This window comes from Primulina tabacum, chromosome 13 (genome assembly GCF_025594145.1).
Source record: "Primulina tabacum isolate GXHZ01 chromosome 13, ASM2559414v2, whole genome shotgun sequence".
NCBI lineage: Eukaryota > Viridiplantae > Streptophyta > Magnoliopsida > Lamiales > Gesneriaceae > Primulina > Primulina tabacum.
Genome location: NC_134562.1, coordinates 36,799,053 through 36,869,864, shown reverse-complemented (window position 1 = coordinate 36,869,864; position 70,812 = coordinate 36,799,053). Strand labels below are relative to the sequence as shown.

The 70,812-nt window shown below is 35.5% G+C and overlaps 8 protein-coding genes and 2 pseudogenes across 10 annotated transcripts; 3 read left to right on the top strand and 7 right to left on the bottom strand.

The window, feature by feature from the left end:
• Positions 1-515: 515 nt before the first annotated feature.
• On the bottom strand, positions 516-2,050 carry LOC142522728 (phosphoserine aminotransferase 2, chloroplastic-like). The gene is given in 2 exon segments (XM_075626263.1): positions 516-1,337; positions 1,339-2,050. Coding segments are annotated over 2 exon segments (1,290 nt in total). The 5' UTR covers positions 1,978-2,050; the 3' UTR covers positions 516-686.
• Positions 2,051-2,674: 624 nt separating this feature from the next.
• On the bottom strand, positions 2,675-5,193 carry LOC142523287 (G2/mitotic-specific cyclin-2-like). 2 transcript variants are annotated; one of them, XM_075627024.1, is made up of 11 exons: positions 5,026-5,193; positions 4,789-4,924; positions 4,625-4,681; positions 4,475-4,520; positions 4,235-4,390; positions 4,028-4,153; positions 3,853-3,942; positions 3,543-3,764; positions 3,370-3,468; positions 3,099-3,277; positions 2,675-3,023 (listed from the first exon to the last, which is right to left on the bottom strand). In XM_075627024.1, the coding sequence occupies exons 1-11, from the start codon at positions 5,078-5,080 to the stop codon at positions 2,873-2,875; spliced, it is 1,317 nt and encodes a 438-aa protein (XP_075483139.1). In that variant the 5' UTR covers positions 5,081-5,193; the 3' UTR covers positions 2,675-2,872. The 2 variants fall into 2 exon arrangements, with proteins under 2 accessions (XP_075483139.1, XP_075483140.1); XM_075627025.1 differs by having other exon boundaries at positions 4,028-4,150.
• A 10,348-nt stretch (positions 5,194-15,541) lies between these two features.
• LOC142523158 (monosaccharide-sensing protein 2-like) lies at positions 15,542-19,299 on the top strand (annotated as a pseudogene).
• Positions 19,300-23,383: 4,084 nt separating this feature from the next.
• On the bottom strand, positions 23,384-26,767 carry LOC142522597 (uncharacterized). Its single transcript, XM_075626088.1, has 4 exons — positions 26,389-26,767; positions 24,472-25,260; positions 23,944-23,991; positions 23,384-23,857 (listed from the first exon to the last, which is right to left on the bottom strand). Exons 1-4 carry the CDS (start codon positions 26,575-26,577, stop codon positions 23,570-23,572), a joined length of 1,314 nt encoding a protein of 437 aa, XP_075482203.1. The 5' UTR covers positions 26,578-26,767; the 3' UTR covers positions 23,384-23,569.
• Positions 26,768-28,011: 1,244 nt separating this feature from the next.
• Positions 28,012-37,860, top strand: LOC142523259 (uncharacterized). 2 transcript variants are annotated; one of them, XM_075626990.1, is made up of 13 exons: positions 28,012-28,508; positions 29,993-31,064; positions 32,098-32,313; positions 32,396-32,613; positions 34,630-34,704; positions 34,997-35,068; positions 35,147-35,245; positions 35,328-35,393; positions 35,470-35,584; positions 35,876-35,944; positions 36,049-36,388; positions 36,553-36,676; positions 36,787-37,860. In XM_075626990.1, the coding sequence occupies exons 1-13, from the start codon at positions 28,389-28,391 to the stop codon at positions 37,558-37,560; spliced, it is 3,360 nt and encodes a 1,119-aa protein (XP_075483105.1). In that variant the 5' UTR covers positions 28,012-28,388; the 3' UTR covers positions 37,561-37,860. The 2 variants fall into 2 exon arrangements, with proteins under 2 accessions (XP_075483105.1, XP_075483103.1); XM_075626988.1 differs by having other exon boundaries at positions 35,464-35,584.
• A 1,360-nt stretch (positions 37,861-39,220) lies between these two features.
• On the bottom strand, positions 39,221-39,964 carry LOC142523332 (uncharacterized). Its single transcript, XM_075627087.1, has one exon. The coding sequence runs from the start codon at positions 39,862-39,864 to the stop codon at positions 39,397-39,399; it is 468 nt and encodes a 155-aa protein (XP_075483202.1). The 5' UTR covers positions 39,865-39,964; the 3' UTR covers positions 39,221-39,396.
• A 469-nt stretch (positions 39,965-40,433) lies between these two features.
• LOC142522100 (putative protein phosphatase 2C 47) lies at positions 40,434-42,442 on the bottom strand (annotated as a pseudogene).
• A 2,284-nt stretch (positions 42,443-44,726) lies between these two features.
• LOC142522098 (NDR1/HIN1-like protein 13) lies at positions 44,727-45,464 on the bottom strand. The gene has a single exon (XM_075625256.1). The coding sequence runs from the start codon at positions 45,462-45,464 to the stop codon at positions 44,727-44,729; it is 738 nt and encodes a 245-aa protein (XP_075481371.1).
• A 2,690-nt stretch (positions 45,465-48,154) lies between these two features.
• On the top strand, positions 48,155-59,870 carry LOC142522290 (exosome complex exonuclease RRP44 homolog A-like). The gene is made up of 24 exons (XM_075625571.1): positions 48,155-48,388; positions 48,505-48,642; positions 48,753-48,910; positions 49,419-49,474; positions 50,651-50,773; positions 50,931-51,061; positions 51,172-51,412; positions 51,918-52,074; positions 52,599-52,839; positions 53,489-53,645; positions 53,754-53,822; positions 54,381-54,506; positions 54,609-54,661; positions 55,129-55,235; positions 55,960-56,014; positions 56,090-56,189; positions 56,787-56,898; positions 57,160-57,280; positions 57,955-58,014; positions 58,113-58,218; positions 58,302-58,397; positions 58,872-58,953; positions 59,037-59,102; positions 59,469-59,870. The coding sequence occupies exons 1-24, from the start codon at positions 48,335-48,337 to the stop codon at positions 59,665-59,667; spliced, it is 2,808 nt and encodes a 935-aa protein (XP_075481686.1). The 5' UTR covers positions 48,155-48,334; the 3' UTR covers positions 59,668-59,870.
• A 1,334-nt stretch (positions 59,871-61,204) lies between these two features.
• LOC142523179 (protein PIN-LIKES 7-like) lies at positions 61,205-64,231 on the bottom strand. The gene is made up of 10 exons (XM_075626832.1): positions 63,865-64,231; positions 63,665-63,744; positions 62,841-62,965; positions 62,648-62,769; positions 62,265-62,429; positions 62,069-62,164; positions 61,890-61,990; positions 61,755-61,807; positions 61,501-61,686; positions 61,205-61,421 (listed from the first exon to the last, which is right to left on the bottom strand). Exons 1-10 carry the CDS (start codon positions 63,997-63,999, stop codon positions 61,297-61,299), a joined length of 1,188 nt encoding a protein of 395 aa, XP_075482947.1. The 5' UTR covers positions 64,000-64,231; the 3' UTR covers positions 61,205-61,296.
• Between the last annotated feature and the right edge of the window lie 6,581 nt (positions 64,232-70,812).

Below are 70,812 nucleotides of genomic sequence, written 5' to 3'. Positions count from 1 at the left end.
ATTCTGGGTTTGACCTTACCCCCAATCTGCAGCTCCATCAGTCTCTGGTGATGGTTCATGCTCTCTGCCGTTTTCGTACCACAAAAAACCTTCTACTCACAACAGTAACTGGGATCTATAGGCTAATTAAGCTGGCAAAAGAGTAGGAATTCAAATCTTTAATCCAATCCAAGCTACTCTTAGAACCCAACAATTACTTAGCCACCGTGTATAACAAACAATCATTTCTCTCTGTTGTTCATTTTAAAGGGTGACCAGATGCGACACATCAAAATCTCTATAAGAACTTGCCACCAGCCATGTGGTGAAGTGGCCAAATACTCTCCCCCACGTTAATAAAAAATTCTTTTCAAGAACTTTTATACCCAAAAGGCAATCTACTTGGGCACAATTTCCCCAGTGACACTGATCATTGCTGTTATAATTATCCATAACAAATACATTCAAAAACAATATTTAAAGCAAAAAACTTTCTCAATCTTCAATCTAAACAGATCACCAAGAAAAACTGCAACTTCTATAATTCTCAATTAATCATATAATATTGTTTATTATCACCGTTGAATTTCACATGTTCAACAAAATTTCAAACAAAACGACAGATGATAAGCGCAGATGGGACTGCAAAATCAAATCAATGCTACAATATATCAAGACTCGAGAAAAAGAAACAACAATACCCAATTTTAACCATCGTGCCTGGCCTGAAAATCCTTCATGAAAGCGACCAACTTCTCAACTCCAGCCAAAGGCATGGCATTGTATATGGAAGCTCTTATTCCACCAACCGATCTGTGCCCCTTGAGCTGCACCATTTTCTCTTTGGCAGCTTCCTTCACAAACTCCGCCTCCAACTCCGGCTTGGCCAATGTAAATGGAACATTCATAAGCGATCTCACGCTCTCTACCACAGGACACTTATAAAATCCGTTGCTGCTATTAATGGCGTCGTACAAAATCTTTCCCTTCTTCACATTTTTCTTCTCCACTTCAATCAATCCACCTTGTGCGACAAGTTCCTCAAACACGAGCCCGCACATATAGATCCCGTAGCATGGTGGGGTATTGTATAATGAGGCATTATCCGCGTGGATCTTGTAGTCAAGCATCACAGGCGTAGTTGATTGAGCATTTCCGATCAAATCTGACCTTATGATCACGATGGTGACCCCGGATGGACCAACATTTTTCTGGGCTCCAGCGTAGATCAACCCAAATTTACTGACATCCACCGGCTTCGAGCAAAAATTTGACGACATATCGGCAACAAGAACCTCATTTTCATTAGCAGGACTCGGGTAATCCTTGAATTCGACACCGTGAATGGTTTCGTTGGCCGCATATGTGCAAAAACTTGGCTCCTGGTGTCTGTTCAAGTGTTTCGAAGCTGGGGATCTTGGTGTATTTATCGGATTTTCCACTCCAAATGGATTTGGGCTTGCAGTATTTGGCGGCTTCTTTAAAAGCCTTGTCGCCCCAGGATCCCGTGACGACGTAGTCCACGACGTCATCGGGTTGGCAGATATTGAGCGGGATGGCGGCGAACTGGGTGGTCGCGCCACCCTGGAGGAAGAGGACATGGTAATTCGACGGAATATTGAGAAGGTTTCGGAGATCTGACTCTGCCTTCTGGATGATGGAGAGAAATTCTTTGCCGCGGTGGCTCATCTCCATGACCGACATGCCGGAACCACGCCAGTTATAGAGCTCCGACTGAGCCTTGAGGAGGACTTTTTCAGGGAGAATTGCGGGTCCAGCTGCGAAGTTGAAGACGCGATCGGTGGCTGATGCGGTAGGTGCCGCGGTTTGGAGGTTGGTAGATGAGCAGTGGATGGAAATAATTTTTTGAGCGCGGGCTGACGGACGGGAGACGGTGGCAGGGAAGGCGGATATTTGGGTTGATGTGGGCTTGAGCTTGAGCTTGAGCTGTGAAAGAGGGGTGGTTGAAGAGGCGGCGGTGGCGGCGGTGGCGGCCATTTTCAAAGTTGGCTCTTTCGTACTGGTAAAATTAATAGAAGTGGGAGATCTCTGCCTTTAGCGTCTAGTGTGTTATATATATATATATATATATATATTATATATATTTTTTGTTGAGGAATGAATATTTATTTATTTATCAAATATATAGTTTCGGAATTAATGCACAACAAATTTATTTTTATTGAACTTTATTTTTAGATATTAAATCATGTATTATGTAAACGGGGTTGGTGGGGAACTTAACGTTTTGTGAAATATCTGGTGGCATGAATTAGGTTGGGTCAACAATCCCACTTGATCTTTTAAGATATCTGTAAGTAGAGTATGTCTCACCGATCTTTAACATCTGACGAGTGAATCCTACTCATATTCACAATAAAAAATAATACTCTTAGCATAAAAAATAATACTCTTAGCATAAAAAATAATACGACCCGTGAGACCGTCTCACATAAGTTTTTGCCCTCTAAGTATTATTAATAAAAATAAAATCTTTTTATTTGAAAATAACACATATGATGGTTGTTCCGCGTAAATGTGAAAATATTTTTCAATATTGTAATTTTACTTCACACCTTAATGTAAAATTAAAAACAGTACCGACATGTGTTATTTAGAAAACTAAATAGTTTTACAAATATGATCATTTGACATATGTATAAGAAAATTCTTGAAAATGCAAGTGACTTTCAATTATAAGAAGGAAATAAAGTGGACAAGAAAGAACTGTCTTATTAAGATTAGACAATGATCAAAGATTGAAAAGTCTACAATTTAATCAGCAATTAATTGTTTCGTAATTGTCGAATCTACACAACTTATTTTGTAACGATCACAATTACAGAAGTCATATAAAGTTAGCAGCCAACTGTACATGACATGCCTTCTCTGCCTATCGTGGGCTTGGAGTTTGCACAAGAAAATGTGCAGGCTCCCATCTTGATGCATAACCAAACTTTGATGTGTTGTACTTCCGGTGCACACCTGTGAGTTTTCCGGCTGCCGCGAGCTGATGAAACCGAACCATCATCCTCGAGCATTCCCTGCAGCAGACCACCGAGTTTATAAATCGAGCTAGGATAATAATAATGACCATGCTTGTTATATAAATGACTTACAATAGTTGATCTTCTGAGTAGCCGGTGTGATGTTGGCAGGTCTTGTTCCACTGTCCGATGCCGTAAAGTGAAGCTTGAGCAGTATATGTTGCAGCAGCAGCCATGAAAGATGGTGGATACTTGAGCATTTCATATTCCACCAGACACAGCTCAATCAAGAAGAAGGAGAGTGTCTCGAGCTGTGTTGATAAGGAGACGAGAAGCAAAAAATTAATTTCTTTTTGGTAAATTCGTTTCACGTGGAACACGTTTCATTATCTTGAATTCTGACCTTTCTGTCCGATTGGGCTGCCTTTAGGACTCTTTTCATGAAAACATACGCGGTTGGGACAGACATGTTGAACTGCAAGGTGTTTAGCATCGATCTTTCCTGCAGAATTTGGAAACGAAACGTTCGAACGATGGATAAAATCAATGGGAGTGTTTTTAGTATGTAACAGCTACCATTTCAAGAATTTCATTCCTCGTATAAGCTTTGTCCGAAATAAAGATCAAATCATCCACAACTGGCACAGAAATTTCCTCGTATTTGCATGCTAAAAGCAGTGCTACCAGGCCAACAAGCTGAAGCTTTTTCCTTACCACCGATTGCTTTTCTAAGAATCTATCAATCAAATTTATTGTGAGAAACAATGTCTCGTCTCTAAGTTCGAATTTGTGGTGTACCTGTTGTGTCACAAACAAGAACAACAAACAAGGCTGAGATAAGTCGAAGATTATACACCCATTAATACAATGATCATGCCGTGCTCACCTCTATAAGCCAGTCTACGAGAATGGACCTCATTTTTTCGTTAATGTCGAATTGTTGCGTCATGTATCCGGGCAAAACACAGCAAGAACTCTGAATCAACAAACCATTTTAAACCATTCAAGGCCTTTCCATTACAATTTGGTTATTTTTTACTAGCGTTGTTGGTGGTTCTTACCTCCATTTTCTTGTAGTAGACATACAAATCTTCAATATACTCGACTACTGCAAGTGGATCCTTTGAATCACAGCCGTCGATGTCCAAGATAGTGTCTTCAAATATGTCCTCCATTTCAACCTCCTTCTGAGAGGTGTTAGATCCAAAATCTTAAACTTGACCAATATTTTTCAAGAAATAAGGAAAAAGAGGTAAATTTACACATACTGTTTGATTGGTTTCAGTCGTTTCGAATCCGGAATGTTCCAAAGACATGGGCACAGGCTGGTCTTTAGCAACTCCTGATTGATCCTCTGAATCTGTTAGGGAGATATCCTCCCATACAATTAACTCATTTGCTGATGTCTTTGGCTTCTTTGATTCCTGTTTAATGTAAGAATTTATCAAACCCTCGAATTCTACAATTTTGGGACTAAAAAATTTTCTACAAGCTTAATTTGTTTATACCTCTGGGCAATGCTGCTGCGAGAAGGTCATTTGTGAAGCATATTTCCTATACAAACCACGGAGTTTACTTCAGCAAAATGTTGAGCACTGAGAGAAGAAACTTCATTCCAAAAAGGGGAAATACTTTGGAATGAAGGGCAAGAATCTGACCTTGTTATTGGCCTATGGGTTGGAACTTGAGCACTCTTATCACGAATCCCATTTTTTCTAAAATCCAGAATATGATCAAATAATCACTTCATCATCCAAAACACTTCAAGAATGCAACAAAAAGTATAAAAATAAGGGACAAAATCTTGAGCTAGAATCTTTACCCAGGCAAATCTCGCTTGTTAATCACACCACAAGGGTTTGGATTAACTCCCCCTAAATTCTGGTTAAGCACACCTAGAGCTCTTCTGTTGGGTCGGATTTCAAGTCCAAACTTCCTCCTGCCCATTTCTTCCCCACCTTTTGTTTTTCCATTAAGAAAAATGAAAACATATCCAACATTAAAGAAAATCTGGACTTTTTTAAGCTGATTTTAATGCAAGAAACCACATCCTACTTACCTTGTAGGCTAGTGTGCTCAATCTGGACAGGCTTGTTCTCATGAGACATAACCATTTTTTTGATTTATCTAGAAAACAAACACAAACCCGTCTCGCAAACAGCTCCTCCTGCTGCTGAAGAAAAGATAAGAGAGGAGAGGTCAACGATGGCGGACGTGGTGTGAAGGGGTATTTGTCCATTGGAAAGAAGCGATGTATTGTTTTATGTAATTTTTCAAATCCAACGGCTAGTGCAACGGTTACCTTGGTTGGCAAATGTCGCACAGCATGTGAGATATTGCTTTCAATTCAATTAAGACACTTTACCCTTTTTTTAGTTGCTTGACTTCGATTGTTTAATTATTGTTTCAGATTCAGAGCCCCTCACTTGAAATAATTTCATATTTCCATATTTTTTATGTATATTTTTTAAATATATGTAACATAAGTTTATTCCCGTCACAAGAACTAGCTATGAGAGAATCAGTGACAAATAATACAATATTCGACCAATTTAATGGTTTCTGAAAACAAACTATCAACAACAAAAAACCAAGTTATTAGATAAAAATAAAAAAATTGACAAGTTATATGGTTAAAATTAAAAAAAAGACCAATTTACATGTCTAAATTGCAATATTTTCTTACTCGTGTATCGTTCGATTTTTTATTTTAGATATATTTTATCAGGAGTGTTGATATGCATTACACACGTTAGTGTCATGTCTGAAAATTAACAAAATCATTAAAAAAATAAAGATAACATATAAAGACTGGATTTGATAATATAGATAACCAAAATCACCAAAAGACAAACACAAAAGCCAAAAATATAATTTTCCAAAATTTAAGCAAAAAATTAATATTGAACACATAATTTACATGAGTAAACTAATTTACTATTGCTATTCTATCGCTGTCATTATTATAGTAGAAAGTTACTAAATTAAATTGTTAAAAATATGTATAAGCTAATATCATGGCAATTTTATTTTCTTTTATTACTAATGTCATGGTAATTTTAAAATTACTTATTTGAGATTTTCAAATTCGTTACGCCAAATATAAGTGTCAACTTCTCATTTGTCGGAATTAACAGCATATTAAATTACGCACCAGTCAAAAATATATATTTAATGTACTATTTAGTTTAAAATATTATATAATTATTATTTTTAATAGTTTTGATTTACCAAATATGTTTTCATTTTCTTGATTTGGAAATTGTTTAATAAAAGGTGAATGCATGCTACAAAATGTGGAAATATCTTTTTTTTTTTTTTGATTGATATGTACGTAGATTTCTTTTATATACAATTGATATTATTAAAGTTAAGTAGCTCGATATTGTCTATTTGCATTTTATGATCTAAATTTTAAATATTTTTTACAACATATATTACAATTTTAATGGTTGACAAATTATAAATATTTTTGTCGGGTCCCTTGGTGTCAAGTTTTATTAATGTAAATTAAATAATAATAATAATAATAATAATAATAATGCTGATAATCTAGGGAAAAAAACTAGTCGATCAAAATTGAATGTCGAAAAAGAAATTATGATTTATAGTTGTTATTTAATAGAGTATGAGTACTTCTCTTCTGAGACGGTCTCACGAATCTTTATCTGTGAGACGTGTCAACCCTACCGATATTCACAATAAAAAGTAATGCTCTTAGCATAAAAAGTAATATTTTTCATAGATTACCCAAATAAAAGATCTGTATTACAAAATACTATCTGTGATACCGTCTCACACAAGTTTTTGTCATAGAGTAGAGTATACTCGATTCCGTAAATGTTATTATTTTATCAAATTTTTTTATTATTCTGTTATCTTATTTTTCTTTCAATTTTAGTTTTTTTACTTAGATTTAGTCCTATATTTTTGTTATGTTATTTTATCAAATTTTATTATTATTCTATTATCTTATTTTTCTTTCAATTTTTTTAAATTTATTTTTTTACTTAACATTGATATGACATATACAATATTGCTAATGTGACATCAGCATGATATTAACATGAATATTATCACATCAAAACTTTCAATAAATAAAAAAAATTAAAATTGTTAAAATTTGAAAATATAAGAATAAAATTAAAATTTTATAATATTTTAATTAAATAAAAATTGTAATGGTCTTGATTAATATCACCATTAATAAAGTAGTGTTTGTGACCTTTAAAAAAATGTTATCAAGGAGGTTTTTCTTAATTTAATAGATTCCAAACACTCCTCCGGTCAAGAATAACTTCTCGCACTAATGCACAAAAAAAAAAAAATAAAACATAATAGGATGCTCAAAACTTTCGCGTCTAAATAACATATAGTATGACTCTTCAAAGAGATCAAATTAGACTCTTGTCGTCAAGAACAATGATAACAGATACAATTCTTCGTCAGAATCAATTACATCTTCAAAATCATAGTAAAGGTTTGCCTACAGAATGTTAAAACCAACTTATTGTTTCTGATAATTTAAAAGAAAATTTATTTATATGGATAAACAGAGGTGAACAAAGGGATATTCATTCTCACGGAGTCCTTTTGCACAGCCAAATAAAATCATATTTGGTTTTCGCTGCCTCTAGGCTGTACTTCTCTGTGATCTTAAATTCAGTTTCTCTATATTGGTACCAAAACTTACCTTCGGTCTTGGGAGCAACAGCTTCAAAACTATGCAAAATGGGGGTGTCGAATTGAGGGGGTTCTAAGACAATATATGCTCCTTTATTTCTGTACCTCTCTTCTGTTGCCTGAGAAACAGACAGAAATGAAGAAAAATTAGTTTATAATTCAGTTAGGGAGTATATAAATTAAGCAAGAATTTGACAAATTTATAAAGATGAAAAGATCCCATCTTTCTAGCATTCTTTTTGCATGCCTCGTAATATTCAGGTTAAAATTATTTTCTATTTCCTTCATATGTGGGCTGCAGCCAACTCTACCATAGGACGATATCATCAATCCTCTATTCAGGAAGGAGCAGGAAGTTACATGAAAGGAAAAGAGAGTTTATTTTGGGCATTGTTAGACACTTTTTTGCTTCTCAACACGTGTGCCTAGAAAAAGCTAATGAAATGAAACTGTGCTTTTATTTCAAAGATTACAAACGTTTCAACAGATTGATATCACGTACAACGTAAAAGAGACCTTGAAGCACAAACCCTTCAAACCACACTGACAATTAACGTTTTCGGATCAAACATAAAAACGATGAGTACCTGATAGCAAAAAGAAAATGTTATTTGAAAAGTTTTTATAAGGGGAGAAAACTTGTGAGCAAATGAAGCTACCTGAAATTGTGAATAGTCTGGGGCTCTGAATAGAGCAATAAGCTTCCCTGAATCTACAATGTTATCTATATTATATCCTACATGGCTACATCCATCCCTCCAAGATCACGTCGCTTATCCCTTGGACATCAGGACCTTCATGTGACCTGATTATCAACTGCTTTAACAAGAAAATGAATCTCAAATCAACCAATCTACTTAAGCATCGGAGTGAGCTTCCCTTTCTAGAACGACGGATAAGAAATTAAGAACAGAAGCATGGAGATCCAAATCCAAGCTGAAGCAGTTTCAAAAAAATATTAAAAAATAAATGAAGAATTTAGTACTTAATTTGGGGACAAAGCTCAAGGACAATAACTGAAAAAGAACCATGGACTATAACTTCCTACACAAGTCAATCTAGTTACCACAACTTAACTCTAACATTCTCAAACTAAATCTTCCGCTAGGTTTGATTAGGTAAATGACAATGTCTATTTCTTACTTAAAGGCCGATGGAATAAAAAACGAAAAAACGAAGAGGCATAAACGCCTTCAATAAAATATTTATTCAAAGCTTCAAAAGCTGAATTAATCGGTAAAAATTGATTACAATCTCAAAGTTTCTGCAGAATATATAAAATAGCTCACACCTAATGATAAGATACCAATCTAATTTAAATAACAAGATAAAAACAAACTTTTTATTTATCCTAACAACCTTATCAACCTAATATTCTTATCAACACTTATCAACACTCCCCCTCAAGCTGGAATGTACAAGTTGTACATTCCTAGCTTGTCAACCATTTTTTTGAACAATGGCCTAAAAAGGCCTTTTGTTAGGATATCGGCAGTTTGTTCCGAAGTTGGGGTATATGCTATGCTGATAGTTCCTTCATCTATCTTCTCTTTAATAAAGTGTCGATCAACTTCAACGTGTTTAGTTCGATCATGGAGCACTGGGTTGTGACATATGCTTATCGCAGCCTTGTTGTCGCAAAATAGTTTTAAAGGCATACTTGCATTCATTTTCAGTTCTTCAAGTAACATTTTCAACCATAAAGCTTCACATATACCATGAGCCACTGATCTTAACTCGGCTTCTGCGCTGCTCCTTGCTACTACTGATTGTTTTTTACTCTTCCAAGTTACCAAATTTCCCCAGACAAAGGAACAATACCCTGATGTGGATCTTCTATCACCCACTGATCCGGCCCAATCTGCATCAGTGAATATTTCAACATTTCTTGCTTCTGTTTTCTTGAAGAGAAGTCCCTTTCCCAGAGTCCCCTTAAGGTACCTTAAGATTCGATAGACGGCTGTCATGTGTTCTTCAGACAGGGCATGCATAAACTGGCTTACACAACTCACTGAAAAAGCTATGTCTGGTCTAGTATGAGCAAGATAAATTAGTTTCCCTACTAGGCGTTGATATCTTCCTATCTCCACAGGGGAACCATTTTCTCTCAATTTCTGATTTGGATCCATAGGTGTGTCAGCTGGTTTACATCCTAGCATTCCTGTCTCATTCAAAAGATCAATCACATATTTCCGTTGAGATACCGAGATTCCAGATTTGTTTCTTGCCACTTCCATGCCAAGGAAGTACCTCAATTTTCCCAAATCTTTCATTTCAAACTCAGCTGCAAGTTTCAGTTTCAGCCTTTCCATTTCATGTAGATCATCTCCGGTAAGAACAATGTCATCCACATAAACAATAAGAATCGTTATTTTTCCATCTTTGTGTCTGTAAAATAGGGTATGATCAGTATGAGCCTGTAGAAATTCAAGTTTTATAATCACTTTGGTGAACTTATCAAACCAGGCTCGTGGAGATTGCTTCAGACCATAGAGTGACTTTTTTAACCTGCAAACTTTACCACTCTTCCTTTCTTCATCAAACCCAGGAGGTAGATCCATGTATACCTCTTCTTCTAGATCCCCATTCAAAAAAGCATTCTTTACCTCCAGTTGATATAGAGGCCAATCTAGATTTGTTGCCAAGGATAATAGAACTCGTATTGTATTGATTTTTGCAACTGGTGCAAAGGTTTCTTGATAATCTACACCATAGGTTTGTGTGTATCCCTTCGCAACCAATCTTGCTTTGTAACGTTCAACTGAGCCATTAGCCTTGTATTTAATCGTGAAGACCCACCTACAACCAACAGGGATTTTGTCCTTGGGTTGTTGAACAATGTCCCAAGTTTCATTCATTTCCAGTGCCCGCATTTCTTCGAGGACAGCTTGTTTCCATCTGAAATCGTTCCAAGCCTCTTGGATTGTGGATGGAACCTTTGCACTTGACAGATTAGAGATTAATGCCTGAACCGAAGCTGATAGATGTTCATATGCCACATACTTAGCCACTGGATATTGTGTGCAAGATCTGGTTCCCTTTCGTAATGCAATAGGGACATCTAAATCTGGACATGAGACATCATGCTGTGGATCATCTAAAGTATCAGGGACATCTAAATCTGGACATGAGACATCATGCTGTAGATCATCTAAAGTATCAACCGACCGAACCTCCGAGTTGGAGACTTGGCTGCCAAGAATCTTTGGTTCTACCACGGTATCTGGATGTTTCTTTCGTGAGAAGTGTAAAGGAAACGGCTGTAGTAAGTCTCCCCCTGCCGTTGACAGATTTGGAGTAGGAAGATTCCAATGATACTCCAAAGTATTGGGAAGGACTGGTTCTGAATTTGTGTTCTCTGTATTATGGAAAGTGGTAGATTGTGTTTTTGGAAAGAATGCTTGTGTCTCGAAGAAGGTAACATCCCGAGAAATAAAATATCGTTTTGTATCAACTGAATAACACCGATAACCTTTTTGGGTCGAAGAGTATCCTAGAAATATGCATTTATGAGATCGAGGATCTAATTTACTCCTATTTTGATCGTGGATATGTACAAAAGGCAGTGCATCCAAATACTCTAAGTTCTAAGGAAGATGACAGCCTATGTTCTGGATAGGATTGATGAAGACGATCAAGAGAAGATTGAAACTCTAAGACACGGGAAGGCATTCTATTTATCAAATAACATGCTGTTAGAATGGCATCCCCCCAAAAATATTTAGGGACATGTGATGTGAATAAGAGAGCACACGCTACTTCCAATAAGTGACGATTTTTCCTTTCTGAAATTCCGTTCTGTTGAGGTGTATTAACACAAGAACTTTGGTGAATGAGACCATTCTCACTTAAAAATTTGTTAAGCACGGAGTTGAAAAATTCAGTTCCATTATCTGTACGCAATATATGAATAGTAGCATCAAATTGCGTTTTGATCATGGAATAAAAGTTTCGAAAGGTTTGTTCAACCTCCGATTTTTCCCTTAAAAGATACACCCAACAGACACGAGTATGATCATCAGTAAAAGTAATAAACCATCGCCGATTGGAAGTAGTAGATACTCGAGAAGGTCCCCAAATATCACTATGAATTAGAGCAAACGGTTTAGATGATTTATATGAATTAAGAGGAAAAAGAACACGTGTATGTTTTGCCAATTGACAAATTTCACATTGAAATGAGTCATTATTTCGAAATAAATAAGGAAATAACCGTCTTAAATACAAGAAATTTGGATGTCCTAATCTGGAATGCAACAATAATATGTATTGTTTGCGAGAAAGAGGAGAATTCCCAACTGCTGTTTGAACATGGTGACTCACGATAAATTCATCCCAAAAATAGTAGAGACCTGAGTTTGCATTAGCACTGCCAATCCTCTTCCCCGAGGTCAGGTCCTGAAAAATACAAGTAGATGATGTGAAATTAACAGTACAATTCAAATCCTTTGTAAGTTTGCTGATGGACAACAAATTGCAGGACAAATTAGGAACATGCAAAACATCCTTAAGAACAATCGAATGGTTGAGTAAAATAGTTCCTACACCATGCACATGAGTATATGATCCATCGGCAATTTTAACCTTTTGGTGACTTGTACTGGGAATATATGATAAAAACAAACTCTTACTGGAAGACATATGATCCGACGCCCCAGAATCTATGATCCAAGTCTCACCTTTTGTAGTTAGGTCACTGAGGGCTGTGAATTTGGTGCCTTTCTTAGCCAAGTTGGAACATCCAGTAACATCAGAGAAGAATTTACAGAGTTGCTCCATTTGCGTCTTCGAGAAGCCTGCTGCAGATTGGTTTTCATCTACATCCGAGTTGGCTGAAGCTTGAAGTCCCCTTTTTTCTCGGTTTTTGAATTTGTTTGGGACCCAATTCGCCGGTTTACCGTGTATTTTCCAGCAAGTTTCAACAGTATGATACGGTTTTTCACAATGTTCACACCAAGGTTTGCCATTCTTCATATTAGGATCAATACGATTTTCTGAAGTGCGTGTGGCGAGGGCCGAATTTTCAGTGAAAGGTAATGTGTGAAGCATCACCCTTTTCCGGTTCTCCTCTCTACGAACCTCTGCAAAAACCTCATCGATTGATGGTAACGGCTTCATCCCTAAAATACGCCCACGAACCTCGTCTAAACTTCGATCCAGCCCAGCGAGAAGGTCATAAACTCGTTCCTTTGCCACCATCTCGCAATACAAGATCCCATCGGCTGGATCTTTCCATTCACAGACAGTGAATAGATCCATTTCATGCCACAATTTTTTGAGTGTGTTGAAGTATTGAGTGACAACACCATCTCCTTGCTTCAAGTTTCGAATCTGATTACGTATTTCAAACACTTGAGAGGAGTCTTCAAGGTCAGAGTACGCCAAAGTCACAGCATCCCAAATATCCTTAGCAGTGAGATGGAAGAGGTATATTTCACTGATACTTTCTTCCATCAAATTGATAAGTCACGTCATCACCATTGAATTTTGAGTATCCCAATTTTGATAGGTGGGATCCGTGGCAGAAGGTGGTGAAATGGACCCATCAAGATACCCAATTCTCCCTTTGCCTCGAATCACCAATTGAACGAAACGAGACCATTGAAGAAAGTTTTTTCCGTTTAGTTTGTGATTCGTAATTTGAAGAGGTGCAGATTCAAAGGTATGAGGGGAAGGAATTGCGTTTGGTCCAGAGATCGTGGAAGAATTTTCCGATCTGGAGGCGTTATGGCTCCCGAAATATGCCGTTTTAACCATCGGTAGAAGCCTTCAGTTGCGCTCTGATACCATAAAGGCCGATGGAATAAAAAACGGAAAAACGAAGAGGCATAAACGCCTTCAATAAAATATTTATTCAAAGCTTCAAAAGCTGAATTAATCGGTAAAAATTGATTACAATCTCAAAGTTTCTGCAGAATATATAGAATAGCTCACACCTAATGATAAGATACCAATCTAATTTAAATAACAAGATAAAAACAAACTTTTTATTTATCCTAACAACCTTATCAACCTAATATTCTTATTAACACTTATCAACATTACTTAAGAAGAGAAGTTTTTAATCAAAACACAAAACTGTTTCCACTTTCAGATATTCTCCATGCAAAGTTTGCAGAGAAAACCCTGTTAAACAGCAGACCATTTCCAGAAAACAGAACTGAAATCAATTATTAATTTCTAAGGGGCTAATTTATCCAGTCAGGAAATGGCGAGTAAGAGAAACATATTATGATGACATTCCACATGGTAGAAAATCAGGATTCTCGTTAATAAATATGTGAACTCGAGGATTCTGAATTTTATTGAGTCCACTATTCTTTTGCGTAATAGTTTCTACCTTCAAACAAGAGAGAAAATCAGAATAACTGAAAGGGAGATCAATAAATAAGACAAGTAGACAGATTTTGGGAGACACAGTCAGCATTTCTCCTTTTTCTGTCATAAGCAAGTATAATATGAAAGTCAGTCGAAATTTCGGAATCCAACAAATGTGCTAGCATTTTCCCTTTTTCTGTCAAAGCCAAGCTTAAATTTGAATGGCGTCGAATCAAGGAGTTGAGTCGGGAAAAGGAGGGCCACCTTGCTATGTTCCTGATTAAAACGTTAAATCAGCTAACCAATCTAACCTTCAATTCATCCGATCACAATATCAATATCAATATCAACGGAAAATTGTTTGTAACTAACAAATTACCCCACACGACATAATATTCTGCGGGCCATTGGCGGCAAAATTATAGGAATGTAACATGATCGAATCGAGTCGAATATTAGTAAAAAGTTAATGTTCGAATTTGGCTCGGATTAAGTATATTCGAGTTAGAAACTTCGATTTTTTTTAATTTTTTGGCTCTAGTTCAGCTCAAAATATTCGAACCTATTAGGAGTTATTCGAACTATATTCGAACAGTAAGGTTCGAAAATAAATGTTCGAAACCTGGAAACATCCGAAAAACTCGAAATATATATATTTAATTATATTGTATTGATAAAATAATAAAAGCTTGTGAATTATCAAACAAAATAATTTTTGTTGGAGTCTGATTAAAAAAAAAATTGAACATCTTCGAATTCGACTATCTAATGTTTATCAAGCCTATTTTAAAATGACAAAAACTTGTGTGAGACGGTCTCACATGTCGTATTTTGTGAGACATACAGAGCTCTTATTTGGGTCATCCATGAAAAAATATTATTTTTTATGCTAATAATATTATTTTTTATTATGAATATCGGTAAGGTTGGTCCATCTCACAGATAAAAATTCGTGAGACCATATCACAAGTGATCTATTCTTTTAAAAGTTTATGAACTAAGTCGGATTCGTGCATGCAAAACTAAAGACGACCACGTATCTTTTTCTCTCACTGGACAGTCAAAAATAAATGAATTTAATTTTACGAAAACAAAAAAACAAGAACAGATCAGCGAGGCACGTTCTTGAAATGACGACTCATCTTTTGAACAGGTTTTTCGATCCCAGGAACCATTCACGCATCTCTCTCACGTTCTGTTAGCTTTCATCCACCCTGTGCCCGCATCAGTAATTGTGTCGTCGTCACCATTATATTAAAAAAATTAGAGGATTCTGTCGAATCTGATGACATCGTTGCATGTGGTATGTGGGCTCCTGTAGATCATCGATCGGTTGTTTCGAGTTTTCCGAGAAAAAATTTGGAGCCTTTTTCATTTCGAGGTATCTTGATGATAATATCTTGTAATCTTCTCTTATTTATTGGTTTATAGTATTCATGCAAGTGAAAAGTACCTTCTTCTCTCTGGGCATTTTGGTATGATGTTTGATAGAAAGAGGATCTTTATTGAATTTCTGATACTTGCATCCTTAGGCCCACCTCAAAAATTGTGAACAAATATTGGAAGAAAAGATTAAAGTTTCGTGAAACTTTTTATCAAGGATGAGAGGAGCGGTGCTAGTCGCCATTGCCGCCGCCATCGGCAACTTTTTGCAAGGATGGGAAATGCAACTATAGCAGGTACGTGTTTAATTTTGTTTCTTATTATTCTTGCCAAAAAAATGAATTCTTTGTTATGTGAATCAAATCTGTTGTTAGATTCAATGTTCGTCACGTGTTAATTGTTGCCCTTTGTCGTTAATTCTATGGGAGAATTAGAAAATGTAGATTTTATGTTTTTTCTAGTCATATTATTAAATATCTTGAATCATCTCAGAAGTGTATGTCAAAATTCTTGATCAGGATCCGTGCTTTACATCAAAAAGGAATTTAATTTGCAGAGCCAACCAACCATAGAAGGGCTTATCGTTGCAATGTCCCTTATTGGAGCAACAGTTATCACAACATTTTCCGGACCCGTATCCGATTCTCTCGGGCGTCGCCCATTGTTATTAATCTCGTCTACTTTGTATTTCCTTAGTGGATTAGTGATGTTATGGTCCCCAAATGAGTATGTACTTCTTTTGGCAAGGCTTTTAGATGGTTTCGGTATCGGTCTTGCTGTTACTCTTGTTCCTGTCTATATATCTGAGACCGCCCCACCAGAAATAAGAGGATTACTAAATACACTTCCACAGTTCACGGGTTCTGCGGGCATGTTCCTGTCATGTTGTATGGTTTTCGGTATGTCATTGATGGATTCCCCTAGTTGGAGATTGATGCTAGGGGTTCTATCGATTCCTTCTATTATTTATTTTGCTCTGGCTGTGTTTTTCTTGCCTGAATCTCCAAGATGGCTCGTGAGTAAAGGAAAGATGAAAGAGGCGAAGCACGTTTTACAGATGTTACGTGGAAGGGAAGATGTCTCAGGTATTCTCCCTGGTTTGTTCTGGCTAAAGAATCAAACACGGTATCTTTGTGATTAATTTCTTAATTTGTTTTAAGTTGATATAAGAAGCATCGTTACGACAAAATTCTGCTCAAGTTTTCAGCATTCATGGAGAGCTGCAAAACTAGGCAGAAAGACTACTCGTACTGGCATATTATTTTGAAGATATCATTGTACTGGTGTCAGCTCGGAATAGTCACCTTCAGTTTCTTTTACGGATAATTTCATCCATATTTATGATTAATTTCACAATCTGGATAAGATTTGAGATCATTTTACGTTCGGAGACCTACAAGATTTACAATTATGCAACAATTTGTCTGTTTTGGTTATTTTTCCCTGGTTAATGACATAAATATATTTCCAGGTGATCATGCCGCATATCTGATTTTCTTTTGCTTTGGCTTTTTCTCCCACAGGTGAAATGGCTTTATTAGTGGAGGGTCTTGATGTTGGAGGTGAAACATCCATAGAAGAGTATATAATTGGTCCAGACAATGATCTTGCTGATAACCAAGAGCATGCCTTAGAGAAGGACCGTCTCAAATTATACGGTGCCGAAGAGGGACAATCTTGGATAGCCAAACCTGTCAAAGGGCAGAGTACTTTGTGTATGGTCTCCCGTCATGGGAGCATATCTAACCAAAGTATGTCACTTATGGATCCAATGGTTACTCTCTTTGGAAGTGTTCATGAGAAGCATCCAGAATCGGGAGGCATGAGAAGCATGCTGTTTCCAAATTTTGGAAGCATGTTCAATGTTGCTGAGAATAATTGTAAGAACGAGCAATGGGACGAGGAAACCCCAAAAAGGGACTGTGAACATGATTCAAATGCTTCTGGAGATGAATCGGACGATAATTTGAGGAGTCCGTTGCTTTCCCGTCATGATTCAAATCCTGAAAAGGAGAACGCCGATGATCAAGTTAGTGGCATGGGGATTGGTGGTGGTTGGCAGCTGGCTTATCGAAAAGATGAGAAAATTCCTGGAGGCGTCAAGAGGATATACTTGCATCAAGAGGGTGGTCCTAGATCGAGGCGTGGCTCTGTTCTTTCTCTTTCAGGGGGAGAGACTCCTGCTGATGATGAGTTTATTCATGCAGCTGCTTTGGTTAGCCAGTCTGTTCTTCGTCCAGGTGACCTCACTAGCCAGCATCAAATTAGTGTCGCGGTGGATAAACGTTCTGAGTCTGCAGCAAAAAGATCGAGCTGGATGGAACTTTTTGAGCCAGGAGTTAAACATGCACTGGTAGTAGGCGTCGGAATTCAAATTCTTCAACAGGTAAATATGCTCTGCCAACTGAAGAACGTACTTTTACCGTTTAAACTATTTTAAGCCGAATATGCTCTTAGATATGATAACATAATGTTTTCTGATTAACATATTGGAATATAGTTTTCGGGTATCAATGGAGTTCTCTACTACACTTCCTCAAATTCTGGAACAAGCCGGAGTGGGGGTTCTCCTGTCGAATTTGGGCATTCGTTCGGACTCTGCATCTCTTCTTATAAGTGCTCTCACAACATTGTTGATGCTTCCCAGCATTGGTGTTGCTATGAGACTTATGGATATTGCTGGCAGAAGGTAAAAATACTCTTCCAAGTATATTCCATGAGCAACCCCCCCCCTCCCCCCACCCCAACACACACACACACATCCACAAATTTTTTTGCATAATCTCCTGATCCCCACCTATAAATACAAGTAGTGCGCACCCAAAGCTTCGATTAACCTTGCAATGATAACGCTTCCAAAAGGAGCAAATCCAAGATTTTGTACGAAGGGGTGATGGATGGATTCCTCCCCAATCATTGTGATGGTTCCCACACATGTAATTTCTTAATTTCTTCAGGAGTACTTTGCAAGCTCGTGAATCTTTCTTTCCTAGTCCTAACAGATAAAGGTAAAACTGTCCTAACAGATGCACCCCTCCCTTCCAAACGCCTCTCATGTTATAAGAGGTGCAAGTACTATATGGTTAACTGAATCTCAATATATGTCATTTTAAGGACAAAAATTATCCAAATTTTGGGAGGCGATCCTGTAACTGGTCAATCTAAGAGGGCCGTAACTCTGTAATTTAGCCCATAGTAATCTGCACTATTTATGTTCCATGATTTTGAATACTTTCCTATTGATTCAAGAGATATATTATCATACTCTCTTGCAATTAATTAAGCAACACCATCTTGGGTACGTTTTCTATAACACAAAGACAATTTTTCTTGAATCCAGGTGGCTGCTACTCTCAACTTTACCCGTTCTATTGGTGTCACTTATCTTCTTGGTCCTTGGAAATGTCATCGATCTGGGGAGTGTCGTGCACGCAATCATCTCAACCGTTAGCGTGATAGTTTACTTCTGCTGCTTCGTAATGGGCTTTGGACCAATCCCTAACATCCTCTGTGCAGAAATTTTTCCCACTCGTGTTCGTGGACTCTGTATCGCAATATGTGCTCTCACATTTTGGATCGGGGACATCATAGTCACTTATACTCTCCCACTCATGCTCAATTCCATTGGACTTGCTGGTGTCTTTGGCATTTACGCTGTTGTTTGCACCATTGCTTGGTTTTTCGTGTTCATTAAAGTCCCCGAAACAAAAGGGATGCCTCTTGAAGTTATAACCGAATTCTTTGCGGTTGGTGCAAAACAAACTGCTGGAAACAACTGAGTATCTCAAATAGGCCGAGGTTTTGGACGTGATTTTGTTTTTGTTATGTTACAAGTGCAGTAAAAGTGATGGTACTGTCTGTCCGAACCCCGAATCGGATATATATTAATTGAAGTAACTTAACTCAACATGGATTTTACTTGTTGAAGGAAGCACAATGTTTCTTTTGATGATCGTCGACAACTCTGGAGTAAATTTACATGATGATGATGATCATTTTTACCTTTTTTGTGTCAGAAAGGATGTTTTTGAATGTGATTTAGACTAGATGTCAGAAGACAGTTGTTTCGAGCTATTGATGTCTGAGCTGTTATCACTTCTGTTAGAGAATGGCTTCACAAATGGCATTATTAGAGCACACCTTTTGAATTTTGATCATACTGCCAACATTTCAATTTCACCGAACTGATCAATCCAACAAAGTTGTAATTCAGCATGGTTGGCTTAATTTGATTCTACTTTCATCAAAATCGAAAAGACCAAATAAATATGACTTCTTTTACCTTTTAATCTGTTCAACCAGGACCTGGATCTTGAATTCAACACCACGAAGTTACATGAGATATACAAGTTCTGTATGAGGATGCTTGATCATACCGCGGTCATAGCGGGATATCGATCCACATTGAGGTGTAGAACATATGGAGATGATATAGATCCACGATACAAATGATCCACGATTTTGATAGCACTAGACACTGATGAGACACCACAATCTTGATACAGTGCAGTTGGCTTTCCATCGAATCGGCCGCTCTAACCCTTCCGTTTTGGTCCATTTTCAGGTTACCTACGTACCTCTCCATCCAACAACTTTTCGAATGAAAGGATGTATTTCAAGCAGATCCACAGAATATGAAATCCCCTGCCAGGCAAGTTATAAATAAATCCTCGTCTCTGCCATCAGAATATGCTTAGCCAGCTACTATTTTTTTTATATCGTCATAAACTATTAACTGCTTAGAATAGTATATTTGCCAGTACAATTGATCAATTTGAAAACAGAAACGAGACGAAATCCACGGGGCAATGTTGGTTAAAAACGCATAAAGAGCCAAACACTACATGCATTGAGAGGCGCTTAATTTATACTCACGTGTTAATAGAAGTTTGAGTCTCGTAAACAAAAACACTTAATATTTATTCTACATTAATAGTTGATGTATTCACCAAAAAACTTTTATAGGAGCTTGATGTACCGGACCTTTTTTTTTTTTTTTTTTTGCAATGAATCATCTTTAGTTGAGTTACTCTTCACTACCTCAACTAAGCTATAATTTATTTATATATCTACTTTAGTATAGTTCTATCATGACTAGATCCATCGGATGAAGGCTCAAAACAAACAAGAATCGATTTTTCATTAACTATTTCATATTCGTTCACTTATTGCCAGAAATGATTAAACCCAAGTCTTTTTAGAAGAATCACTATACACCTAAATAAACATGTTCATATTCCTTAATAGGGCATTAAGTTAGTTGAGAGGTGTTTTGTGTTCCTAGTCTTCGTACTTCAGTTAGTAGCCATGATTGGCCATTGCTGATCACAGTGTTATTATCCTATATTTTGAAACTCAAAAACCTTTAGTTTTTTAACTGTTGAATGGGCAAGATGATTGTCTTTAACATACCAATTCACTACCCATGTCCCCATATAAAATTGAAAAATCTCACCTTCACAGCATCTGCAACCGTGGAGTCCATGAAAGATCCCCACCGGCCTCCCCGCCGTGTTGACCCATCTCTCCACATCGACCCATTCAAACTCCATTCATCCTCACAACCAGTGTACAGAACCCCTTTCTTGGGATCAAAAGCTACGTCCTCCGGCGCCAGGAATCGACTTCCCCAAGTCTTTTCGAACCCCTCAGCATGTGGGTGACGGGAAATTTTGAGTCATGGTTCTTTTGTCTCGGTAGATGACTGGAATTTCCTCATCAATCCAGTCACCATGGATGAAGTTCATGCAGCTCTCTTTGACATTGATAACGATAAAACTCCAGGTTCAGATGGGTTTGGCTCTTTATTCTTTAAATCAATGTGGAATACAGTGGGTCATGACGTTTCCAAATTGTACAAGAATTCTTTGATAGTGGTTGTCTGTTGAAGCAATGTAATCATACGATTATTGCAGTAGTACCGAAGACTGTGGATGCTTCCACAGTTAATGATTTTCGACCAATCTTATATTGTACGATCTTCTATAAAATCATTTCTAAAATCCTAGCAGAGAGGATGAGACAAGTTATTGGAGGGTTAATGGATGAGGCACATGCACTTTTTATTAAGGGACGTTCTATTGTTGATAATATCCATCTATCTCAAGAACTGCTTAGAAAGTACTCCAGAAAAAGAGGGTCTCCGAGATGCACACTCAAGGTGGATATTTAGAAAGCATATGACACAGTGGACTGGGACTTTATGCTTGAGGCACTCACATTGCTGAATTTTCCTGCCAAATTCATTGTTTGGATCATGGAATGTATGTCCACGACCTCGTACTCTATTTCCATTAATGGCCAATACCATGGCCACTTTGATGGTAAGAGAGGCCTCCGACAAGGGGGTCCACTGTCCCCATTCTTATTCACTCTTTGTCTTTAAGCGTATGGCGAGATCCACTTCTTTCGAGTTCCACCCAAAGTGTAGAAATTTACATATCACACACCTTGCTTATGCGGATGAATTGTTATTATTATCCTGAGGTGATACACACAGTGTTTCTATGATTATGAAATGTTTGAATGATTTTGGGAATATGGATGGCTTGAGAATTAATCTGTTGAAATCATGTGTTTATATGGCAAGTGTGAATTTGGTTGTGCAAAACGAGATTTTACAGATTATAGGTTGCAGTCAAGGGGAAGTCCAATTCCGCTACTTGGGGATTCCACTGGGATCGAGAAAACTTAAAACAACGGATTATGGACTTCTGGTGGATGCAGTTGCGGCTAAACTTAATTCATGGCCTCGACACTCACTTTCGTATGCAGGGAAACTTGAGCTAATCAGATCGGTGGTGCAGGGTGTGGAATGTTTTTGGTTATCTATTCTCCCTATCCCCTCTTAACATTTTGGATGCTATCTATGTCTTTTGTAGGAAGTTTGCGTGGCCTTCCAAACGTCCTCCTATAGCGTGGAAAACACTATGTAGACCGATTGAAGATGGGGGATGGGGATTGAAAAACCTTCGTGCTTGGAATGAGGCTTTATTTTGTAAACTCTTTGGAAAATACACTTGAAGAAGGACAGCCTATGCTCTGCTACGATAGAATATTGTGCTCATATTTATTTCAGGTGAAGCATGTCGAAGAGTATTTGGGATGATGTCCGTGAATGGCTGGGCATGAGGAAGTGTATGGGATCGGCGAACATTGCACTAATAGCCTTCCGAGGAGTCTACCGTGGTAACTCGATCCTCAATAGGATGAGAGTTTTGGCACTAGCAGGTACGATTTATCATATTTGGAATGCAAGGAATAGGGCAACATTCGTGAGTGAAAAGCCGGATGTGGGAGCTATCATCAAGAAGATCAATATTTTAATCTTTCGTTGTATTTCTAGTGTGATTATTGTGGTAGCTGATTGTAGAACATATTGACCAGCTGTAGAGTCTGCTCGTGTGAATTTTCCTGAGAATATTCATTGGATTTGTACTTGTACTATCTTTTTATCTTATTTAATTAAAGTAATTTTATTAAAAAAAGAAAGGAAGTGAATCGATCAATTAACAACTGCACATACATATATGAAAAGATAAAACTGTACAATTAAATTTTTTTGAATTTTTTATTTATTAAAATATAAATTATTTTATTTTATTTTGTAAATGTAACTATGGTTAACGTTGGAAAATCAGGTAGGAAATGAATATAAATTAGACTATCGAGTTTCATTGAATTTATTCTCTATGCTAGCATTTTATTTTATTTTTTTATCAAAGTGATTTATTTAAATTCACTGGTTGCTTGTGTCAATTGAATTATTAAATCATTTAGAGTGTATAAACGCATTTAAAACTTTGAAGTGAGACCAAATTTGCGATTGGGCTTCGCGACACTAACTTTGGATACAGAAAATCGAGGGTGGGGGTGGGTCCTTGCAAAAGTTGGGTCAAATTTAGACTTTAGAAAAAGGACAACTGTCTTCTTTGTCCTTGATATATGCTTTAATCTATCATATTCTCCCGTTTTAAAAGCGCAAAACCAAATCTTGTATCACATTCGGACAACTGAAAATCAGTTTCTCGGTCTGTTCTTTAACGTGGAATCCTTTTCCTCGTGCAAATCATATGCTATATTACACCGTAGCTAGTAAATAAATCAAATACAATCAAGATTTGTTGGCAACAACCAAAAATAAACAATAAGAAACACATACACGTGGCAAACCGTCTTTCTACGACATCGCTAGCGAATTTAATTAGGAGGTTGGTCGTTCAAATATTAAGCTTTTCAACTCTAGATCCACTCTTCGCCTCATCGTTCTTCTGCCTGTTGATATTGAGCCACGGGTGCTGCAGACATTGCTTTGCGGTTGGTCGCTTCTCAGGCTCAAAATCGAGAATGGGGCAGAGAAAATCAGCAAATTCACGAGCATCGTCGCCAGAAAATTTAAATTTTTCAACAAGTAGTCGATCAAGCGTCAAGTATTTTAGCCTTCTGATCCTCTTCAGATCGCCATATCTGTCAAAGTAATCTTTGGACCGTGCTCCACATGTGGCAATCTAAAGTTTAAGAAGTAGGAATCCAGACTGAGCAACATTTGTAGCAAACATAGTTTATACCTGTATAGAGAAAAATATGCATGTACCTTTCGCGGCATCTTCCCAAGGAGCTCCATCATTAATGCGAGGTGATCCTGCAACATCACACATCAGTGTAATACAAGAAATCGAGTGCAATCACTCGTAGTCATTCCAGTTTATAAAAGTTGATGTAATATTAGCTCATCAACAAATTTTTCGGAGGCTTGAGGATGAAAGATCGCGAAATGCGTAAGACAGTGAGGATTTGAAGGCTGTGTTCAGTTTTATTCCCCAAAGTAAGGTACTGGGACACTAAAACCTAGCCAAGTAAACGGCAACAAAATGACATATTTATACCTGCAAGTTCAAGAGTTAAATTTGAAGCATTTACAGCAAAAATTACAAATAAATCAAGAGTTCTAGATGCAGTTGAACAATTTGTCCACCAAAACTTAAAAGTCTTTAATTATCTCAGAAAGAGAAATATAACATCTACTAACTTCGTGAGCAACACAAACTATATGGGTTTCTTGCTATTGACATCTCATTCACGCGATAGCAATTTAGAATCAAATCATATCTAAATGCGGTACCTCATCCTCACTGAAGCCTTGTCCAGTCTTGGGAGTAAACATCATCTCACCCGTGGCAAGTTCAAAAGCAATGCAAGCAAAAGACCACATATCAGCAGAAAAAGAATAACCAGATTGAAGTACGACTTCTGGAGCTCTGTATTGCCTAGTTTGGATTTCTTCAGCAATTGGCTTATCAGCCCAACAAGCATTTCCAAAATCCACAACCTTACATCTTAAGTCAATCCCATCTAAGCTTCTAGCAGGTTTTGGCATCACTCCTACTCCTCCCATGGAAGCTCGCCTCTCTGATATCCTTGCAACTGCTCTTCTCGCCCTTCGTTTTAGTTTTTTCTCAATAGTATTTATGGTTACTCCCCCATTGGGATTACCCTCTGGCCTTTCAAGAATTGGAGTCATTCCTGACCTAATTGGATCTTTAGAAGGATTAATGGTTGAATATAAAAGAATGTTTTCAGGCTTTAAGTCTGTGTGTATAATTCCAAGTTCTCTATGCAAATAATCAAGAGAAGTCAAAATGCACTTGCATATCTCCCTCACTTTATTGAATTCAAGACCTTTATAGCGGTTATACTTGATGAGACGCAATAAACTATCGCCAAGAAATTCCAGGACCATACATAAATGCTGGCCATTTGGGCCTGCATGCTTGAAGTGGTCCACCAAGTTGACGACACACTTAGTATCTACGCCATCACCAGCAGCAATAGCAGAAAGGACTTCAATTTCGTGAAGAGCAGCTTGACCAAATTGTGGTGCACTTTTCTGTATCTTCAATGCAACATATTTCTATAAGAAATTAAACAAACAAAATTTTAGAAAGTTCACAAAGCCGTTACATCAACCATTCAAACACGCCACTGGAACTGTAAAGCATACAAAAGAATGACAAATTATGTTAAGCCGATCCACAAGTGACAAATATCCTTATAGTTAAGAAGCTGTTCACCATATCCATGTCTAAGCCACAACAAATCTCGACAGATCTCAAACTTCTTTAGTAAGACACATGTCCTTGGTTATAAATCAGACTATAAGTCTAAGAGGAGAACCAGATTCAAAAGGTTAGCCATCCTAAATAGGAGAGACTTCAAGCTTATTTGCAATTGCTTTCATTACCCTATCCTTGAAGATTCGACGTAGCCCACTTTTAAGGTCTTAATTAACCTTTCAACATTCAGTGCATATACCTAGATCCAGCTTGTAGTATAAACATTACCATATTACCAACATTGATCCGATGATAGATTTTTTCTAGGTCATTCCTTAAGGCCTCGAACTTCTTAGCTACTCCATGATTGTTTGCAGAACCAATGTGGGATACATTTTTGTACTATAAATTAAAATCAATGCTTCAATTAGTACTATTTAATTTTATGAAGAAAAATTTTACAAAAAAAAATAAAAAATTGAGGCTTTATATTACTTCCTTAAGTTGCTTGCAGGCATGGCTCAAAACATGACAAATAAATGACAAGTTGCAATTAAGTTAGTAAGTGCCCAATTGATCAAGTAGGGGGCACCAAATAACACGGTTTCAACTGCATTCATGGTAAAAACTTAAATAACCAGATGCTTCGAAGGTGGCTACATCTCCTCCTCAGAAGTAACTAAAATCACCACCTCATCAAATATGTTACAGAGTCAACTTTTTACCGCGTACACGTTCTATAATAAAATATTCTTCACAAGATACGTATCACTGGCACCAATACCACCCAGAACAAGATTCGATCTGACATCGAACGCCAAGTTAATAGGCCAAGCTAATCTAACAAAAATCAAACCATAAACAAAAGAGGAATTTGAGCTGCATCACTCGGGAAGGGAAAAAAAACTCAAAAGCAAGATGACATACAATCAACAAGCTTAATAAAACAGGAACCAAAACGCGGCAACTTAAAAAGAAGCACTCACGGACGACTGAGTATCGTAGGCGAGCCAAACGGTTGAAAACTGACCCCATCCAAGTTTCTTCTGGGCGAGATATCGGCCACCAGCGAATGAATCGCCGATTCTCACCGCATGATACCCACCTTTTCTGTACGAATCGATCTCTTCATCCTCTTCTTCCGATCCTGAAGACGACGAGGAGCAACCTGACATGATCGCAGCTAATGCAAATCACAAATCCCCTATCTACAGATTCGATGATTGATCGCCAATCCAAAAATCAAATATAATATGCCTAAATTTGGTCGGGCTTGTAGACGAAGATCGGGAGGAAAAGTGGGAATGGAGGAGCGAGCTAAAAAGAATAACAATTATCGCGTTAAATGCGTTTTCTGTTCGATTAATTGTCATCAGATATATTTAGTAATAATATAATATAATAATTTAGGTGAAAGGTGGCCTTCCAAACGATACTCTCTCCACCTTTTGCTCTTGCTTTTAATTTATTCACACAATGCTTAAATTCTTTTAAACTAATTATCATATGCACACAACTTAACTACTTCTATAGCTTGTTTTTTTCACTAACGTAACGTTCACAAAATTATCGTGATATTGTCTCACGGTTCGATTTTATGATCCATGATATTTTTATAAATAAATTTTTATCAATAATTAAAAAAACCATATAGCTACGGTTAACGTGCAATCTAAATATTTTAAAATAGTACAATATTTTAGACATCATATTCTGATCATTATATTTGTAGATACGATTTCACAAATAAAATATTTTGATCATTATATTTGCCAATATGAAAGTCAATTGACAAAAACTTGTGTGAGACGGTCTCACGGGTCGTATTTTGTGATACAGATATCTTATTTGGGTCATCCATGAAAAAATATTACTTTTTATGCTAAGACTATTATTTTTTATTGTGAATATCGATAGGTTTGACCCGTATCATAGATAATGATTCGTGAGACCGTCTCACAAGAGACCTACTCAAGTCAATTATATACTGATATAAACTCCAAAGATTTTCAATTCAATCCAATTTTACAATCAAATTAATTGGGAATTTTTTTTACTCATGAATGAGAAAAGTGTTGAAATAAATTATTATGTTTATCAATAAATATTAATATAGTTAAAAAATTGAAATAAAATAGGCAAAAATTTGTGCTGAGACAGTTCTCACGGGTCGTATTTTGTGAGACAGATATCTTATTTAGGTCATTCATGAAAAATATTACTTTTTATGCTAATAATATTACTTTTTATTGTGAATATCGGTAGGGTTGACCCGTTTCACAGATAAAGATTCATTTGATCTCACAAGAGACTTACTCAATAAAATAATAGTAAAAAAAGAAAGATAGTATTTAGTTTGATAATTACAGTATAATATTATTTTTGGCGTTTATATATCTGATGGACAATAGGAATCATATATTAAATAATTAAATTTGATAAATGAAGCAAATAGGTAGAATTTTCGAAATATATAATAAACAATGCGTATTAAAATGCAAAAGAATAAAGTAAATATTATTATTAATTAATTATTGATATGAAAAAAGAATAAAAATAACAAAATAATAATAATAATAATAATAGTAAATTACGCTGTACTATTACACCCACCAATAATAACGCCGACACACAGTGCTGACCTGTGCTTCAAACACGAACATTGAAACCTCAAACCGCCCACACGGCTCTGAAGTCATCGTCCGAAAGCACGAATCGACTCACTTTGCCTTTGAATCCTCCGATCTGCCAATTCATTACCCGACTTGCTGCTAAAATCTTACAGTTCAAATCGGATTCACTGCGCTCCCTGAAATGTGACCGTATGTAAATGGTGCAATCTGGGTGGTTTTGAATTTTTATCGTATTCGCTTTTTTGAAATTTATGTTAGGGTTCTTGTAATTCCTCTCAATTTCACTAAGCCACTTGGAGAATTACTGCTCGGGGGAACAAGAAATTGAGATTTCGCAGATACGCTGTGCAATCATGGAAAAATTCGAGGCATACTTTCAGGTGGCGGACACGGATCGAGATGGTCGGATTAGCGGAAACGAGGCTGTTGCCTTCTTCAAAGCATCCAATCTACCCCAACGAGTTCTCGCCCAGGTCCATTCATTCATTTACCATTTATTTCTCTAAAATAATCTCTCACAGTCCTGACGTCTCATTGATTCTGATCTCAGTGTTCGCTCTTTACTTGGTACTTGTTACTTTCATAATTAAATTAAATTCACTCTGACTTACGGCATTCTGAATTTTGCTAACCACGATACTGATCTTCATTTACATCACTTGCTAGTTTTGAGGAACTATTTTCTGAAATTGTATTTACCATTTGAGGTAGATGGGCCAGTAAACTATCCTCTGTGAAAGCTGTGGTTTATTCAAATTTGAAAAGCAAGGCCTGTAGAAAAGGTCGGTTGGCCTTGCCTTTTTACATGCAACGCGGGCCAACTCTTGTGATCAAATCATGTATTCAAATTGTTACATGTCAGCTCAAAATGTATATCTCTGGGTATGATGGTTTCATTTTGACTGGGCCTGTTTCCTTTATATTGCTTTACTTCAACCATCCACCTGTGTTAGATTCCCAAGTTGGACAAATCGATTTTGGAGAATCGCGCCTCTCTGCTTCTGTTTTTTGTTTAACTGTCCATCTGCCCACATTTGTATCTATTTCTATTTATCACCCTAGGCCTGTGAGGAGTTGTACAGATAAGGGTAATAGTCAGGATTTGGAGGTTAATATTTGTAATAGTAAAAGTTATGTAAAAGGAATATACACAATGTCGAAGGTAGTGAAAGGGTAATTGACTAGGGGTAAAGCACAGACTTCTAATTGGGATCAGGGGAAGGAACCATGTACTTTCCCTCTCTTCCTACAGAAAGCTAATATCCTCTATATTTTCATGTGAGTTGAAGTTGTCAAATAATTCTCAAACTTTGGGCTATATAATTTGTCCATAACGCCTGGGGACAGTGAGAGATTTCAACTCACAAATTTATGCTTTGAAGGGGCACTGCTTATTTTCTTCCACTATGTGGTACTGGTTTTTCCAGAGAATTCTTCCAGATCCTTGGTTGGGGTTTACTGCCACAGCTATTCCTTGCTCTCTGATGTGATGCCAGCTGCCTAACATATTTTTCTTATCTGACCTTACAATAGTTCAACTGAATGAGAAATGGTTTTTGCTCTTGCAAATATATTTACTATAGATTATTTGGTGATCCTGCAACATATGAATTGTGATTGAGGGTGAATGCCTGCATGGATACAACAAGGAGTCAGGGATTTGACTGATGTTTTTGAGTGGTGGAGTTATTATTACTTCAACATAATCGTGGTAATGAAATATTTAGACCTAGATTCATTAAATTTTGGGGCAGTTTTTTGAAAGACCGTACTGTGTGTTTTGTTTTAAGAATAGCCCTATATATAAAGGGGAGGGCTATTTTTAAAAACAAAACACACGTGGGTCAATCGACTGTAAGTTCCTCTTAAATTTACTTGTGGTTCTCTGCTTGTCTTCCTTTTGAATTTACTTTCTGTAGTTTGCCCTGGAAAATGACTTCAGTGGGGTATTGTGCAGGTATGGACGTATGCTGATCAAAACAGAACTGGTTTCCTAGGTCGCTCAGAATTTTATAATGCTTTGAAACTTGTTACGGTGGCACAAAGTAAGCGAGATTTGACTCCAGATATTGTGAAAGCTGCTTTATATGGTCCAGCTTCAGCTAAAATCCCTGCTCCGGAGATAAATCTTGCAGCTACGTCTAGTCCTCAGTTGAATTTGACAGGTGGTGCACCTCCTTCACAGTTGAGTGCCACTCCAATCTCTAATCAAGGTGTTGGTGTGAGTGGTCCACATGGATTTCAATCTCATCAAAACCAATTTGTGAGACCACCTCAGCCCCCAGCTCCTAGTTATGGCTTCCAGTCTCAACCAGGTATTTCAAGCCAAGGATTGACTGGGGCAGGTTCTATTTCTGTTCCGCATCGCCCTAGCTCCTCTGATTCATTTTCTGGTAGTACTAATGCTTACTCTGCTGGAATTTCCTCTCAAGTCTCCAACAGGAGCCTAAGTTCTTCCACAACAGAGGGTGGATTTGGACCTACGTCCCCGTCTACGGCACAATCAAAACCATCAGAAATAACTGGGTTGGTGCAGTCTTCTTCATCCAAGCCAAATGATACTGTTTTCTTGGGCTCCCAGGTTGGAAAGGAAGACTCAAAACCACATAAAGCTTCTGGAAACGGCTTTTCTCCGGACTCAGTTTTTGGGGATGTGTTCTCAGTGACACCTTCTGAACCAAAGCAGAACTCCTCAGCAATTGCATATTCTGCTGGCAGCATACCTGGCTCGTCAGCTGGAACTCTACCTGCTAAGCCAACTGTTGTTTCTCAGCATCCAGCTATTCAAGCTCAACAATTCGAGTCCACAGGGAAAGCAAATCAACAAATATCAGCTAAAAAACCCCCTGTATCTCCTGTTCCTGCTGGAAATCTTCTCTCTGTTCAACCTCAGCCCCCATGGCCTAAAATTACTTCGTCTGATGTTCAAAAGTACAGCAAGGTATTTGTGCAGGTTGACACCGACAGAGATGGGAAAATTACTGGTGAACAGGCTCGTAACTTATTCTTGAGTTGGAGGCTACCACGAGGTATGCTGTACTTCATCTAAGTCCTAAGATTTGGATTAATCTTTTTTCTGGTTTAGATTTTGGACTGGTATATGCCTTTTTCATGTACTTGTTTCCTCATAATGTGAAGTCAACTGTCGATGTTGAATGGGTATAATATATTCTTCTCAATATGAAGTTGCGTTTGATTTTTGGTAAAATTGATTTTGAAGTGTTGTTATAATTTGATTTATGTTTGGATAAAGTATCTTTGATTTAATGAAATATTTATGGTTTGAAAAATTATATTAGATTCGTGCATCTGAGATTATTTCTGGGCAAGGTGACAAATGTGTAATGAGTAGAATTGGCCTGCTTTACCTGCTACTTTGGTGGCTTATATTTTTGGTTAGGATGTTATATTTTAATTTGAGCTTTCTTATGATATTAACTAATTTTTCCCGTGAAGCTATTGTTTAAGTTTTACTGCAATTAATTCATTGATTCATGAAGTAGAAGAGCTTTTGATTTTTACTGGCTGCTGTAGTTTATTTAACCATGCCGAAAGCTTCAAAAAAAGGAGGTGAACAGAATTCTAGTACAATTTAACATTGTAGACAAATTGGTTGTTCAAGATTGTGAAACCAGTAACAGTAATAACGGGTTTGTAATGAGATGAATTGACTTCTTTATTCCTTCTCCAAATATGATGGTTTTTACTGCCTAAGATCCAAATAAATGTGAATTAGATTTCGTAATCATTTTACTCCTGAAGCCTTCTATTAAAATGGAGAAGAATCCAGAGACAAATATTGCAAATATAATGAATTTTTAAAATTTACCATATGTTCGTCCTATCCTTTTCAATCTGTTATTTACTTCTTTTTTATGTCAATATAAGGATATCTTATTTCAAATTTAGAAAGCCTGAATTTAAATTGTAACACTGGTAGCAATGAGGCTAAGTGCATTCCTGATTCTTCACATTTTCTGGATATTTTTAAGAAACGTTCTGTTTTGTTAATTGATGCACGTTTTCCTTGTCTTACTTTTGTTGTTTTATTTGTTTTAATAGAGGTCTTAAAGCAGGTCTGGGACTTGTCTGATCAAGACAATGACAGCATGCTTTCTTTGAGGGAATTCTGCATTGCTCTCTATTTGATGGAACGATATAGGGAAGGGCGCCCTATTCCAGCAGCGCTTCCCAACAATGTTATGTTTGATGAGACATCATCTGCCTCCACTCAACCTGCTGTGCCATATGGCAATACATCTTGGAGACCAACTACTGGTTTATGTTTTACATGTCAAATCTTTGGCTTTTAATTGTGATTCTTATTTGCAACCCCTCATATATTGTCGTCTGTAATCAGGCTTACAACAACCTCTAGGGACTAAGAATGCAAGGCCAATTTCTTCTGTTGGTGGAGGCAGGCCTCCTCGTCCAGTTCCTGTTCCCCAGCCTGAGGCAACAGTCCAACAAAAGCCCAAAGTTCCTGCTCTAGAGAAGCATCTTGTAGACCAACTTAGCACAGAGGAACAGGAGTCCCTGAATAAAAAGTTTGAGGAGGCAAAAAATGCAGAGAAACAGGTGATTCTTACTTTTTCCAGATATTCTACGCTGCTTTCTCCTTCTCCGTCCCATTGTCCTTCCTCCTTTAGCTACCGAGTATCAATTATGACCATGATTTTATTCTTCGATTCTACAAGTTTAGGATTCTGTGACTCTAGGTGTATCTAGAATCTAGATATGGTGTTCTAGGTTATGCGATGAGTGTACATCTAGAGAACCTTTTGATGATCTATGACTGTTTGCGGTTTACTACCTGCCAAAATGCATCGTTTACTAATACACATAAAACATTTTGAGAACGGATACTTCAGTTAGCTTTGAAACATAGTGAAATTTTGAATTTGACAAAGTGAAATTTTGAATTTATCAAACAAATGCTATGCGTATTAGTCTATATTACGAGTATATGACGGTGGTCATAGTGGTTGTGTTTTCATCTTGCTTTTCTTTTCCTCGGATTGGGATAGGATATGCTGGTCAAAATAATAATGTATGATACTTATTCGCGGATATGTTCTCATCACGTCTTTGCCTTTTCCTTGGTGAGTTCTGCTAACGTTCCAGAAGTAGATCGATATTATTAACTTATAGTATTTGTCCTCTTGGAGATGTATTTTCATTTCGTGTGGTCTCATTGAGTTTGGATTGCAAATCTTTTCTCTTTGAGTTGACGGCAATAACTGATTTCAAGTGTTTGACCTTAGTTTGTGTTTGGATTGATCAATTTGAGATTACTCCTTCCAAATCAAATCCATCAAATATCAATCCAAATGCACTCGTAGAGCCTTTTTCAAGTTCTGGTATCACAATTGTGAATAATGTAGCTGTTTACTAAATGGAATTCACTTTTCAGAGTAAACTAAGAAAATCAGAGGAATCAAACCAGCGCCGTTCAAAAATCAACTCCACTGTGACATGTTTCACGTGCAGTGTTAGATTATTTTGTAGTAAGAATGATATTTTGTAGTAAGAATGATTGTTCTTTCTATACGTTGTTCCATGATTTTAGGCTTGAATTATGTATATTTCACATCTATCATGACCTTAAGGTTCTTGTAATGCTAGAGTGTAGAATGCTTTGGTGCTAATTCTTGAGTTACGAATTAGATTATCTAATCCATCTGGTTCCTATCCGAGGCATTAGTTTCTTTCGACTAGTTGCATTTATGTGTCCCATCAGACCCAAGTGATCTACAACCTGAGAGAAGAATAGGTTAATCTGAAGTTTTTTTTATGATCTTACAGTTGATTATTGAATTTTTTGCTGCTGTTTTAGATTTCTAGTTTGCACATTTCTTAGGTTACCCAGTGTGGCTGATTCTCATTAGAGTAATGCAAAGCGAGTTCATTATCTACTTTCAGAAACCCTATTGTGGTTTTACTTTCTATTCACTTACATGTCGATCTTCCTTTGACCATTATTATTGGACGTCAACATCGAGGATTGTCAAGATTTTTAAGGTTAAGCCGTTAAGTTTTGGAGGCGTATAGCTTCATCTATTTGTTTGTGCTTTTGTTTTGTTTATATTCTTGTAAAGCATCAAGGTGCCATCCGGACTCAAATGATAGAAAAAATTCATTTTGATGCCAATGCTAAGGTTTTCCCACTCTTTGTACTGGATAACCATGATGCTGACTTAGGACTATAGCCTCGTCATGGTGAAAAACTGTAAAGTGCAATTTGGACAACCACCTTGTTTACCCTGTTCTGGACCTGCTTCCTTCAGTGTTTGTGTTATTATGGATGTTGAGTTGAGTTGAGTTGAATTAATTGTTTATTCTTATTTGTGTATTCCATGAATTCCATTTAAGTTAAATGTCTGTTGTTAAACTGATGATGAAATATGCAGAAGGTGTTGTTTATCTCTGGTTTAGTGAGAGCTCTCATTTTTCCATGAGGATTACGTATCCCTACAGTTTGGGCTTATCTCTATACTAGTTAGAAAGAAAAGAAAATGAAATAAAAATCATTCGCTTCATGTCTCCGTGAACCTTCTCTTATTCTCCTTCTCTTATTCTTCGTTTTTAATGCAGGTAGCAGATTTGGAAAAGGATATTTTAGAAGCTAAACTGAAAATTCAGTTTTATCAAACCAAGATGCAAGAACTTGTGAGTTTTCTTAATGTCAGTTGCACAATGATAATGTTGGCACAATCTGATCTAGGGAGCCACTATTGAATCTTCTGATGACCTTGGTCAGATCTACTAGTTCATTAATTCCTGTCTTGATTTTGAGCCCCAAAAATAAGATATATCATATTATCTTAATCATGTTTTCAAGCCAAAATTCTTTCCTAGGATGTGACTTTTATCTCTGAAGCAGCATGCTTTGGGAAAATGAAAAAGCTCAACTGAGAATGCATCATATGTGGCACTTTTTAATACTGCCATTTTCTGCTAGATACTATACAAAAGCCGATGCGACAATCGTTTGAATGAGATCACCGAGAAAGTTGTAGCTGACAAAAAAGAGGTATTGCTTTTAAAGACGAGGTGCTTTTCCACTGATGACTGATATTTGTTGGACTCATTTAACTGAACCTTTATCTAGGCTGACTCATTAGCAATGAAATATGAAGAGAAGTACAAGAAGGTTGGTGATGTGGCATCTAAATTAACCATTCAAGAAGCTACATTTCGTGATATTCAGGTATTTTTGTCCCTTTGTGTCTTGCAAGCTTTCCATGCATTTGGAATGTTTAATGGTTTCGGTTTGATGACTCTGTTTTTAGGATAAAAAAATGGAACTATACCGAACAATTGTCAAATTGGAACAAGATAATGCCGATGGTATTCAGGTATGTTGTTCCTTCTATTAGTTTCATGTCATCAAGATGAGAATAGATTTTCTGAGCCTGAAATTGGTAGCCACAGGAACGCACAAATCAAATCCAGTCAGACCTTGAGGAACTGGTAAAAGCGTTGAATGAACGGTGCAAAACTTATGGGTTACGTGGAAAACCAACCTCACTCGTTGAGCTTCCATTTGGTATGTCTTGTTAAGAGCAGGTCTTGATGCTATCTGATTTTTCCACCATCGGTTATAATTGAAATAATAGGGGTGCCATTTTTCACGTCTCATTGATCTTAGTTGCTAAAATTGTGATGTATTAGATCCTTTACACTTTTCCTATATATCTGGTTATTGATGATATCCTAAATAAAAATATTAAGGAGTCAAAAGACGGTATATTCCATTGAAATGATCTATATCTTTTGAGCGATGCTATCGATGGATTCTGACTTAATGATTATTATCTCGGATGAATTTCTTTTACAGGTTGGCAACCTGGCATTGAAGGAACAGCTGCTGATTGGGATGAAGTTTGGGATAAGTTTGAAGATGAAGGTACTCTTGTGGTCCACTGTATAGTTTTATTTTCATGTAAAACATATTTGTGGCAGTTCGGCATTTAATCGTTTTTCACATAATCCTCTTTTTTTTTAATACAGGATTCCAATATGTCAAAGAGCTTACGCTTGAAATTGAAAATGTGATTGCACCTCCAAAACCAAAATCTGCATTGATTAGAGAGAAAGTTACTCCATTGGATAACAGTGGTTCTGCAAAGTCACCATCTGAAGACAATAAAAAATCAGACATGCCTGGTTCTGGGGACAGATTACCTCAGAATGAGAGGCCATACAATCAAAACTTGGAGCAAACAGTAAGAAGTCCACCAGACAGTCCAGCAGGAAGTGCATTTGATAGCCCATCATATAAATTACCAGAACTGAAACTAATGAAGGATGTCAATATAAATGGCTCACCATATGGATTTGACACCCCAGGGTTAGTGGGTAACTAATGATGTTTTTCCTTGTTTTACACAGATATGTTAACTTTATACGTATTTCTACTTGAATGCTTTGAGTAACCTTCTAGAGCTGAACTTCGGTCCAAAAGTTGTTTTGATCTGCTAAAAACATTTGTGGTCATTTGATCTATAATTGCAGTGGATATGGTAGAGCTGAATCTGTACTTTCTGGGGAGAAAGGTTTTGATGAGCCAGGTTGGGGTTCTATTGATTCCCATTATGATACTGTTGCGGCATGGGATTTCAATCCTGGCACTCCTAAGGTATTTATTTAATTGAAAAGTGCTTTGATTTCCAGTTGGTCTTTCTATAATAGTTCCCTTATTCGAATCTTGCTGCTGCCTCAACTTTGCCTCCATGCTGTTCAATCCAGGATTCTGACCTTGAGAGACGTAGTGAAAGTTCTTTATTTGGTCCTGATGACTGGGCATTAAACCCAATAAGAACTGGATCTAGAACCATTGACTCAACTCCAACGCAGGGTCCATTTTTTGATTCTGTTCCTAGCACTCCGCTCTATAACTCTGCTAGCATATTAGATCCAGTTAGAACTGGATCTACAGGCATGGACACTCCAAAGCAGGGTCCATTTTTTGATTCAGTTCCGAGCACACCACTCTATTATTCTGCAAGCTCTCCGCACGGGAATAACATGTTTTCCAGGAATAGTCTATTTGCAGATTCAGTTCCTGGCACACCAATGTACAATTTTAACACTTCTCCTAAAGGGTTCAACGAAGGTTCTGAAGAGCCATATTCGTTCAACAGTTTCTCAAGATTCGATTCTTTCAACATGAGTGACAGTGGTCCTTTTGGTTCTCGTGAGTCTTTGACGAGATTTGATTCAATGCGAAGCACTAGAGATTCTGAAGTTGATCAAGGATACTTTCCACCCCAAGAATCCTCCTTCGCAAGATTTGACTCATTCCAGAGCACGGCAGATTCTGATTATAACTTTGGCTCGTTTCCTCCAAGAGACACGTTTACTAGATTTGATTCCATGCATAGTACTCGGGACTCTGATTATAGTCATGGTTTCCCTTCGTTTGACGATGCTGCAGATCCGTTCGGGTCTAACGAGCCTTTTAGGACATCTCTTGAGGGTCGAACTCCGAAGAAAGATTCAGATAGTTGGAAAGCATTCTAGTGTTGCAATTTTGTCATTCTTTTTTGTGGGCACATTTTTTTCTTTTTCCCTCTAGAGCTTGTTTCTTAGGATTATGTTTCAGATTAGGCAATTTGCTTCTTCCAGTTGTCGCGATTTTTCCTTTTATGTTTTTACCACTTGGTTTCTTTTTTCCTCGGATATTTTTTTCGTGTGTTGATAATAGTATAGTATTATTATTATTATTCATTATTATGAACTTGTTTGATTGTAAAATTTGTGTAACATTATGATGGACTTCTGTTTGTTGGTATGTGAGGTGTTCATTCACTTGTGCTACTACATTTATTTCTTAAAGAGTTTTGCAATCTCGGATTGGTTTAAGAAATTCTTTTCAGTCCGCGTGCCCTAAGATTCGGTCCCTTTCACCCCCATTCTGTTGTGTTGCACGAGATGGCTGGATCCAAGAAAATCTCTTATTAAATCATTTTTTGTAAGAGCTTAAATTCTTCCATAACAAGGAAAATATGACGAGCAAAACCCCGAGTGAAGAGCTAAACAAATCATTTCTACAATTTTCTTTCTTTTTAAATTTTTATCTTACAATCAATAGGGGGATAAATATTTTGTTTGTTTTTGCTACAACTTACCAATTCGGAACATGCCACCGGGAATGACAAATTTATCATCGGAAGCATTCATTAAAAACAATGATCAAATAATTTCATCAACTCGAAAACTAATGAGCACCCTAAGCCTGGTCACAATCCGTACACTTGAAAGATTTTCGCAAAAAAGCCGAAACCTCCAAAAATTCAAACCCAAAAATTTGCAGAGCCATAGAAATCTTAAATCAACAAGGATTCATCTGTTGCGCGGCTTCGGTGGTAATAAATGACTCGGATCATGGAGAGATTCAGATTTCAAAAACCAGTGTACACTACCGCACAGCACATCAGTACAATTCTTATAACCAACCAAACTACCTGAACTAGTTTGATACAAGTAGAAGCAACATTACACTCGATTATTAAGTAGCTCACAAGGATTTTAAATCCAGCACAGTTAAGTAAACAACTTCAGACATTTGTAAAAAATATCACATTGGAATTAGATTAAGTTAACCTCGACGAACAAATAAACTAAGGGATATAAATTTTTCCAATCTCAAATTAAAACATTCTAAGACGAAAATCTAACTGACCACAAAACCAAATCCCCATTATTTAATAGCGTATTCGGGAGACAAAGAGGTCTTAGAAATGGAGAGTGGGGTGCAAAGACTGGTCTTAGAGATGATGAAGAATAGATTTTTCAGAATAACAAACACGAACTATCATAAAACAAAGGTTCAAAGTTCAGTCTTCTACTTCTATGATCCATGATTTAGGATCCATACTCCATAATATTTGAATATGCCTCATCCAATTGTAACCCAAAGAATTCCTTTTCCAACACCACCTCAGAATGCAGGTACAAGACAAAGATCCACCAACTCAAAGAGTAAAACAAGATTACAGCACAGAGCAAATCATTACCTCTGTATTTAGAAAAAAAAATCATCAATCCAAAATATTCGAGCAATTATGTTTTTTCTTCCTTTCAATATCTTTGTCGTTTGGATGCAAAACCTATACAAAGAAACAACCACCACAACCTCCACGCTGCAAGAAACACACAAACACACCCAAAAAAAAACTAGTAAAGTTCAAATTTTTTTCACCCAGTTTAGCAAAATTCGAAACAAAGTTTGAAATCCCAACAAGCTTCTTAATCATTCAAAAAAATCGGTCAAATTCAGAAAAAAGAAGCAAAACTAAATAACGCGAATCCCACAGTCATTTCAACCACCAATTAACTGGAAACACATGTCGAAAATCAATCAAGCTCCTTCTGAACTTTAATCCCCATGGAATTCGCTGTCCCGATAATCGACCTAGAAATCGCTTCCAGCGACATGTACTGACAGTAAGGATCGCTCTGCTTTATCTTAGCAATCTCGTACACGTGTTTCAGGGTGATCGTAGAGGCGCTCACGTGACCGGGCCGGCTGCTGCCGCTTTCGATGCCAGCCGCCTTCTTCAGGTACCACGTGACTGAGGGGGATTTGACGGTGAACTCAAAGGTGTTGTCTTGGAAAGCCGTAATGGTCACGGCCATGGGAGTTTCGGGTTTGTATTTCTGGGTCCTGGCATTGAAGTCTTTGCAGAAGGACATCAGATTCAGCCTATATTGACCTAGCGCCGGCCCTACCGGCGGAGCTGGTTTTGCTCCGCCTGCGGGCACGGTGAGGCGGATGGTTGCCACCACCGGCCGCCGGATCAGAATCTCTTTCAACGTAGACATTGTTGGAATGCCAGTGGGCAGGGTGACACACTACCGGAGCAGGGATCCCAAGTGGGTTTCAATCTTTAGGATTTACTGTGGACTTTTATTGCGGTATTTTGTTTTTTAATTTTGATCATTTTAAATTAGAAAAAAACTCATGTGAGATGTTAATAGTATTATTTTTTATTGTGAATATCGATAGTGATGATCCCACTCATAGATAAAGATTCATGAGACCGTCTCACAAGACACCTACTCTTTAAATAAATAGTTAAACTTTTACAAATTTACCCACTTTTATTTCCTTTTTCCCCGTCTATCACCAATTAACACAATTTTTTCAAGTGCATCTTTTTTTATATAAAAAATTATTATTGATTATTAGTTAAAAAATTCAATCATAAATCTCAATAAATTATTTATCAACATAATGTTTTGAACTCGAAGAGAGAAGTTAGTTATAATTAAAATTGAACTCGAACCTCGTCTCAAATTTTAAGAAAAAGTTGTATGTGCAAACGATTAGTTGGTGAAAGACTACAACTAGTAGAATGATGCGTTATTGGCTGTGAACTTAAACAATCTACTCATATATAGTACTTTTCTGCAAATCTTTCTTCAAAATTTCCTTCATCTGAGGTGACTCCATTGGTTTCAAACATCATTCTGCTCCTCCTCTTCTGAGATTTAGGATTCTCAACACGAGGTGGAGGATAAGGAGAGAAACAGACCACAACCACCGTAAGATTATCGCATGTGTTGCGATTGAGTGCCTCAAGAACAAGTTCTCGGGAGCACTTCCCAGGATCGTTATGCATCATCAGCGCCTTCCTTACAACGGTGACAGCATATTGACTACTCATGACATCCCATAGACCGTCACACTCACAGCCAATTATCAAGAATTAGTCTTCTTCGGTTAAGTTCACCTCTTCTATCTCCGGCTCTAAGCTCAAGGGCCATTTTGTACCTTTAGCACCTTTCATATGCCAGTCACCCGAAGCTCGTGCTACCGATAGTTGGCCATTGAGATAGCCATCATAGTCATAGATAACTCCCCCTAGCTTTTCTATTCTATGTTTTTCAGATGTGCAGTTGGGCTTGTGATCTTTCGACAATTCTATTGCTCTCCCTCTTCTCCCGAGAACTGCTCGAGAATCCCCAGCATTAACGGTTACCATTGTCCTGATTGTAACAGAACAAATAAAGAATGGAAGTGCAAGGATCAAGGCAATATTGTGGACAAGTCATTTTAATGGCTAAATATATTTTCATAATTTAAAGTTGCAAACAAATTAGAGGATAATGTCAGTAACACAAGCTCGATTCATTACCTTCCTAACATAATAGCAGTCAGAGCGGTGGTCCCAGACGAGTGATCAATACTTTTGGCATCTGCCAACGCATGATCCGCTTTCACAAAAGCATTCTTGATTGCTCTATCAACCCCATCCGGGAAAGGTAAGTCCTCGATGATGAAGTTAAGAATGTTTCTGCTAGCAAAAGACGCAGCACCAACACCACCATGACCATCAAAAACCTGAAAAAATTAACCACACTGTAAAAATTGTTCAAGTAATCATATGATATGGATTAGGTGGTTTCTTTGAGCTCATTTTTTTCCATATTATAAGAGCGCCTAAAAATTTGTGAATCGAACACATAAACAAGACTGTTGAAGATGTCCGAAGATAATAAATTGAGGTAGATATGAATACGGCTTGGTGAACTTGTTCAAGAATTATAATTATTTATCGCGAATATTATACAAGGTTTCTCCATTTAACATGAAGAAATAATGTAAGCTAAAAAATAAGTTACATACCCCATAGAATGCTCCAGGTGAAGGAAAGCCATTAGCTGTACCAAAATGTTCATGTAGGTTATCTACACAAATTTACTTATCCTCCATAAATGTCTTTGGCCCTATCTCAGAGCAGCTTCCTGAACGATACATAGGTAGAAACACAGAAGCCTTTCATGACGGTGACTTTAAACCAATTTCAGTTGTGTGTTTCTAAACATGCAAATAAATTAAACTTCGTTCCATGTGGTGATGCAAGACAAAAATGCTTCAGATCGAATATAAAATCTTACTAAAAATCAAGCAAGCCTTATCTCAAACAGGCTATAATCTAAGCTAGACTCCAAATACACCGAAAACTTGTGACATGCCGAAGTAAAACGACCTTTTAACATTATCATACAAGATCAAAACTAATCCAAAAAAATAACCAAGCCACAAATAATACTTGCAATATTAGTGAATATGATTGGAAGCAATCTAAAGAGTAGTGAATTCCATCAGATTTCGAATCTATTTTTTTTACGTCAATCCAAATAACAATGACACCCCACATTTCAAAACAAAAACTTACCTTTGAAATCAAGTACTTACTCACCAATGAAAAGGTATAGGCCAAAGTTTCATGACTGATGCAATGCCTCATCACCGGTGGCAGTACTACTTTGGCTTGGCCGCCTTCATCATGATTTTCTTGGATTTTCTTTTCAAAATTTGACATTTTTTATTTTCTTTGCAAAACCCATTTTCTAATCTAGCTTGACAAGATGATGAGTCTGTTCACCCAGCCATTTAATGTTTTTCCTTCAACACCAAAAAGTTAAACCATCCCACAATAACAGCATACAACCTTAATATTTTCTAAACTGTACACCTCTTTGTTTCTTTTTATAAACTGGTACTAGTAATATAACAGCCTCCAACCTTGTGAATTCACACAGAACTCATTCATTATATCACATTTAAAGAAGAACCAGGCACAAGATGAAGCATACAAGATACATGTAAAAATATCTCAGAAGAAAATAATCAGTTTTGTGTACAAATTAAGCATATTAAAAAATGCATGCGCCAGGAAATTAAGAAGCTGAAGAAGAGTGTATGACAAGTTGAAAGAGAAAACTAATATCCGGAAAAAAAAAAGGAGAGAAGAAAATGAAAACAAAGAATGGCAGTAGGAGAGGATGGAGAGGGATGGCCTATAAATGGCAAATACTACTTTCGTCGCAACTTTTATAGGGAGACTGAGTTGCTTCACTTCAATCGATTGAATCTAATAAAATGTTTCGAACATTTATATTGTCTATTTTAATTATTAACTTTTAAATTTGGGTTTCTCATCGAATTTTTATTGTTTATTTTGATCAGAAATCATAATATTTAATTAGAGAGAAAGGTTTTTAACAAACAAGAACGACACCTAAATATTATTATCGATTAAAAAATAAGTTTATTACATTTATGTCTTTTAATTCTAAAATTATGAAACAAAGGAAATTTTTGTATGTTTGTCATTTTATGATTTTGGTTGCTGACGTGACACTAATGTAGCGATGAAGTGTCACTGACATGTATAGTGGCACATAAACACTTACGATAAAAAACTAAAATTGCCAAAAATTGGAAGATGCAAGATTTATATTGAAATATGATAATATAAATTACCAAAATCGCAAAGATACAAACACAACCAAAACTGCAATTTTCTTTATTGCTTTATTCCTCACTTGATTTTGTGTAATTTCTAAAATATTTGTTTTATGTACCTAGGCTAGAAACTAATTTTACTTTTATTTTTCATAAGTTCCATAGATTTTGTTTTTGTTCGAATAAGCTCCTTAGTTTGAGAACTAAACCCTTCCTCCCCCCCTCAACTTTCATAGCCATTAAATAGTATATAGTATTTGCTTCAAATTGATTCAAAATCAAGTAGAAAAAGGGTATTTTGAGAACGAAAACCATGCAGTTAATGTGTTTTTTTTTTTTATTTTTTATTTTTGGTACGACCTAGAATTATCTGTTTTAATTTGCATAAGAAACATTACAGGGTCCTTTCGATAATTTATTTACTATAATTTTTTATTAAAAATGTGCTGAGTTTAGTTGAGTGTGTGAATATCAAATAAGTAATCTATCCAAACTTGTCAAATATATATAATATTAACTATGAAGAAAAACTTTTCATTATACAATTAAGTACTATTATGGCAAAAAATGTGCTTACTAGCTAGCATATATTATATATATATATATATATATATATATATATATATATATATGAGTAACCAATAAAAATTAAATATCATTTGAGTTACAGGAATATTGATGGTCTCAGTGAGGTGAATTTTAATGAAACTCAGTTCAAATTAGTCATAATGTTATTTTTTGGATAAGGGTGATTGTATATCATCAGAACCACCAAAATTAACCATTTATTTCCCGATACTTGCAACTTTTTAAACTTCAACATAAAATAATATGAAATTGGATTGCTATAGCAAGATAATATTAATGAATAAACATGATCTGATGAATATATATAAGTTATAACCATCATTTAATTTTTTAAAAAGTTTGTTATAACATAATAATATGATCATAAGATTGTAAAGATTTTGGTGGGAAATAATATAATCTCACAGTACCACAGACAACCAGATATAATTACATAATTTGAAGCTAACCAACGTTCATGCATGCATGCATGATGTATATATCTATCTTAAAAACATCAAACCAGTAATAATAAAACAATAACTATCCCAGTATAATTACTCCTATATATATCTTCCATTTTCCACACATTTTTTTGAGAGCTAAACTTTGAATATCATGATCTCAAAATGATCGATACATACATAAAAATGTTACTTAAATCACCGATATTTGACCAGAATCACACCCCGTAGCTAGCTCCGTGGCCATCAGAAGATATTTATCCCAGCATACATATACACTTCAGGATCCCCGCCATTGTATCATGTGCAGAAGAAACCTACATAAATTATACGCACGAAATTTACTGTATCATGGTGTACGTGTAGCATGGAATGTACCTCGACGGGGCTGAAGTTGGCTAGCTGCACACGGTTCGACATTCTTGAGACGAAACCTTGGGAATTTTCAACAAAGAGCCTTTCACCTTAAAATCACATGTGATCACGATATCTTTACGCTCATTCCTCGCCCAGCTGTTGAACTCGATCGATGTCTCGATCTCTAATTGCATGGATTTTGTCTCATCTGTATCGGCCAGGCTTTTCTTGATTGCTTCTCTTAGTGGCGCCCCACAGCCGTACAGTGCAATCGGGATACGGATTGGGTTATTGGGTTCTTCTGTGGATGATGATGGAGCCCCTCCGTGCCCAATTTTCTTGTTCTTGAAAACAAGAGAAGATTTTCCAGCTCCAAGGAAGGAAAAGGACATCCTCCCGTTAGGGTTTGTTGCGTGCAGCGTGATGTCATATTCTGGCGGGCGGGTGTGGCTGAGGGTCTTATTAGGGAGAGGTTGCTCCAAATTCTTGGAATGGAATTGTGTGAGCTCGAATTCCGGCGACTTGGGGTTGTACAAGGTGGCACGGAGCACTAAAAGGGCGATCCCGGCCACGATTCCGAGGAGGATGAGAATGAGAAGAAGCCAACAAATGATACGCGAAAAGCCGCATTTCCTAGATTTCTGAGGGAAGTTACGGGTGTGCTGCTCCACGATACGGGCGTTTTCCGGTGGTGGGATGCGGTAGACTTGATTGCGTGGGATCTGAACCACATAAGTTCCGGGGTCGTTGGCCGGTGGTGGGACATCCCGCTCCTCCATGGGAAGATGAGGAGCGGTGGTCTGGTTAGGAAAAGAGGCAGAAGCGACGGTGTATATTTTTTGTATGGGAATATTGGAGAATGTTTGCATGCATGGGAATAGGGAGTGGAGATCGATTGGAGAATGGTGGGATATGGTTTTTGTGGGTACGAGAGGAGAAGGCCATAAAAGTTTTAAAATTGAACCAATGGTTAATGTTATTAATTCTGAGATACTGAAATGATTAATTTTTTGTGTCATTATTTGTTTTAATAATTATATATATATATATTAATAAAATATTAAAATTTTAATAGAAGTCACATGACGCACAAAGTGGCCTTAAATTATATGATTTTATAATTTTGATTCTATAATTTATTTTTGCATCGTCTTTTCTAAGTCTTTATCTATAGCTTTAGAATTAATTGGTCCAATATCAATTAACCCAGAAGGCAAAAACTTGTGTGAGATGGTCTCACGTGTCGTATTTTGTGATACAGATCTTTTATTTGCGTCATCCATGAAAAATAATATTTTTTATGCTATGAATATTACTTTTTACTGTGAATATCGGTAGGGTTGACCCTGTCTTATAGATAAAAGATTCGTGAGGCCGTCTTACAAGAGACCTACTCAACTTAGAATTACCATCTATCATGAATTAAAAAATTGTCATAGGTCATAACAATATCTATATCTTTATTCACAAAATTTTATACAAATATCATGTTTAAAGAAAATACTCTCTATCATATATGGTTTTATGTTTTATAGTAGTATAGATAACTAGTATCAATATGGAATTTTATCGTTGTTAGACTCTTTGTAATTTTAGTGATCTAATAGTCAAAATTGAGATTTAATACCATATATTTCAAGTTTTTTTTGTTGCCAATTTTAGTCTTTGTTTTGTAAATCGAGAGTATATTGATTTACCATTGCATAGAATGAGAATATAATTTAAATTGCAAAAAATACAACAAGACAAATATACAAGACTGAATGAAAATTTGTATTCGAAAAACTTTCGACTAAAACTTATCGGATAAAATATTTTTTTTGTCCATTAACTTGTCCAATTTTTTGTTTTGGTCCATTAAGTTTTAAAATTTCGATTTTGGTACACTTTACTTTTAAATCTTGGTCCAAATGGTGACTGACATATGATGATACGTCAGTTAATTTTTAATGTCACGTCAACATTGTTAGATGTCACATCAGTAATTTTAGTTGATATGTTTCTATTTTCATTGAAATAGTCGAAAATTAAAAATTATTTTACCAAAATCAAAATTTTAAAAAATTAATGGATAAAAAAAATTAGACAAAATAGTAAAAAATAAAAACTATTTTCATCGCATCAAAATTTTAAAATTTTCTATTGTGTCCAAAAGTTTAAAATTTTCTACACAAGTCCAATTCTAATTCGTTATTTAATTAATAAATGTTTTTTTTTTAAATTAAAAGCATCTTTATATGTTGAAAAAAAAGTTTGAATTACTACTTCAATAAAAAAATTATCTTAGATTAATATCATTGAGGCCCTTCAATTTTTTTAATATATAAAATTAGCGTAATATCCTTATTATTTAATTAAAAAAACAAACTAATCAAATAAAATTTAATAAAATCAATTATAAGTTTTATTGGTGGTATATATATATTTAATAACTTATCAAATGATTTAATCATGAATTATTATGAATTGATGATAATGTTTTAACTTTTATGCTCATATTTTACTTTATACAAGTTATATTTTTGTGATTTATATTAATCATAATTTGAACAAAATTCCGGCATCCACCCCTACTTATTATTAAGACTAGTTATTCTGTACACGCGATGCATGTGTGTACAGTCTTTTTTATCATTATCGATGAACGAAAGTGAAATTTGGCAAATTATGGAGGGACTAAATTGATATTTGAATTGCTGAAATAAAAAAAATAAAAATAAAAGTGTGTGTTGAAATTTAAAAAAAAACAAAAGTGTAATATCAGTATCATATAAGGGTAAAGTTAAAAGAAAAAGTCAGTGTCTTTCCTAGGTGGTTAATACATGTCCTCAACTTTAATAAAATAAAATAAATACAGATCTTATGTCAAATAAAATTTTAATTATAATAAAATATTTGATTTCACCAGTATTAAATATTTATATAAACGTGTACAAATGAAACAATTACTCATGTATTTGTATATGCACCGTGCACGTCCCAAGTTTATTATTCACATGAAATTAAATTTTACTGAAAAAATATTATTTAAAGTTAGATACAAATTCTCTATTAAAAAAAATATAAGTTATTTGAACAATTATAGTAAGTTATTTGTAAGCGAAAAAAATTAAAATATTTGTTTGAATAATATTTTTTTTAAAAATGCTCTCCAAATATGGTTTTTAAATAAAAATTGAAATATATATTTTATTTTTTTAGAATAAAAAATACGAGTTACACAAGAATTAAAAGATTTTATAAGTAGCATGATTTTAACGAAGAAGATATTAAATATATTAAATAATATTAAGGATATTAAATAATATTAAATATGTCCAAAAAATATATTATATTTAAATAATTTTAACATATTTAATAAAATTTTGTAAAATACAATTTATAAAAATTGGAAGGATATTATTTTACAATAGTTTAGATATAAAGTTTATCGAATATTTGATTTTATGGGAATTTATTTATTTTTACTTTAGAGAGAGAATATAACAAATTACCTATCTTCCCTGTGCATCCCGCCGCCGCCGCCCGCCGCCATCCGCCCTTCTTCTTGTCCGATGCTTCAATTCGATTAAATTTTAAACTCTTCATTATCAAGATACTGTTATATGCTAAGTAACTGTGTGATATTAATTGTCGAAAAAGTTTAAGAATGCTGCAAAGCAAGTCGTTCGTCAAGAAAACGAAGCAAGGAAAAGTTGTCAAGGTTCTTCCTAAACCTTAATTTCTGATTTTTTTCGCTCTCCCTCTTCCTCTCTATGTTTCTCTTCAGTTCGTGCTGATTTCCCATAAACTAGGTTTGATTTACCAATTGCTTTGCAGGTGGTGAGAGAACACTATTTGAGAGATGATATATACTGCGGTGCTCCATTTTGTAAACTCTGTGACATTTCGACAGCACGCTTCAATTCGACTGCCTCGACCATTCTCATCGTGGACTCTAATGTTGTCCTCCATCAGGTAAGCTGTTATTATTATTTCTTTGTTTTAAGGAAAAAAATTAGGACCATTTACGGAAAGTTTCTGACTTTTTCGCTCATACTGCTTATTTTCTTTGGCTCTGTCGTTAGATTGATTTACTGGAAAATCCAGCTCTAGATGATGTCGTAATTCTATCCGTAGTGTTGGAGGAGGTGAAGAACAAGAATCTGGCAGTATATAATAGACTTAGAGCGCTTTGCAGCAACTCCCAGAGGAGATTTTTTGTCTTTTCCAATGAATACCACAAGTATGTTCAATTTTAATTTTTAGTTTAGCCATGATCGGATGATGATGTTATTAACTCATCCTCAACTTTGCCTAAACTCTTTTTGTGCTCTATTGGATCAATTGATAGTTCTTGACCATAAACTGCTGTCATAGCTGGAATTTTTGAATGATTTACGATACAGATGTAAGAGTATTTTATCTATTGTTTTACTTTATGTTTTTTGGTTGGGAAGGTTAATGTGCATCATTTTTTGGTCATTTGACTGACAGAAGGTGACTATGGGGCCTGAATTCATTAAAAAAAATTGCAGAGTGCCCCAAGTTTAGTATTGAATTTCTTGATCTCTTCTTGTATTCCACTAGTTATCGAGGAATCAAAGTAGTGACACGTATATAGTTAACAGTGAAATACCCTTTACATCACAGGTCTCATGGTTTCTCAAACTGTTCTTGTTTGTTTCAATACTACAATTAAACACATGATATTGATAATGTCATTTTTACTAATTCATGTTATTTTTATCTAGGGATACCTTTGTGAAAATCGAGACTGGTGAAACTCCAAATGACAGGAATGACAGAGGTATGTTGATCTTTGTGCTTAATTAAAGACACACCTGTTTCTACATTTTTGGATTGCCTATTGATTGTGTTGGCAGCTCTCTCAGTTATCAGATAATATTAGTTAGCAATCTGAGATTTTCTACGTTTTATTGTTCTTTTTATGTTAATAATGTTAGATACTTTTAAAGAATTTTTTGAATTTTTTAATGGCTTATTTTTTAAATTTACAAATCTTCTTTTCTATGTTGACTTAACTAATATATAAATATTTGTATATCTTTTTTCATACTTTGTGGTAATTTTGTGGAGTTATATGGAGCCAGCCTCATAAGATGCCATGAGACAAATGGATTAGATAATATGCACAAATTGCAAAACCAAGAAGACATGTAAGGTTTTGGGGGATATGAGAGAACTAAGTAATCTAATCTCGCCCTTAGGCCAAGAAATAAAATGAAATCAAGAATAGTCACTTAGCTGGATATCGAACAAAAATAACACAGAATATGCCTAAGCAGAACATGGTGAACATAGGAACAAAGTGGACCGATGATAAGGAAAAGGCTGAAGGTTTCTTCACCAGCTCGAAACCCTTGAAGGAAAGCCTCTATGTAATCATGCACCATCCATTTCCTTACAAATTCTTTGCAGTACCAGTGGGCACATCTGAGGTTATTTCTTTGATATTTGATAAAAAAGAACGGACCTTCATGTTCGACTAAGATGTTTCTTTTCAGTTTTGAGAATCTTGGAACCGTCTGCCGAATTTGTGATGACCGATTGGCCCTATCCAAAGGCCTTTATAAGGCTTGCTTTGCTTTTGTGCAGGATTCCCTGTTTTTCAGCTTGCTTTATCATTTCTATGACTGTGATGTGTTTTTTTCTTGTTGTTTAGATGATTTTGAGTACAAGCTTTGCAATTATTTTGAGAACCATGAAGTAGTGGACATTAATGTATACTCTACTATAATGTTACTTACCTATATACCATGATTCCGAAATTCTCTTGAAATATCTAGGTCAAGGTGAAGGTACTTTTCTTTTCTCTAGATTAACTTATTGGCTGGACTTCTTGTTCTAATTCAGGTAGGTTTTTTAAAACTGTGTAACAATTCTGTAACTGTGTTGAAATATTGCTCTTGTAGTTTTGACATATTGTGGAATTTTCTTATCTGTCAATGAAATGATGGTTCAGCTATCAGGGTGGCAGCCCAGTGGTATCAGAATCATCTTGGTAATTTGGTGCGAGTCTTACTTATTACAAATGATAAAGATAACAAGAGGAAGGCCATAAAGGATGGAATTAATGCCGAAACAGGTATTTATTAACAATTTAACATGATTTTGTTAGAATCCATTTGATCATCTTGAGATTGCCTTTGGCTGTCTCAACTTCTACAATATCAAAATAGAGTCCTTTTTTGCTTGATCATTATATAATATATATGTATTTATGAAGTTAATGCTCATTGTAGTTGAGTCATATGTCAAATCTCTTGGTCAGCCAGCATTGCTCGACCTGATTGCTCAACCTCTAACTGAGGATGCTGCAATGGAGGATGTGGAAGATCTGAGGCCTGCGAAGAGAAAAATAATATATCCTGAGGTTGTAGGCTATCACCATGCTCTCTTTATGAATAATTTTTGGCTGATTTCTACCATCTTAAATGCAATTGCACCTTTGATAGTTCTTTCATTTATGTGAATCCCATGCAGCATAAACCAATGTCTGAAATTACTTCTGGATTGCATTGTGGCATTTATCACCAAGGGAAACTACGGGTTAACCGTTACAATCGTTTTGAAGCCTATGTTGGGAGTGAAAGTATTGGTGATGAAATTATCATCTATGGGCGAACAAACATGAATAGGGCTTTTGATGGCGATATAGTGGTTGTGGAGCTTTTGCCTCAAGATCAATGGCACGATGAGAAATCTCTCGCAATAGCTAATGATGGTTTGTAGTCCTTTTCATGCTTATAATATACTGCATAATATGTTTCCTATAAAAAATATATATATATATATACTGCATAATAATATAAACGATGGCGGCAAATCGAATAATTTCCGCACCACTATGCTAGTGATTAGTAATGATTGGAAGGGTTTTTTAGATGATATAATAACAAGATCAGGCTCTAAAATATCTGCAATGGCTGTCACTCCTATGAACTGTGCTGCCAAAATATTTTAATCCCCTGAAATGCTCAAACATGCTTCTTGAAAAAAGAAAATTGGCTGTACTTCACTATCATGTTTTCTGAGCACAATTTGAGTCGAACAAATGTTAATGGACATAAATTAATGTTTTAGCAAATATAAATAGAATTGAGCCAATTCGTAGAAACTAATTACTTTGTGTAGAGGAGCATTCTAAAATGGCCTAGCATTATTCATTTGGATTTTCCCTATTTTGTCACAAACTGTTCTATTTATTCCTTTTTCATTTTGTAATCCAGAGGAAGAAGAGGAAGACGATGTTCATTTAGCACCAGTTAGTGCTGATGATGCTCCTCGAGTTACAAATATATCGCAAGTTTCGGTTGGGGACAAGAATGCTATGCCAACTCGTCCATCTGGGCGTGTTGTTGGTATTATCAAACGGAATTGGCACTCGTAAGTAGGATGATAGGCTCAGCCTGTTACTTTCTACTCATGAAAATATTCCTTCAATCATGCTATGTAAACTTGTGCAACTATTGCTCAAATACTGTAAAGTTGTTTTTTTCTGAATCTGAGGAAAACAGGCCCATATTCTCCAGTGATGGTCATTCGCTCGGTATATGATCCAACCGATAGTGCCCATGACAAATGCCATCCCATCATCTCAAGCCTAACTGTAGTTTATTCTTTGTCATTTAGCCTGAACAGACATCCGTATCTTGCTATAGAGGGCAAACTGTAGATCTCTGCATGGTTGAAAGAAAAAGATTTATCTTTATTACATTCTTAAACTTAGAAAGAAGCCATAAACTTAGAAAGAAGCCATTATCATCCACTACCTTTAAAACTGAGACAATGACGGAAGTTCCTGTTGTAGATAATATCAAACTCAAGCGCATGGAAAAATTTAAACCAATTGCCCACACTATCATCTGTTCTTTCCTTTGTACTTAATTCGTCAACTTTTTTCTGTGCAGGTATTGTGGATCTTTAGACCCTATGCCAATGCCAGCAGGTGATGGTGGTATTGCCCACGCTCTATTTGTTTCCAAAGATCGGAGAATTCCTAAGATACGTGTACAAACGCGACAACTTGGGAATCTATTAGACAAAAGAATTATTGTTGCTGTTGATTCATGGGATCGCTTATCTCGATACCCTTCTGGGCATTACATAAGAACAGTTGGGGAAATTGGTGACAGAGATACTGAAAGCGAGGTGCGCTGTACTGCTTTTTACACCACCCATCACTTTAGAATCATGCAAATATTAATTGCTTGCTATCGATTTAATTCACATATGCTATCTTTCCACACCTGGAGCATCTCTACCATGGACTCGATCATAAATCTGTGTGTCTACAGTTCAGTTTATCATATTCTCCAGTAACTACTGCTTTTGCTCTTTTTTTTCTACATGAAATAACAGATCTTTTACCAAATTGGTGTTTATCAGAGTAAATGTGGTGTATCGGTCTTCGTAAACACAAATCAAGTAACATATTAGACGAATATGCTCACTAATAAGCTTTGCCAAAATAATATGATATCTTCGAGGAAAATTATTGGAGAGAAAAACTGTTGGGGCCACGTTAAAGAACGAATAAAACTGAAGATTAGGAGAATTGACGAAAACATTATACGTGTGAAGATGTACTGTATGTTGCAAAATCTGTTATAGAAAACTCTTTGAAGATGTACTGTATGTTGCAAAATCTGTTATAGAAAACTCTTTGAACTATGTATTCCTTTGCACGGCGCCCCCCCCCCCTTTCCAAACACACACACAAAAGGACCAGATGTGATATCAAGAAATAGGAGTACCTTTGGCAGTATCACTGTGTTTGACTGGTACTCTTATGCTGCAGGTGGTGCTCATTGAGAATGATGTCGATGCTAGGCCATTCTCATCTCAAGTTTTAGCATGCTTGCCACCCTTACCTTGGTCTGTGTCTGAAGAAGATGTAGCAAATCCAATCAGGCTGGATTTGCGCGATCTACGCGTATTTAGTGTGGATCCCCCAGGTACTGACTTAATGCATGAAATTTTTGTGATGTTAATCCTCTTAATATTGCTTCTAGATCCACAGTGTTTATTGCATTGCATGAACTATCTTATTGCTGTTGGTTCAGGATGCAGGGATATTGATGATGCGTTACATTGCACACTTCTACCAAGTGGAAATTTTGAAGTAGGAGTTCGTATCCTTCGGTCACATATATTTCTTGGTTGCTTGTTAATATTGAAAATATAGAATCCTTATTTGTCTTTAGTCTTCCTTGGAGATTTCTTGTTGCAAAGGAACTTTTTACTTCATTATTTATTTCTCTTTTAAAGGACCGGGACTTGGATATGACTGTATACTCTGTAATGCAAGTTTGTGTGGCAAAGCCACCTATGTGCCTATTTATTTGCTGACTGGGAATTCCCCTTAAGGTTCGTATAAATTTATCATGAATTTATCTACTGTGCCGTAAAATTATGTAATGGTAACTTTATGATAGATGTTCATTACTCACACTAGGGCATGAAGAGATTCTAGAATGTGACCTCATTTGTTGGTTTTAAAATCTCAGATAGCATAAAGAGTGGTCCATATTTTGTGGCGATCTATATAAGGGTTTATAAGAATCTATTTTCCTTGGATATTCTTTAGATTGCTTGATTTATTCAAAAAAATTGTTTTTGAGGTTTTGTTTCCCCTGAAGATAAAAATAAGGCATGTTCAATTCTTGTTTATCTTTAATAACATGTATCAGATATTGCTGATGTTACAAATTTTGTTCACCCTGGAACTCCCTTGGATGATGAGGCTTCACAAAGGGGTACCTCAGTCTACCTTGTTGAGAGGCGTATTGATATGCTTCCGAAACCTTTGACAGAAGGTGTTGCATCAGTCTACTCTAGGGGTTTTATAGAGGTTCTTTGTGAATATTGCGTACTTGGCCAAAGGATTATCTTTGCTAAGCAACGTTAGTTCTTTGCAGATATTTGTTCACTCCGCGCAGATGTAGAGAGACTAGCCTTTTCTGTTATTTGGGTATGTGTTGTTTCTCAAAATAATTGGATCTTGAATAGCTAAATGTTTCCTCTTTCTCAAAGCGTTCTGATAAGTTCAACGCATTCCACCAGCTATGCTGTGATTGTCAACAAGCACAGTATCATTACTTCAGACTGAAGAAGATTGTTTAGTTGCTGAAGTCTAATTCAGAAAATATTATTGAAGATTTCTTGTAAAGTTAGTTTACTTGGTGCAGCTTTTAACCAAATTATGCTTGCATGTCCAATCCCAAGGAAGGGCTCTCAACTAACTTAAAATATTATCAATAAAATATTATAAATACCATTCTAACATTGACCCAACCTGTGGAATTGTTCTGTTCTATTAAATTTTGATTAGGGAAATTGATAGTTGTTGATATTCTCTGTAATGGCTTATATATAGTTTATGAGGTAAAACCCACACATCCCTATTGATTCAACTTTCTCCGATTCTTCATAATTTAGGAAATGACTCCTGAAGCAGAGATAATTTCTACTAAATTCACCAAGGCGATTATCAAATCATGTGCAGCATTATCTTATGTTGAGGCTCAGGCAAGGATGGATGACAGGTAATCATATTCAACATTTCCCTTAAATATAGCAAATAGCCGAGATAGTATCACTGCCCTTAGATATTTTATCATTGTTTCTCTTATTTTCTAAAGCCATTTTCTCTTTTGATGAACTGTTTTGTTACCAATCCTATATAATTCTTAATATGAATTCATTAAGTGTATCTTGCTACCATCGTATTTTGTAATTGGTATCTTTTCTTCCTGTAGCAATGTTCCTATCTGATGGACTCGTTTTGAACTCTATTGACTTTGTTGTATGATTCCTGAACCAAATTTAATGAATGGATATTTAATGCATGAAACAGTAGAAAACTTAAAAAAGACTGCCATAGATACTGTCCTTATTCCAATCTGAGTTTCCCTTATTTTCACCAGCTCAGTTCCCAAAGTAAGGTATGTGATCTCCTGAGAAAAGTCCGACTCATACTTTAACTATTACTTCACTCAGAAGTCCAGTGGTTATTGTTGAGCAATATTACTTTGCTTGTTCAAAAAATCGAAAAATATTCTTTGCAGGCATTATGTTTCTAGTTTCTTCTTTTTTTATTACGTATTTCTAGCTTCTTGTGATCTTTAATCAATATCTTATTAATTTTTTTATGGTTTTGGTGGGGATGCAACACTTATGCAGCACTGTGATATTGCTTCTCTTTGTTTTACTACGTCAAGGTATTTTGGTTTCCTTGTTCATTTATATAAAAATCTTTTCATATTACAGTCGCTTGGTGGACCCATTAACCACAGATTTACGAAATATGAATGCTCTGGCAAAGGTAATCAAAGTGTTGTAATTACCGATTTTTCCGTATGGAGCGACTAAATTGTAATTCGCACATGTTATTTTGTAGATAATGAGGCGAAAGCGCATCGAAAGAGGGGCCTTAACACTTGCTTCTGCTGAAGTAAAATTTCAAATTGATACTGAAACTCATGATCCTCTTGATATCGGTATTTTGATCCCTTTGGCTTCCTTTGAGAAATATTTGAATGCAAGATTCCAAGTATGAGCATTTTCCCAAACAAGAACTGCAGTTTTGTACCTCTCAATGCTATATGTTTTCCCCGAGCATACGTATTTTGATGAGCCAATTTTTCATGTAAGCCTACACCCTGTCATTTACCATAACATTGTAGGCATTCCCAACTTTGATTAGTTTTAGACAATCAGATGTTTTAAAGAAGTAATAGCACTTATTTTTATTTTCTCTTCAAAGGACAATACTTCAAGTTTCTTTCTCGTGCTGCCATTTGTTTTTTAGGCTGAAAACTTTACAAACAAACTTGTCGCCTGAAGTTTATTTGTCATGTAAGATCTTTAATTACTCTATATTATATCGACTCCATAAGAGCCTACACCAAAGTTTATTGAATTTGAAAAGTTTTCATTTTCAAGATTGAGCCTGTGATGTCAAAAGCTAATAAATACCCATGGATGGTGAAGTGCCCCTATATCTTTATTTTTCTTGTGGTTTCATTTCGAAATATTGTCCGTCAGTGTGATTTATGGCTCTTGTTTTGTAATAATTATTGTTTATTCATGTACAGGTATGTATCAAATTCGAGAAGCAAATCAGATGATCGAGGAATATATGCTTGCTGCTAACATATCAGTGGCTAAAAAAATTTTGGAACATTTTCCTCTCAATGCTCTATTGAGGTACTGTTATAGCCTCACAACCTGTACCAAATCCTCTTTCGCTGTTTTTCCTGATTTTTCTCAACTCCGTGATAAAAGTTTTTTGTGTTACTTTGCCGTCGTTATCTTCATGCTTACGTTGATTGATTGACTTAACCCATCCAGCCAGATTTCTCTCCCTCTCAGATGTGATTGCTATAATAGCTGCTGATTGAACATCATGGGAAGACCTGATGAAAACTGGTTTTGTTGTTTACCTCATCATGACTATTCCATATGCAGGCGGCATCCTGGACCAACCAAAGAGATGCTTGAACCTTTGATTCGAACAGCTGCTGCTGTTGGTCTCTACTTGGATGTGTCATCTTCAAAAGCACTGGCTGATTCACTTGATTGTGCTGTGGTTGGTTAATAAATCTTGAAGTTTCTCTTTATGTTAAAATCATTCTTTTTTACACCAAGTCTACCAAATCTTAGTTTTTTTGTGTGATCGAGTTTCTGTGTGAAAGTAGAACAACCTTATGAAAATGTTTCCATATAAGCTTAAACATTGGCCTTCCCTGCGATGGTGCATGATCACGGGACATCTCATTTGAAATCATAATTGTAGGTAATGATTTTGCAGTATTTACATTTTTAAAGTTAATGATGTAGGAGAGTGTTGTCTTGGGAGGTGAACTTGAAAAAGGACCGAGAACAGCACTTTCTATTTCTTAAAATTTCCTTCCAATAAAAGAATAAGCATTCCTTTATGGACTGACTGTATGTGTTTTAGATGTTGAACTCCTGGTTGTTTCAAATTGTTATCAGCTTTTAAGATGATTCACAACAAAGGATGTATGACATCTATGATGGATGATCGAAAGCTAATAAAGTTATTCATCCACGAAATAAAACGTCTTTAAGATAAATTCCACTTAAATTAATGGGGCTATTGCTAATCTATTCTCCTGTGGCCTACCTGGCTTCTGCAGTCGTTATTTAATGATTTTTTTCAAGATTAGATTGCATGTGTTCTTAGCTGTTTTTATACAATTATTTCTCACTTGGTTTCCTCTCCCCCAACAAAAAAATCAGGGTGATGATCCGTACTTTAATAAGCTGATTCGCATTCTGGCAACAAGGTGCATGACACAGGTACTTAAAGTAAATTAGTTTAATAATTTATATTCCTTTTCATGGTTAAGGTTTGTCAGAAATTTCAGTATCCATGCGTCTGTAATGTGCAATTTCAGGCAGTATACTTCTGCAGTGGAGATCTCAGCCGTCCAGAATTTGCTCATTATGGTCTTGCTGCTCCTCTGTACACACATTTCACTTCTCCCATAAGAAGATATGCAGGTACGTGAAAAATTATCTCATTTTTTAATCATTTTGTGGTTCAATAATAACTTGTGATATTGGAACTCCCTATTTTCTTATAGATGTCATGGTACACCGGTTGCTTGCTGCATCCTTGGGGATATTCAGGCTTCCAGATGTATTCCAAGACAGATCTTGGCTTACTGCTGTTGCTGATAGTAAGGACTTTCTCACAATTGTTGCTTCAATTTGAAGTATACATTTTGTTTTGGTGCTTTAAGGTGTTATCACTGATCACTTTATTATTTTATGGATGAATTTTGGGACTGCACTCAATTTCAGATGAATAGTCCTGATACTATATTTTTTTTATTCCATTTTGTCTGATGATCATTATTTCGTGATTTCACCTTTTTATAGAACTTGCTCTCCATCCTGTGAATGCAAACGCCGCCCTGTTAAGTCATTTAGCTGCTGTGCAATACTCTAGTAGATTTTGAGGATAGGAATTTACAACTTTCGTGCATTAAGTTTGTTCATCAACACAAATAAAACCTTTTTATGGCTTAAGGTTTTCTGTTTCCAAAGATACAATTGCAGTCTCTCTGAGTACACTTTGCTATCGATACCTTTTGTTGGCATGTGCTGGTAATGCTTCTGTTATCTATTCTCATGTACATTATACCATGCAGATTTGAATTATCGGCATAGAAATGCCCAGATGGCTAGCCGGTCCTCAGTCGAGCTCCATACACTCATTTATTTCAGGAAAAGGTAATAATAAGCCATCATCTAATCTTCTCCCTCCCTCACTCTCTCTTTTTCTCTCACGTGTGTGAACATTGACATTTGTGCAGGCCTACTGATACTGAGGCCAGAATAGTGAAAATAAGATCGAATGGCTTCATAGTGTTTGTGCCAAAGTAAGATTCTCGTTTCTCGATCCATTGCCTTTTATGCTTCTTATTAGATAATTTTTACGCACAATCCTTTTGTTTCGCTTGCTTAAACCATCTAGATAAGTGGGTTGTGAACAAAGTTACACTACTGTTTTTTGGTGGTCTTTTTCTTAAGTTTTTGATGAATTGGAATATTACTAGGTACTGTATCATATGCTTTTATGATATTTTTAACTTGCTTACACCGTGCTTCATTTATTCATGAATTAGCAACTTGAGTGTCATACTTTGATTCAATCAGAAGTATGTGAATACATCCCATGGAGGCGCAATCTGTCTCCCTGAGACACCACTTGCTATGATAGCTTGATCGTTGAGCATTGTTTGCAGATATGGAATAGAAGGACCTGTATACATGATGCCAAGAGGACAAAAAGGAGGGGGAGAATGGTTGATCGATGAGCAGAAGCAACAGATCAAAACGATAGGTGGTGATGTTTGTTATGGTGTGCTTCAAACGGTAACGATTCACATGGAGGTTGTTGAGCCGCAACCGAACAGGCCAAAGCTCCAGCTTACTCTTATATAGAAGACATGCTCATATCCCCACACAAATACTGGTATATTGTTCCTTCGTGTGTTCTTCTTTCCAAAAAAAAGTTATAATTATTTCAGTTTTGTTTTCCAAATGCTAGGTTGGTTCATTTTTTCCTTTCGAACTGGGTTTATTGTTATTATTTGTATCAAATATCCCTTTATATATATATATATATATATATATAACATTCTATATTTTTTACTTATCCCAACATTTCGTACAATTGAAATTTGGTGTACTTACACAAACACTATTGTTAGACTCTTATATATGTACCTATAGAGTTGTCAAATTGGGATGTCCGATGGGTCGACTTGTCCCGTCATAAAAATAGGACGGACAAAATGGAGAGATCTTAACTTATTTGGAATCGAGCCAAATAGGTTGAGCTTGCATGGGTTGCGGGTTAGGGTTAGGGCTGGACTGCCTAGCCTGGCTGGTCCGCAAAAATATGATTTAATTTTTTATATATATAAAATTGTATTTTTAAGTTTTATTTGACTTTGAATGAATTTTAATATTAATTAATTTTGTAGTATTTTTATTTTTAATTTTATACATTATTAATCTATTAAAGTAATGTTTTTAATATTGGTTGAACTATTTGATTAAGATTTATTTTTCATTTTTTTTTAGAATTTCAAATGTTTTTAGCATTTTTTATTAAAAAAATTATTAATATTTTCTCAATTTTTTTTAAAAACGTAGGCTGGTCGCTCCGTTGGGTTTAGTTGGTAATTTAGTGAACCGTCAAAATTGCAGTCCGGGCCGTCCTGTCCCGTTTAATGTCAAGTTGTGGGCTGATCTGTTCCAACAGCCCGTTTTGATATTCTTACTTACTTTTATACTATTGTTATCGTGAAAAAAGACATCCTCCCTTAAAATATGGTATAGTCGAAGTTCTTTGAATTTTGTAAAGCCCGATAATTAATTGTCATTCAAATTACATATTACGCTTAAGTTAGTATAACGACCATAACAAATTGTAATCATTTAGGTTAGGATTAATTACACATGCCTGACTTAAGGTTTACTATACTTACCAAAAAAAAAAAAACTCAACTAACATAAAAAATTACATATATATCCTCTTAAATATATGTCAATTTTACGATTCTCTCCCAAATATGAGAGTATTTAAGAAAAGATTCCAATTTAATTTTTTAAAAAATATATATTTAAGAGAATTTAAACAAAAAATTAAAATAAAAAATCAAAGTATAAATATATTTGGGTTTGCTTTGAGTTTACATAAATAAGGCAAAAACTTATGTGAGACGATCTCACGGGTCGTATTTTGTGAGACATATATCTTATTTGGATCATCCATGGAAAAATATTACTTTTTATTGTGAATATCGGTAAGGTTGACACGTCTCACAGATAAAGATTCGTGAGACCGTTTCACAAGAGACATACTCCAGAAATAGATAGACTGCAATAATTTACAGAAATAAATTTTTCACATCTATGTGGCTAAAGTGAGGGAGAAAACATTTCTTAAAAGAAAGCGTTACAAACGTGTTTTGGAATTCATTCACACTATTCCAAATTTCGAAATAATATCTCAACAAAAATACAGGGGCAACAATATAGATTGCTGAATAACTGGTTTAGGTTTTAAGACAGTAACCACATAAAAACAGTGGACCAACCGGTGACAGCAATAGCTGCAACCAAGTATGTCCAAAGAAACAGGACCGAACACTCTGCTTGTGCTACATCGAATAGTTGTGTCATCGTACCTACATATATCACCACAGATGATGATCCATTATTTGGTCGGAAATCAAAATTCAAATCTCGCCTGTAATTTGCACGTACCAATACTCATGCCGGGTGGAAGAGTGAACTGAATCAATAGCATGAAGTGGAACAGAGGATCAGAGGGAAGAAACCCGAAATGTGAAGCTGCTTTTACAACTCCAATCCCAACTACGGGAAGTATTACATATCTCACACAAATCACTGCGATTATAACGGTTGGCTTCAATTTCGCCTTTCGCCATCCTGCATCAAGTTTATCATTTTTCATGTTGAATTGTTTTAACCTTTTTTCCACTAACAAGAAAGCATACCTTTTGTTAGGTTGCCTCCTAGTATGAGGGTGATGCACGGAATGGTTCCATCCCTACGAATTTATGAAACACAGAAATGTAACGAGTACGCGAATTCAAAGTTTAGATACACAGAAATTTAAATGTATAACGTACCCAAGTAATTTGATGGAACTTTCAATGACTCTGAGTGGTGCATTGTCTCCAATAATCAGGTCTCGGAGTATTTTTATTGTCCCAAATATGAATCCAATCACCTGAACATATGATAATTTATCATAATCAGTCTTAGTAAATCTATTTTTACAGACATAATGAACAAATTAATCACTCACAGCCGCAACAACAGGAGGTGACAGAAGCTCCTTCCCTAACTTATGGCAAATTCCCACTGTTTGATCCCACAATGTATGATTGTCCATCGATTCAATCTTCCATATCATAACGCAATATACAAGCAAATACAGTTACAAAATCAATCTTTTTCAAATTTAAATTACTAATAAATAAATAAATACTCCATGCACTTACGATTGAGTAGTTTGCATGATGGGATTCATTTAGAAGATGTGAGTTCTCATCGTTTGGTTCATTCGAGGACTCGAGATCATCTGTTACAAGATGTGTTGACCTATATTTTTCGCCCGCCCTTCGTATTAAATGGTACGTATAAGTCCATATGAAGAAATTGCCCAACTGTATGTTTATCAAAACAACATGACATTATAATTAGACTCTCTACGTCATTGTAATGTTCGAAAACGTATATTAAATTTTTTATCATATAAATACTTGGAAAGTTTTTAGATTCGGCCTTTGTATTTTTGCAATTTTTATATTGTCAAATTTCAATTTTAACGTTCGATAATGTGATATAATTATACATATAAATTATTTTGTGTAAGGTAGCTCACAGCCATTGAGAAGGAGACATATGATAGTCCAGCTTTGGAGCAAACAGTCTTATCTCCGAAAGGACTGTCATCCTCTTTGCATATTGCCGGGATAATTATCAACAAAATGTTTCCCAAGTTTCCTGATTAATTATCATTTTTAGATTAAAATGTAATATTTAATTTCATAAAAACAATATAAGTAATAAATAACCTGCGGAACTCATTGCAATGACGAGGTTTTGTATATGTGGTTCTGGTTTAATTATTTTCACTGCTATCCATCCAACGCTTCCTCCAATCAAGAAAGTTATCCCAATGTTGACAGGCATGAACCACCTACACATATTTTTTTATATAAAATAATATTATGTATTAAATGAAAAAAAAGGATCTTGATTGACTTTTTTTAAAAAAAAAACGAGAATAATATACGTCTAAAACATAATGAGTATATCTCTTGCGAGAAGGTCTCACGAATCTTTATCTGTGAAACAGATCAACCCTGCCTATATTCACAATAAAAAGTAATACTCTTAGCACAAAAAATAATATTTTTTCATGGATGACCCAAATAAGATATATATCTCACAAAATACGACCCGTTAAACCGTCTCACATGAGTTTTTGTCAAACATTATTTCGTCCAACCAAATACCATACGCCACCTCAGTTCTTGATGAAATTATTGAATTCGATGGTGCGTGATCTTAAAATGAGTGTAAAATATATTTAATATAGATTAATTAATGACATGTGACATTTTAATGAATAGATTATATGTTAAACGATTTCACGGGTATATATTCGATTCATACATAAAGTGAAAAATAATATTTTGATATAAAAATTAAATTTTTTTCACGGATCGAGTTGAGTAAGAGATCTGTCACTTAAAATTAACACTTAGAACGATTTCACGTGAATTTCATGCAATTTAATTATGTCGATGATCTACATCATACGTTTAATGATGAGAACATGGTGGGAAACCACAAAATGAAGCAAAAGTCCTCCATTGATTATGTTTATACGTACCATGTGATTATGTCTTGGAATCGGACGGTCTCCGCTAGGCTCGTGAACACCAGCGATGGAGTGAAGACGAAGAAGGCGATCTGCGTCAAACTCATTATTTGAACATATATATATATATATATATATATATATATATAAATTTAAAATCAAAGACGAATTAACATTATATATTGTTCGAAACCCGCAAAGGAACTGCCTACTTTGTTCAAGTATCTCCGTGCATCAGTGGAGAGAAGATTGAGATAATCAGTAGCCATGAAAGCTCCCAACGTGCTTATGAGAAGCACCTGTACTACTGGCATCGATGCCACCTTCAACAGAGACCAAAACCCCATTTCTTGATCTTTATTATAATTTCTTCGGATTTTTTTTATATTTGCTGATGATTTTCCGACCTCCAATATGAACTAGTATGTACGTATACAAACTCTACAAGAAGCTTGATTCAATTCCATCAGCAGGTAAAAAGAAGAAGATGATTGAAAAAAAAAAGGCAACATAAAAAACTTCGGTAGTCTTTCGTTTGAACTTGTATAAATTTCATCCCTCTACTTTCATTCTCGATATCTTAAATATCTACAACATTTTCTGTAATATTAATTACTGTATTAAAAATCAAATAGTACTATATGATAATTGCCCACCTTACATAAATTGGTGGCTGTTATTGGAAAATAATATTTAAAATGTGTGTATTGAATATTTGAATGTTGAATATTTGAATGTTGAAAATAAGAGTTGTAAATATTGAAAATTAGTGTGTGATGATGTAGGTAATGATGTATTTTATTTTTAGATTATTTGTAAAGATTTCCTATAAATAGATATCTCATTTGTGAAGAAAATCACAATTGAGTAGAGAGAAAAATATTATAAAGTGTGTAGTTTGGTAAATTTTGAGAGTTTGAGATTTTTACTTTTTACCATAAATTTTTACTTTTTCACAACACGTTATCAGCACGAAGCTCTAAAAGTCCTACATACTTTTCCAAGCTCCAAACAGAAGAAAAAGGTAACAAAAATAATTATATTTATTTTACTGTTATTTATTTATTGTGTATTTATTTAATATACAATATAATGTTATTATTAGAAATAATAAAAATAAATTTTTCATACACTTGTTATAAATCCTGGGAGGATGTTAAGACGACATCCCACACTCCCGGTAAGGGATACGACAAGTATAAAAGCCTATAAGGTTTTTAAACAAAATAAATTATGACACTCATTATAATATTATGATATGATATACATAATTATTTAAACATGTCTAATATTATATATATCATATTATTACCATAAAATTATACAAATACATACCTTTATTTTTTTTTGTACCCCAACGGTCATAAATGGTAAAAAACGGCTAGTTTTTGCCCTATAAATATGATCTCACAAACACATTCATCACTCCAACTTTCTCTTCTTCTCTAAAAATTATTCATCATCAAATTTTTCGAAGAAAAAAGAAGATGGCTTTCTCAAGGATATTTTTAATTATTTTGGTTGTCGTACTCACGAGTCTTGTATTTATCGGAGAATATCCACCTCGTGCGTTTTCTTTATTTTTACAAATACTTGTACTTGTTGTTTATCCGTTACTTTGTATTGCAATAATTATTAACTAATAAAATGCATCGTAATTTTTTTTAGTACCACCATGTCAAATTTAACAAAGCTCGAATTTGTTGCGCTCGACATCACGGGAAAGAATTTTATGCCATGGACTCTAGATGTAGAAATGCATCTTGAGTCATTGGGTCTAAGCGAGACCATTAAAGAAAATGACATATGCACATCACAAGAAAAGGCAAGAGCCATGATATTTTTGCGTCGACATCTCGACGATGGATTGAAATGTGAATATCTGACTGAAAAAAATCCCATGGCTTTGTGGAAGGGATTAAAAAAAAGATTCGAACATATAAGAGAAGTTATACTTCCGACCGCCCGGGATGAATGGAATACATTGAGATTCCAAGACTTTAAAAAAGTCAGTGATTACAATTCGGTGATGTATAGAATAATCTCGCAATTAAAATTTTGTGGACATGAGGTCACAGAATCTGAGATGCTTGAAAAAACATTTTCCACGTTTCATGCATCAAATATTACTCTACAGCAACAATATAGAGTACGTGGATTCGCGAGATATTCTGAACTCATCGCCTGTCTTCTTGTGGCGGAAAAAAACAACGAGCTATTAATGAGAAATCATCAGTCGCGACCCACTGGATCAACAGCATTTCCAGAAGTAAATGCTGTAAGTAAAAATGAATTTAAACCTGAAAACCAAAATCAAATTCAAAGACAAGGTTTTGGTCGAGGTCGAGGTCGTGGACGTGGACGTGGACGTGGACGTGGACGTGGAATTGGCCGTGGTCGTGGTCAAGGCCGTGGTTTTGAAAATAATCGAGATAGTTATTTTTATAACTCATCTCAAAAGAACGTCCCAAACCATCCACAGAAAAGGCATCATGAGAATACAAGTGTTAATGAGAAGCACTCAAAAAGATATGAAAGTTCTTGTTACAGATGTGGCACTCCAGGACATTGGTCCAAAGTTTGTCGAGCCCCTGAGCACCTTTGTAAACTTTATAAAGAATCATTAAAGGGGAAAGAAAAGGAGACCAACTTCACTGAACGCAGTGACCGTTTGAGTGATTCAACTCATTTTGATGCTGGTGATTTTATGAATGATTTCTCTGGAAATGATCAATATGTTGGTGGGATAGAAATGAACAATATTGATGCTGCAGATTTTCTCAACGATTTCTCTGAAATGAACAATATAATGGTAGAATATAAATGTACAATAATCTATTTTTCATGTATTCATAGAATAATATTTTATTGTATAATTATGATTTGTGTTATATTTAAATATATATTGCAAGTAATTTATTTCATTGCATATTTTTTTGAAGTTCAAATATGGAAAATGCTATGAGCAAAGCTGAAGTTTGCATACCCGATAGTGGTACAACGCACACTATCCTCCGAGATAAAAGATATTTCTTGGAACTAAAACCAACAAAAACAACGGTGAATACAATATCAGGTCCTGTAGACTTGATTAAAGGATGTGGTAAAGCACAATTTTTGTTACCTAATGGTACAAAATTTTTGATCAATGATGCTTTATATTCACCACAATCGAAAAGAAATTTGTTGAGTTTTAATGATATATATTCCCATGGGTATGATACTCAAACAATGAATGAAGGGAATGAGAAATATATGTGTCTTATCACATATAAATCAGGAAAGAAATATGTGATTGAAAAACTACCAATGCTCCCTACTGGATTGCATTATACACATATAAGTCCCATTGAATCAAACATGGTAGTTGATAATTATTCGATATTAACCAATTGGCATGATCGATTGGGACATCCTGGTTCAACAATGATGCGAAGAATTATAGAAAATACACATGGTCATCCACTGAAAGACCAGAAGATCTTTCAGAATAATAAGTTTCAATGTAAAGCATGTTCTCTTGGAAAACTTATTATAAGACCATCACCAGTCAAAATCCAAACTGAATCACCAATGTTTCTTGAACGTATTCATGGTGATATTTGTGGACCAATCCATCCACCATGTGGACCATTCAGATATTTTATGGTATTGATTGATGCCTCCAGCAGATGGTCACATGTATGTTTATTATCAACTCGAAATGTTGCATTTGCAAGATTACTTGCTCAAATAATAAAATTGAGGAATCAATTTCCCGATTATACAATCAAGAAAATTAGACTTGATAATGCTGGTGAATTTACTTCCCAAACTTTCAATGATTATTGTATGTCTATGGAAATCGTTGTTGAGCATCATGTTGCTCATGTACATACACAGAATGGATTGGCTGAATCATTGATTAAACGTCTGCAAATGATTGCTAGACCAATGATTATGAAAACAAAGCTCCCTATTTCTATATGGGGACATGCAATTTTACACGCTGCTTCATTAATTCGCATCAGACCAAGTGCATATCATAAATACTCCCCATTGCAGCTTGCATTTGGTAAAGAACCAGACATTTCTCATCTGAGAATTTTTGGATGTATGGTGTATGTGCCTATTGCACCACCGCAACGAAAGAAAATGGGACCTCAAAGAAAGGTTGGAATTTATATCGGTTATGATAGTCCATCAATCATTCGATATCTTGAACCTCAGACAGGCGACGTGTTCACAGCACGTTTTGCTGATTGTCATTTTAATGAGGAAATCTTCCCAATGTTAGGGGGAGAATAGAAACATACCGAAAAGGAAATTACATGGTATGTATCATCATTGTTACATCTGGATCCAAGAACAAAACAATGTGAAAAAGATGTACAACAAATTGTACACTTGCAAAGAATAGCAAATCAAATACCAGATGCATTTGCAGACACAAAAGGGGTAACTAAATCATATATACATGCTGCAAATGCCCCTGCTCGAATTGAAATTCCAAAGAAACAAATGGAAGATACTCATGATGTCATTAAACGCCTGAAGCGTGGAAGTCCAGTCGGTTCCAAGGATAAAAATCCTCGAAAAAGAAAATTCATAGAGAAACACGATGATCACAAAATAAAGAATGGCGTTTCTGAAGAAACACATGATGATCACAAAATAGAGAATGGTGTTCCTGAAGAAACACATGATGATGAAAATGTTCTGTCAGAACCACAAACTGACGAGAATCATGAAATCTCTATCAATTATATTAATACTGGAAAAATATGGAACCGAAAAGATATAGATGAAATTGATGATATATTTTCTTATAATGTGGCAATCGACATCATAAATGATAACGAAGATCATGAACCAAAATCTTTTGGTGAATGTAAAAATCGGCAGGATTGGATAAAATGGAAAGATGTCATCCAGGTTGAATTAAATTCGCTAAATAAACGTAATGTTTTTGGACCTATAGTCCTTACACCTGAAGGTGTAAAACCTGTTGGATACAAATGGGTTTTTATTCGAAAGCGAAATGAGAAAAATGAAATAGTAAGATATAAAGCTCGACTTGTTGCACAAGATTTTTCTCAAAGGCCTGGAATTGATTATGAAGAAACGTATTCTCCTGTGATGGATGCAATTACGTTTCGGTATTTGATTAGCTTGGCGGTATCTGAAAATTTAGAAATGCGTCTTATGGATGTTGTTACAGATTACTTATATGGATCACTTGATAGTAATATATATATGAAAATCCCTGAAGGATTTAAGATGTCTGAAGCACAAAGTTCAAAATCCAGGGAATGTTATTCTGTGAAATTACAAAGATCATTATATGGGTTAAAGCAATCAGGTCGAATGTGGTATAATCGACTAAGTGATCACTTGATGAAAAATGGATATGTAAATAATTCAATATGCCTTTGTGTTTTCATTAAGAAAACAACATCCGGATGCGTAATTATTGCTGTATATGTTGATGATTTAAACATCACTGGAACGAATAAAGAAATTCAAGAAGTTGTGTCATACTTGAAGGAAGAATTTGAAATGAAGGATCTTGGAAAAACCAAGTATTGTCTGGGTTTACAAATTGAACAAAAAGAATGTGGAATGTTTGTTCACCAGACAAATTATGCAGAAAAGATCCTTAAACGTTTTAATATGGATAAAGCAAATCTTTTAAGTACTCCAATGGTTGTTAGATCATTAAACATAGAAAAGGATCCATTCCGTCCATGCGAAGATGATGAAGATATTCTTGGTCCAGAAGTACCATATCTAAGTGTCATCGGTGCCCTTATGTACCTTACAAATTGTACAAGGCCTGATATATCTTTTGCCGTGAATCTGTTGGCAAGATTTAGCACATATCCAACAAAGAGACACTGGAACGGAATTAAACATATATTCCGTTATCTACGAGGAACGACAGACTTGGGACTTTTGTATTCAAAAGATGCTAATCCAAGTATAATTGGTTATGCTGATGCTGGATACTTATCTGATCCACACAAGGCACGTTCCCAAACTGGATATGTATTTACTCGTGGAGGCACTGCAATATCTTGGCGTTCTCAGAAACAAACGCTCGTAACAACTTCATCAAATCATGCCGAGATTATTGCACTACATGAAGCAAGTCGTGAATGTGTGTGGTTAAAATCAATGACCCAACATATCCAAATTTCATGCGGATTATCATCTGATGAGAAGCCTGTGATACTATATGAAGATAATGCTGCATGTGTTGCTCAAATGAAAGAAGGATACATAAAAAGCGACAGAACTAAACATATTCCTCCTAAGTTCTTCGCATTCACCAAGGAGCTTGAGAAGAATAGATGTATTGATGTTCGTCACATTCAATCAAGTGAAAACTCATCAGATTTCTTCACAAAGGCACTTCCTACGTCAATATTCAGAAAGCACATATATAATATTGGGATGCACAATCTACGAAATTTGTGAAGAATTGTTCATGTTAACATCAGGGAGAGTTTACGTGACTGCACTCTTTTTCCCTTACTATGGTTTTTATCCCAATGGGTTTTTCCAAGTAAGGTTTTTAACGAGGCAGTACAAAAACACGTAATGAAGACATCATCGTATCATGATCATCATCACAAGGGGGAGTATTGGAAAATAATATTTAAAATGTGTGTATTGAATATTTGAATGTTGAATATTTGAATGTTGAAAATAAGAGTTGTAAATATTGAAAATTAGTGTGTGATGATGTAGGTAATGATGTATTTTATTTTTGGATTATTTGTAAAGATTTCCTATAAATAGATCTCTCATTTGTGAAGAAAATCACAATTGAGTAGAGAGAAAAATATTATAAAGTGTGTAGTTTGGTAAATTTTGAGAGTTTGAGATTTTTACTTTTTACCATAAATTTTTACTTTTTCACAACAGCTATGATTAAATTATTATTTTTTTTAATCTGTATGTCATTTGTATATATATTCAAGAGTATGCCTCTTGTGAGACGGTCTCACGAATCTTTATCTGTGAGACGGGTCAACCATATCGATATTCACAATAAAAAGTAATACTTTTAGCATAAAAAGTAATACTTTTTCATGGAATACCCAAATAAGAGATTGTCTTACAAAATACGACACGTGAGACCGTCTCAAAAGATTAATGACTTTAATTTTGCTTTG

Bases quoted from the DNA above. Each gene is read 5' to 3' on its own strand.
- LOC142523259 (XM_075626988.1), top strand. From the start codon at position 28,389: ATGGAAAAATTCGAGGCATACTTTCAGGTGGCGGACACGGATCGAGAT. The intron at 35,246-35,327 runs GTATTTTTGTCC...CTCTGTTTTTAG, and splicing joins CTACATTTCGTGATATTCAG to GATAAAAAAATGGAACTATA. The intron at 35,394-35,463 runs GTATGTTGTTCC...TGAAATTGGTAG, and splicing joins ATAATGCCGATGGTATTCAG to CCACAGGAACGCACAAATCA.
- LOC142523179 (XM_075626832.1), bottom strand. From the start codon at position 63,999: ATGGGGTTTTGGTCTCTGTTGAAGGTGGCATCGATGCCAGTAGTACAG. The intron at 62,165-62,264 runs GTAAGTGCATGG...ATGATATGGAAG, and splicing joins ATCATGCAAACTACTCAATC to ATTGAATCGATGGACAATCA. The intron at 61,422-61,500 runs GTACGTGCAAAT...TGATATATGTAG, and splicing joins TCCACCCGGCATGAGTATTG to GTACGATGACACAACTATTC.
- LOC142522098 (XM_075625256.1), bottom strand. From the start codon at position 45,464: ATGGAGGAGCGGGATGTCCCACCACCGGCCAACGACCCCGGAACTTAT.
- LOC142522290 (XM_075625571.1), top strand. From the start codon at position 48,335: ATGCTGCAAAGCAAGTCGTTCGTCAAGAAAACGAAGCAAGGAAAAGTT. The intron at 52,840-53,488 runs GTGCGCTGTACT...CTTATGCTGCAG, and splicing joins ACAGAGATACTGAAAGCGAG to GTGGTGCTCATTGAGAATGA. The intron at 55,236-55,959 runs GTAATCATATTC...TTCATATTACAG, and splicing joins CAGGCAAGGATGGATGACAG to TCGCTTGGTGGACCCATTAA.
- LOC142523287 (XM_075627024.1), bottom strand. From the start codon at position 5,080: ATGGTTATGTCTCATGAGAACAAGCCTGTCCAGATTGAGCACACTAGC. The intron at 4,154-4,234 runs GTATGTGTAAAT...AACACCTCTCAG, and splicing joins CGACTGAAACCAATCAAACA to AAGGAGGTTGAAATGGAGGA. The intron at 3,278-3,369 runs GTCAGAATTCAA...TTATCAACACAG, and splicing joins CAGCCCAATCGGACAGAAAG to CTCGAGACACTCTCCTTCTT.
- LOC142523332 (XM_075627087.1), bottom strand. From the start codon at position 39,864: ATGTCTACGTTGAAAGAGATTCTGATCCGGCGGCCGGTGGTGGCAACC.
- LOC142522597 (XM_075626088.1), bottom strand. From the start codon at position 26,577: ATGTCAGGTTGCTCCTCGTCGTCTTCAGGATCGGAAGAAGAGGATGAA. The intron at 25,261-26,388 runs GTGAGTGCTTCT...AATTTCTTATAG, and splicing joins CCTACGATACTCAGTCGTCC to AAATATGTTGCATTGAAGAT. The intron at 23,858-23,943 runs GTACATGCATAT...CTTAAACTTTAG, and splicing joins TTGGGAAGATGCCGCGAAAG to ATTGCCACATGTGGAGCACG.